Below are 72,089 nucleotides of genomic sequence, written 5' to 3' on the forward strand. Positions count from 1 at the left end.
CGTGGCATTTTGCCAATTGCCACGGGCCCCCGATCCAAGAGGGCCCCGGTCCAAGAGGCCGTGAGATCCGAATTTCTTTTTTACATTGATATTTAACGGTTTTATTATTAACGGGACGAGTTTTACTGATATTACCCATCAATTTGCCACGGGCCCCAGTCCCCAGATGGCATAGTTACGCCACTGTATGCGACATGCGTGTAACATGTTGGATTATTTTGTGCTAGTAGCGCCCTCTGCTCCGACCATTACATAATATTCGCTATTACAAAGATTTTTGGATAATAGTGACTAGTGTGCAGTGTGCACATTACGATACAATTTCTCTCACGTCTCAATGTAGAGCTCGGAGTAATTTGCCAGAGTACGAAGTGCGACTGAAAGTTTTATCGCTGCAGAACTTTCGGAGATAATGGACTGCGGCGTTCGGTGAAAAGGATACAGAAGTTTCGCGATACCGGTTCAGGATATATCGGGGTTAGACTGAAGCTCTTATCACGCTGGTGATTTACGGACAAAATTCAGAGCAGGGGTTTTCATGATGGACTGGGTCATCATCTCGCAATCATTCACTCTGAAGCGCCTGCAAACCCTCAAGAAAGAGCTAATGTGCGAAAAGCAAATTGTAGTTTTTGGATATACTACTACATCTGAGTGGATATAAAAGTTTAACGACTATGCAATGTCGACAATCAACATTTTCCGTCAGTGCAGAGGCTCTTGTTGCATCGCCGGCGAGGCATTAACTAATTAGTAATTTCTAATGATATAACAACCCCGTCAACGTCTTTACCAATTCTCTATGTCTGCTAGCTATCGAACCTCCGAAAACCGAAGCCATCACTTGGCAGACAGCAAATTTATGTTACGTAATCGCAAATCGATAATGACCAAAATAATATGATATCTGGTTGTTGGGCCGGTCGTCATGGCGACCGCGGATGTTGCAGCGGCCGCCGGCCACCGCGGCAGTCGGTGTCGCGCGCTCGCCGCACGCGGGCGAGGTAGTGCTAGAGAAGAGTGGGATATGTGCATAGTGATACTAGTTCGATATAATGGGAAGACGGAGAAGAGATGTCGGTGCGTATATTAAAAAAAAAGTGAAATCTGAAAAATTATGATTTTGATTTAGGTTTTTTTTTTGGTAAAGCTGAAACTAGGGAGGAAGAATATTTTGCACCTCTTCAAGACCTGCACAGTTATTTAACGAAGTTTTTCCAAATATTTCTGATTTAAGCTGTCCGTATTCAATACATTTTTATTTCGAAATCTCGAGGAATTTATTAGGTTTTTTTACTTCTTTTGCGCATTCGTCCAATGACTCGTTAAGAAGTGGTTACCGCCTTTTTATTATGTTTTATCATCAATCATTTTCCTGGGTCGTCGACTTTAGGCAATACAATTTAACTTTTTTTTTTACTTTTGAGAATTACTTGTCAGATAAGGGCTTACTATGAGGCCTAACAAAGTATTTAAATCTTCGTATTAGTTTACATTTTATTTTCTATCATAGAGATTCATAATAACATACAAAATGACTATAAGTGATTTATAAAAATAAATTACAGTTTATATATTTTAAAGCTTTAGTGATACCATTATATCGTAAAATATATTGTATTAAAGTGCTAAAAAATAATAATGTATCATCCACAAAATGGGGTCAAAAATAAAAATACAGCCGCTCTCGTAGAGATACTGGTTAGTTTGATTGAGAACTTTGATTTAATGAAGCCATAATTAAGTCTTTGAGGGCGGCCGATAATTTTTTAAACAGGTAGAAGCACTCTTTGCGCTAAGTATATTACTCTTATTATAAAACCACTAACACTAAAACCACATATTATATTCCTGTGAAGCATTGCGAAGAAAAATATTCTTGTGACGACACACTGCAACGACTTATTATACTGTGACGTCACAACGCAGCATTCGGCAACTTATTTTTCTGTGACGTCACAATGCAACTACTGATTTTCCTGTGAGTACTGTGACGTAGTAAGAAAGTGTGACATAACAATGCGATATCCGACTTTTTGTGACGTCACATCGCGTTATATTCCTTGTATTTGTGACGTCACATGTCACGACTCCAAAACTCATTTCTCTGTGACGACGACTCTTTCTGTAACGTACTGACGACACGATGAAAAGACGAAAATTCAAGTGCAGGGAACAGACCGACCTCGGTAGCCGGCGCGGCGCTCGCGGATAGACGCACGTATAATCAGTGAAAGTGTCTACGAATGTCAAGGTCACATGAGATTCGCAATGGGACAATGACTTATCTACGAGAATAAGAAACCATAATAGAATATCATACTAGCCGAAACAGTTTTATCAAAAAAAAAATGACCCAAAAATATTAAAATAGCTCTGTCGCGTATAGGCAATACAAGGAAAGTTGAAAATATCCGAATTGCGGTTGTTTCTCGCGTAGCGCCAGGCCGCCAGCGTAGAGCCCGAAGTTTTCATTGTTATTTGTAGGCTTTGTTTTGGTATTGTAGGCTTCACTATAAAATATGTTTGCAGTTTAAATTTTATTACTATTTTTACACTAAGGAAAAATGTAAATTTATTCATTTTTATAAATAAAACCGGTTTTGTGCGAGATTATTGTAATTTTGGATGTGCAAGGTGAGCTACAAATGTGTGGGACGATACGATGCAAATCTTATAAATATTATAATGTTTATTTACGCTAGCATCTTCTTGGCGTGGAATTCATTTTCGTCGTCTTTTTTAGACTATCCAAATTAGTTCATTAGATTATGCATGCATAGTTAACAGACAAACAGATAGATTTTGAAACTAATATCACGTTTAAATTTTAAACAATGCAAGTTTCTATTTGTGTTGATTGAATGAAAAAGGCGCATGGCATTACTGATTCATTTCGTATAAGTGGTCATTGGTCAATATAACACATGTATGCTAAATCAATAGACAAATAGACAATGACTATAATATTAGTTGTATCGGTAAGGGACATGTAGAGCGAAGGGTGGCTGGACAGTAAAACCATTCGGGCACGAACCGCTCATGAATATGGTAATCCACGTACTGCAGATATCTGTCATCAGTCGTGACTCGTGCTGTCTATTGATATGTGTCTGGTGTCTGATCTGTGTTGAATGTGAGGTTAAATAAATGGGGCTAAAATTTATTAAGTTTTGAAGGCATGGTTAAAGTAAAAGTTTTGTCCCTAATATTTATTTACCCGATGAGGCTTAAGCCTGCAATCGGTGAACTTTTGTTTTTATTTATAAATATACAGACCCCTTTCAAATTTTGCTGGATTAGGTGGACCCCCCCCCCATATATTTTGCTACAATACTAATCTTAAAAATAGCAAGTTTCATAAAACTTGCTATTTTTAAGGTAACAGCCGCTCAACTTCAACCCCCGCATACGATCGTGCCCCCCCTTTTTTTGTCTGGCCCTACGTAGACCCCCGTCGCGTCTCGCGTGGACCCCTGGGGTGCACCTGAACCACTTTTAGAACAACTGTTCTACATTATATATAAGCCAACTTATTCTAACGGTAAAATGAACGAAAGTCTAGACTACGTGAAAAGTTAAGGAATATCCGCTGCGTCGTGCAGTTCGGTGAAGTATTTATAAGTAGGGGATCGATAGTGGTGCTCCGTGTTGCACCGTGCACGCCGCCGTCGCCGCCAAGGCCGGCCGTTGCATAACGTCTCGTTACGTATTCCCGGATTCCGGGTTCCGGGTAATGGCGGACTCGGCCGCCGAAATATCTCTTCGTTAGCTAAGAGTGTCATTTGCTACATAATAGGTGTAATTTACCAAATATGTCGACTTCAGTGAACTTGTAGCCTAAGTTTTTAAAATTTTTACAATGTATAATTAATACTTTTTATTACAAACCTTTTACGATTTGTGATTTATCGGGTAGTATATACTGATATATACTTATTCTATAATTAACACACTTCAAAACTAAGAATCTCGATCAATTTGACTTTACAATTTAAAATAAAAATAAACCCTTATTGAGAGATCAAAATAATTTATTTATCCATTGGTTACGATGCCGATCATACAGATAACAGAACTAGTAACGCCCTCTATTCGAATGAAAATTTAATTCGTGTTTTGTTTGATTCAACAGGAAACGATGCGGTGTGCACGTCGAAGTGCGGCCACGGCGCGCACTGCGTCGCGGTGGCGGGCGGGGGCGGGGCGTGTGCGTGCGCGGGCCCGTGGGGCGGGGCCGCCTGCAACCACTACGTCGGCCACGAGCACCCCTGCTCCGCCGCCTGTGAATCGCCCGCTATATGCGTGTGGAAACCTACAGGTGGGCTATCCGGCTGTGTTATAAAGAAGTTTGTTAAGAGCTTCCGTTTTATGGTACTATCGAACATATTGATTCATTAGCAAAGAGCGTACCACCGTTATTTAGACGGTACGTGTTAAATTAGTGTTAATCGTGATAGGTTGTGCTTGACGTAGTACAACCAATATGCGTAGGTCTGTCAATACTCAATTGCTTATGAGTTATGATTCAATTTCTCTGAAGGTACCACCACATTAAACGTTTTAACATCATTTCCTGTAACTACACAATGTTTAATTATTCCTGCTTACCTAAGCACATACAATAATTATAAACAGCCACATTACTTACGAGGGCTGCTATTTATGTATCCGGAACTGGCCACTTACAAGAACAATATTTAAAAAGTAATTACAACATTTGAAAATAGAACTCTTTGGTTGAAGAATACATTTTGTTTCATGTGACTGTCAATTATTTTTCCATTGTGGCGTCATTTTGAAAATTGCGTGTCTTCATTTGCCATGGATTTAACGCGTGAACATTTTCGTGCAATGATTTACTACGATTTTCGGCGTGGGCTAAATCAACAACAGTGCTTTATTCAACTCACCGCAACTTTTGGAGATGAAGCACCATCAAAAACCACTGTTTATCACTGGTACAGTGAGTTTAATCGTGGGCGGTCTATGCTCACGGATGAAAATAAAGAAGGTCGCCCAAAAACAGCTGTTGTCCCACAAAATATAGATGCTGTGCGGGAACTAATAATGCGTGATCGTCATGTTACATATCGCGAGATAGAGGCGTCCTTAGGCATAAGTATGACGAGCATACATAAGATATTACACGAACATTTGGCTGTAAAAAAATATGTTCGCGTTGGACCAACAAAAGTTACTAGTGCAAAAAGTACTTTGAAGCAAATGGTCGCCTGTTTTTTTGGAATTAATGGACATGTGGCTATAGTGCCATTAGAGAATCGTAAAACGGTTAATTCTGAATGGTATACGACCATTTGTTTACCAGAAGTCTTTGAAGAAATAAGAAAGGACAACCGACAACGCAGAATCATATTACATCACGACAATGCTAGCTGTCACACCTCAGCTGAAACAACTCAGTTTTTGGAGGGTCAAAAGATCGAATTGACTGGTCATCCGCCGTCCAGCCCTGATTTGGCACCTAACGATTTCTTTTTATTTCCATACGCGAAGAACAAATTACGTGGTCAACGTTTTTCGAGCCGCGAAGAGGCTGTTGATGCGTTCAAAATGCACGTTTTGGAGATACCTCAATCAGAATGGAAAAAGTGCTATGAAAATTGGTTCCAGCGTATGCAAAAGTGTGTCGATCATCGCGGCGAATATTTTGAAAAGCAATAAAACCATATTAAATGATATATGTTTGTTTCTTTTTTTAATTCCGGATACATAAATAGCAGCCCTCGTATGTTACAAAATAATATGTGAGTGCTCCCAAAACTTCTGATAACTTTTTTATTATTCCACGTCTTAACATTCTATCATCGCCTTTCTATTAGATTTTCTAATAATATTTTTTTTTTTCAGATAACCCACTGGAACCCGGCACGCCGTACTGCGCGTGTCCGGTGGGCGGGGCGTGCGCGGTGGAGAGCGCGGGCGCGGCGGAGGTGGGGGCGGGCGCGTGGGGGGCGGGGCTAGTCGCGCTGCTGGCGCTGCTCGCCGCCCTGCTCGGCCTTATGTGCATCGTGCACCGACGTAGACGGTGTGTATACTTTGCGTTCTTAGGGCCAAGTGCTAATACTTGCGCGGGCGCACGCTCGCGTGTGTATAAATGAAAGATAGTATGGGCAACGCAGACGCGGGCGACGGAGCGCGGAAGTTGCCCATACTATTTTAATGATTATTAATGATTCCTTTTGGCTATTACTTTCCTTTTTATTTTCTTTTATTTTTTTGATGCGCAGGGGAAACCCATCATGGGTGCCCCGGGTTGGGGATGTGCATATGTTAGCTGAAGCACCCCGGGAGTATGTGGGACTATTACCCACTAAAACCACCTGCGGTTTGCCTTCAGCCGTATATGGGGGGATGTCCTGGATCTGTCTAACACAGGACTCCCTCCACTGGCTATTACGATCCTGTCTGTAAAATGTCAACATATCTTGTGCCGCATTGACGTAGCATTTGAGCTGCTCTCAGGTTCTAAAAAAAATGTTAACAGGAACGCGTTCGGTCACGCGCGGCTGTCGGACAACGTGGAGATAAACAACCCCATGTACCTCGCCGGCGAGGACGAGCCCGAGACCAGACAAGTGAGTATAAACAACTTCAATGTAATAAAACAAATCTACAGTCGAACATAGAACCTCCTCATTTTTTTAAGAGTCGGTTAAAGAGTAAACAAAAACCGTTTGATCAGCTAATTAATAATTTCATTAAAATATAAAGCATTTGTCACGTGTGTCACAATGATCTACATACTGTATATTTTTGCAGAGCAATGAATTAGTTTTTTGTATGTCTATGTTGGAATCTAGTTCAAACATATTTTTGCTGTCTTAACAATAAACATAAGTGAATTAGTAAATAAACAATGACTTAATAATTAATATTAGAAAAATAGATAATAAATTGGCAACAATTGTTTCAGAACGGCGGCAACCATTTCGCCAACCCCGTGTACGAGAGCATGTACGCGCCGCAGCAGACCAACCCTGTTGAGGTCAGTGCAAATATTTCGCTTGCCGTAGGTTGATCAAGAAACGAAAAAAGTCTTCTTAAAAATTATATCGTTTTATAATAAAAACTGAATTCGAAACAGCGGATCGAGATACTTACACACTTCTTACAAAATGTATATGTCGCAGCCAACTGGTTTAAATAGCCGTTCAATCAAACAGCTAGCCCTTTGACTGAACAACGCCATTCAGTCACACGGCTATAAGTCGTTTCGCCGACTCGTTGACCGCAACGTTCAACACTACAACTAGATGACGCTTGGCCAACTGGTTAAAAGGTAAATTAACTATGGTGACCATTAGCTTAGTGTTATTATTACACAAGCGTAAAGATAACAAGCAGATTAATTGTATTCTAACTAATTTTGAACACAATTGCAATAAATTACCTTGGTGATGCATTTCATAATCCCGTAATTTCTCCTCGAATATTAGTTTAATAAATTTTGATTCACTCGTATGTGCTCACACAATTTCCCTCTCTTTAATAATACTTGTAACGTATATTTACGAAAAATATCTTAATACAACCACAAAACACCAGTAAGTTGACGCCATATTGTAAACAAAACGCACCTAGCGCCGCGGTGATGAGCGCTGAACTAATTCAATCAAACGGCGGCTTTTGAATCACCTGTAGTGTTGAACGTTTTGAGCGACTTAAATATTCAATTAAAAAGCTAGACGTTTGATTGAACGGCTATTTAAACCAGTTGGCTGCGACATATATTCTGTGCCTCGTTATATTGATTAATAATAAGCAAATATGTAAAAGATATCTTTCGATACAGGAGCATGCGACGTTACTGGAAGAGAACGCGGGCGAGGCGCCGCCGGAGCGCGCGGCGCTGCTCTGAGGCGAGCAGTCTCCGGCGCACTAGCGCGTGGAGACCCGCCCCCGGCGCGCGTACGCGCACGCACCCCGTGCGTACGCGCGCGCCAGCTACGTGTAAACGTACGTGTGAACGTTGTGTGAACTGAAAGTGTTATTCTCATGGACATGGCGATCTTACTGGAATATCTATCATAAAATCACATTGCTGTGATTTAAGAGTTAGTTCAATTGAAATATATAACTCACTAGCACAGTCGATACTATCATAATATTATGTTTAGAGCGAGGGTATGGTAAAGGATGGTGGTGATCAGGCAGCTACAATGCTGTCCCGCCCGCGATCGCGCGGGGATAGTCAGATCTATTTTCATTTAGTTTATAAGCTAATATAAGTTTAATGTAATCTCAATATCTGTCTCGCCTTTCCTATACAATCCAAAATGATAAATTCATTTTTAGTTGTATAGTAGAGGTTGTGTAGAAATTAGTTTTATTTATATGTGACATCTTTCATCTCGCTCGTTCCTCAGTTGAGTGAGCGGGACGGCACCTATTATTCTATAAGCCCCGACATAATACCCCATAGCGTCTAGCGCGTTTGTGATAACTTGAGCCCCCAAGCACGGCCTAGGACTGATCAGTTTTAACCCTATCGATGGATCCTAGCATATCTGTGTACATATCTCATCTCAAAAACTATATTTAATGTTAATTTTAACAAATATTTAAAGTAAAAGGTAAATTTGGAAATTTCCAAGTTCTCTCTTGGAAGTTTTGTTGAGTTTGGAAGAGGAAGAAGTTTTACCTAATAGACTATTTTGGCTGTTCTCTAGCATGACAAATATATTTATATAAACTTGCGTGCAAAAAAATCGACCCACCTCTCTCCTTATGATTCAAACGGTAATAACTCAAGAAATATAATTAGTATTAAATAAATGTTGGTATCGTTTTAAAGGTAGTATATTAAGGATTTAATTAATGCTATAGTTATTGTAACTGTAAATTGTTTACTAATTCTACAGCCTTAAAACAAAAACCGGTCAGTTTGGCATAACATTTCAGTAGCCGATTAATGACATCTTTCTTGTAAAAAACACTAACAAATTGATTTCAATAGCTCGTAGTGCCACCCATTACCCTAATTTAGGTTTCCATCCGGGTTTTCCTTGACCTTATCAAAGTTATGATGAACTCCTGAGCGATACCATGCCAATCTCCTTGTACAGCCACCTGGAGGTCCTGAAGGGTATCTGCGGCAAGAGTCCGGGCCCTGACCCTCCTTTTGAGTTCTCCCTATAGGTGCTCAATAGGATTAAGGTTAGGACTCCTTGCTGGCCAGTCCAAACCCGAAATGTCGACGTCGGAGAGATATTGACGAACTTTCGCAGCAACGTGCGGTCGAGCATTGTTCTACATCAATATGAAACCTTCATCAACAAAACCAGCACATGGCACCGCATGTTGTCCTAGTACGCACTGAATGTATCGATAGGTACTCAAAGTGCCAAGGCGTGGCCCGGTTACGAACTCAAGATTGGTTTATGCATCAAAAGAAATTTCGCCCCATACAGTCCCCGAACACCTACCAAATGGAAGCCTTTCGTCAATGCACGCCTGCGCAAATCATTCTCCTTATCAACGGTATGCTTTTCTGCGACCATCGTTACCATAAAGACTGATTTAGCTTTCATCAGAAAGGAGCACGACCCGCCATTGCTCCAATGAAAAATCAACATGAGAACGTGCGAAACTAAGCAGCGCTTGACTGTGTGCTGGGGCTAATTTTGGACCGTTAGCGAGTTTTTGTGAAGTCAAACAGCTGCCTGCAAGTCTTCGTCGTACAGTCTACTCAATTACTGTAACTCATCCGACTTTGGCCGTCGTTGCACTTGAACTGAAATGAGATGTCGATTCCGCAAGGACGTTGACACCTTAAAACGGTCATCACGTTCAAATGTAGCCCAATGTCTTCCTGAACATGGTCGCATGGTAAAGTTTAGAGTCTCTAGAATACTTCGGTATACTCTTGTAACCGAAGTTCGACTTAAATTAAGACTTCTAGCCACAACTCGTTGTCTAAATTCAGCTCTTAGCAAAGCCCTTGCTTGAGGGGCTTTATTTGGAGTAATATCCATTTCGCCTCAAAGAAATTACGTTTAAAATGAAGTTAAATGAACAATAAATCAATAAAACTCGAGACAAAACAAAAACAATAAGATTTGACCGATTTTTCATACGGAACAAAACCGTTCAATTAATGATAAAGAAACTGAGTGATGGGGGTGCTTAGTGATTTGTGTCGTTTGTAGTCAAGCATGTTGGAAATGAAAATGTAGAGTAAGCGTACACATTCCCTATCATATTAACTCGCATTATTAATAAAAAGAAATAATAAATAACTATAACTTTTTAAGATATAGCGACTTGAATAGAAATGCGCGGGGTGGTCGATTTTTTTGCACGCAAGTGTATTTTCAATGCGTCTAAGAACCAAAATATAAGTACAATATTATACTCAATTTAAAGTTTTAATATAATTTTATCACGTTGACTCACAATAAAATCTCAAAATTCAATTGAATTACATATATTTTTTATTTTTATATTGTTTTAATATTGTAGATATTTAATTGTACAAGTAGATGATAGACATCCACACATGACATACATAATACATTGTATACAAGGTTCGAAACTTGAAATCAAAGTACGAATTTATTTATTGTACCTAATATTGATAATGTACAGTACAACTACCGCTTATGAATAAAATAGCCACTTGTCTAAAAAAGGCAGCCACATGAATTAGCACAAGTGGGGAATATATTTTTGAGGCCCGTTACGCCTTTAAAAAATCTTTTCGTTTCACATGAAGAGATTCCCGATCATTGCTAAGGTAGTTGTACTGTACTAGAATATACTGTGACTGGTTCACGAATCACGATATTTTGAATATGAACTTTACCTACTATTTTCTCAACACTTAGACATTTGGTATATGATTGTGATGAATTTATAGACATAAAGTGTGTAGCTACTAGCTGTACGATCGCTGACAATCGCGGAGTACTACTTATGACTCTTACTGCTATAGAAATTAGGTCGATACGTGGTAAACCGCGTTTGTCAGCGGTCGTACAATTCTAGATAAGTTGAAATGACTCCTCAATTTAGTTTCCACTTTAGATTGTAATTCTCGGAGGGCCGAGTGTAAGTTATTGTCACTTCTCACTGTGAAAACCTTTTTTGTAGGGCATAAAACAGTTGTTAAAATAATATTAATTTTCGTTAAGATCCTCACAGTGACAAAAACTTAAACTCAGCTCACAGTTGACAATAGACTCGATTACTGGACTGTAGTTTTTGTATGTGAAAAGCACAAGTATTAGGTTTTAATTTTATTAAAAAATCGCATAAAATCTTAAAATGTTATCTTATCATTGAAATCCTTAAGCCAAGAAATGTTTCTTTATTCGTATGATGATTGATGAGATTTAAATACTGGCAAGCACACTTTTAATATAATAAATGACTCATTATATACGAAAAATAAGTAAGAAAAATCTCATTCTTTTAACATATCTTTTGATTTAACTTGATATTTTGCAATATTAATTTTAATGTAGCGTATAATATGCAAGTGCAACAAATTGTAACAATAATCGTGCCATATCGAGTAATTACGTTTCGGTTGGCGTCCGTGTAACGCGTATATTGTAATTAGTATTATTTCCCCGGCCAGTGCAATTTGGCAGCTAATAAACTTATCAGTATGAACGGCGTTGTTTTATTTTTCTCGGCGTTGTTACGTACAAAAATGCACACACGGCGCCGACGCGGTGGCAGAGCGGCGGTTCCGCTGTCGCTGCGGCGTTTGTTTAACAGCCTAACAGGATAAACATTGTGAAATGACAGGATGCGGGCAACTTGCACGCGGACTAGATCCGCACGCGGGCGATGACACGCATGCCATGAAAAGTGCCCTAAGGGTCAATTCAGACCGCAACGCGACGAGCCAAACGCGGCGCGGGATAAAGTATGGATTTGACCGATTTCAATTGCGTGAGACGTCGTGCGAAACTGTCAAAACCATATCAATTTTGAAATGCATCTACGCGTTGCGTTGCGGTCTGAATCAACCTTAAGGCTGTTTACACACACGCCGCGGCGGCGGCGGTGCCGCTCCATTACTCATCCTTGTGTTTCTATTTGCCTTGTGTAAACACGTTCTCAGCGGCGCCGTGTGTAAACACGCTAAGCCCAATAGCGCACTAGCGGCTAGGCCGCAGCGGCCAGGTCGCAACGGCCATCGAAAGTATATGGCGTGGCCGCTTACGCGATCAGGCGTGTGGTCTGTGGGACTATGGCGGTTTCATACTAAGGGACCTATCTCGATGGCCGCCGCGGCCTAGCCGCTAGTGCGCGCCCGGCCTAAAGGTGAACACAGATCTATCTACACCACAAGCGCCGCAGACACCCTTAAGGTTTAGTCTCATGCTGAACGTCGGCGCCGACACCGAAATGAATAAAACATCAGCGCAGACCGCTACACCTTATTAAAAAAAAACCACAGCCGAATATATAACCTCCTCGTTTTTGGAAGTCGGTTAAAAACGCTAGAATTTCATACATCTCGGGCCATCAGCGCCGACTGTCAGTGTGAGACTAATCAGCCTTGCTGTGCGTTGGCATGGACCTTCAAATAACTGATGTGACACCGAGAACCGTACATTATTCTAATATAAAACTATCCCATGTCCCTTCCCGGGACTCCAAAGTGACATAATATAAAATATGATCATAAACGGTTTAGCGGTTAAGTATGTATACAGTGCGGTTTGTATTAAAATTCAGAAAAATGTATTTTATACATTTATTAAAATTTTAAGCAACCTCAGTTTGGTATAAGGAAATATCAAGTTTGAAATTTTACAATATATTTTATAATACATATTATTTATTAACTATAAAGATCAGGGACTAAATACAGTGATGCAATAATTACTCATAAAATTTACAAAAATATTTTATGAGCGAAATTTTAAAATCATTATACATTATTATTCTATTGTATAAAATTCATATTGAAGCTTCAGATCAGTCGAACCTACACCTATGTGACAACTCAAGATAGAACTTGTATACTTTGTTCCAATTCTATGTGATCCTACTGCCTACAGGCTACAGAACGAAATAGGCAGCTATTTATTGTGTCCACTCACAACACAGCGCTCAATTCCACACATAGCGACTTAAACATTGAACTTTATACATATTACAATACAAGATACACGTTAACTAGCGCAATTGATAATAAATAAAAACAGAAATGATATAAAGTTACACTAGACAGCGTGTTATGTATATAGACTATAGTAAATAATGTTCAATCGCTAAAACATAATTTGGCAGCGCCGCGTTGCATCTTAATTCTTACATCATAGGCGTTTGCTTAGGGTCAATTCAGACCCCAACGCGACGCGTAGATGCATTTCTAAAGTACTGAATTGACATGAGACGTCTCGCAAATCCATACAAATTTATTTTTATATTAAAAATTTAGAAATGCATCTACGCGTCGCGTTGCGGTCTGAATTGACCCTAAGCAGACGCCTATGCAATTAATTAGATCTGTAAAAAGCATAAAGTTAATATACCTAACGGAATAGGTTAGATGAACATTTTTTTTTGTTTCAGTTGTATCTATGGGGACCCCTAAATTTTTTTATATTTTTTCCATTTTTGTATCAAAATATTAAAGCGGTTCACAGACTACATCTACTTATCAAGTTTCAATAGTATAGCTCTTATAGTTTCGGAGAAAAGTAGCTGTGACATACGAACGGACAGACAAACAGACATGACGAATCTATAAGGGTTCCTTTTTTGCCATTTGTCTACGAAACCCTAAAAAGCAAATAGGCAATGTGCAAAAACAAACTACAACTAATTAAACTTACATCTAGAAAAATTACAAAACATTTATACTACATAATACATACGAATATAGTATTTATTATTAAGTACCGGCACAAAATTGGTTGGGATTGCATTTTAGATCAATATCCGCTTCGTTCCTCGCATCCGTAAATATATTTCTTCAAAATGCTTGCTGCATATGCATGAATTTTTCTTCGGAGTCCAGTTTGGACGGTTAATTATTTTAAGCCATGAATTTCTGGTATCCAGGTCAGCAGAAGTCTGAATAATAGGCCAAGTGTGAGTCGGACTCGCGCATGAAGGGTGACCGCTTTCAACCGGGCATTTTCTAAAACCCGGCACGACACGACACGACATGTCATGAACTCATGACACGATACGACACGACAGATTACGTCACGTCACGTCACGTCACGTCACATTAGGACACGACACGACACGACTTCACTAGACCCTATTAAAATAACTATTCCCCTATCTTGGAGGAGCAGCCATATTGGATGTATAATAAGTAATGACATTACATCTGTGGAAATTTCAGAAGTCTATTACGACGACCGGATCAGACAGATTGTCAAACAGATGAAAAAAGAGGTATACAACCTCAATTCTCAAATCACGCTTCTCTTTCTACCACGTAGTGTTACTGATAGTGACATCTTGCTTGCTCAGGCCTTTGTTTCTCTATTCCGTTAGGTATATTAACTTTAGGGCAAAAAGACAAAAAGACACCAATTTGATACATTTCTAGTCTGCAGATTACATTGAATAGGAACGTAATATTACACAGTTGACAGTCCGTTCAGTTAATTTTCCTCTACAAGGACCTTGCAACCACACTTAAGTCACCATTGAAAACTCAAAAAATTAAAAATACAGCTCTCAACAGACCTTGACTTTTAATTATTTAGGTTGGGTTGCACCAACTAACTTTAACTATAACCGTAACTTTAACTACAATGGAAAATGTCAAATCTTTAGTTAAAGTTAAAAATGGACGCCATCAAGACGCCATATTTAACCATAACCATAGAGCTCGACAAGGTTTTAAATGCGCGTGGCAAAAAAAGAACTAACGCTGTCATCATACAAAAAACGCTATTTTTGACAGTTCTCCTTTACCAGCAGCGCAACCACCCACGTTCATTTATAACCTTGTTGGACCAGCTATCATCTGTCAATTTCTCCGGTCAAAGTTAAATTTGCCTTAACTATAACCATAACTTTAACTAACCAGGCCTCTGGTGCAACCCAACCTTAAGCATAGCGACTGCAATATATCCTCTGTTGCGTTGTTCTCGCTCAAATAAGAATAACACTGATCAGCCTACAGTTATAGTTATACGAGCCATCGGCTCTGGTTTTATGTATAGGCAGTATAGGCTGCCCGTAAGCCAGGAGGCCATAGACAGCGTCCTAGGATGGCGGCAGAGTTCGTATATATTTTTTATGAGTATAGTAAAAATATAAATCCGGCCCTGCAAGCCATAACGACGGAAAGTTGTCCTCTGCCGTCGCGTGATCTAGTAGAAGTCGTCGTCGTCCCGGGCGCTCTTGGCGGAGTTCTTGACCTGGTCCTGCGCCAGGTACAGCTCGGCCACCTGCCGCGCCGACGTCGCCTGCTCCGCGCTCTTGTCCTCGCGCACGCGCACGAACCTGATATTACATTGTTGTCAATACGCACAACTCACAAGTCTCCAAATGGAAATTCTGAATTCATTGCCATCTCGGTTTTTATAACAACCTGTGGAAACAACGATTTAGCAACTATTGTTTGCTAATAGCTCGGGCGAGGCACGTCTTGACTGAACGAGGATTTACCTCACGAGGCAGCCTCGCAAGGCAGCTCGCACAATCAGTACGCGGCTAATGGTGCATTTTATTTAATTGTAGGCACTGTCTCAATTAAGGGATTAAAGAAAGTGTAAGAGTAGTGACAAATACTCGGCCCTCAGAACCTAGTAACTGGAGTTGTTACCTGGGGAACCGCAGGCTGATGCCCTTGTCGGGATCGACGAGGCCGATGGCGGCGTGATGCGCCGGCGACAGGGACAGGTCCGCGCACCGCACCTCCCACACCGCCGCCGCCGAGAACCACGCGTCCGGCGCGTGGCTGTTGTCGTATCTGCACACACAATGTTGATTAATGTGTTCAAAGTCTTGTATTATAATTATAAAGGATCGGTTTCGGCAGCAGCTTCAAGTGTTTCCAGGAGCATGTGACGGGATTTGGGTTACAAAGTTTTGGAAAACCGTGCTGCTTCAAAAAAAAAAATCGCGTTTTCCCAAGCATCTTTAAAATGTATATTTAAATATAAACTACTTACTTCATTAATGAAGTATGCAAGCACATCAGATGCAATTAAAGTTTAAAAATTTGTTAAACATAAATTAATTTTTTTGTTGTGTTTGTTCTTACAAAATTTTTAAACTTTATTTTTTCGTGAGGAGATCGAAAAAGAGTATGTGAAGACATAATTTTTGTCGATCTCATCACGAAAAAATCTCACTAAGCAGTAAGCACACTTTCTTTTAGTGCGATCCTCGTACTGCTTTCGCCTCATTCAGGTTTATATTGTATTCCACCTATACTAATATTATAAAGCGGAAGAGTTTGTTTGTTTGTTTGTTTGAATGCGCTAATTTCAAGAACTGCAGGTCCGTTTTGAAAATTTCTTTCAGTGTTAGATATGCTATATTTTATTACGCTAAGGGCCTGTTTCACTACTTTCTGATAAAGTGGCTAATAAGCTATTCACAACTTTTTTGACAGATTCTCCATACTTGATCTGTCAAGTTAATTGGTGGATAGCCTTATCAGGAAGTGGTCAAACAGGCCCTAAGACTAATAGGAGCGAAGAAATAGAGGAAAATGTCGAAAAAAACGGGAGAAATTATTTGAAAGGGCTTATCTCACCAACTAAGACAGATAAGAAGTAGACCACGTGAACGATCATTCCACAAAAAATAGCCATTTTTTGTGGACTAATTTGTCTGTGAAATATCTAATTTACGGGCGAAGCCGCGCGGAACGTCTAATGTATTTATATTTAATTTCGTTATTTTTGTTGTATTCTATGTCGTACACACCTGTAGTAGTTCTTAGGCTCATCAATAATATGCTGGTCGAGCGTCGCGCTGAGCGTCTTGAGATCGTCGTCGGTGAAGCCGGTGCCGATCTTGCAGAGGGACTGGTACTGCTCCGTGTCGGGGTCGTAGCAGGCGAGCAGGAAGCCGCCATACGCGCCAGAGCGCCGCCCGCGCCCGTGGTACGCGCCGATCACCACGCAGTCCAACGTGTCGCCCACGCCGTCCAGGTAGTCTTTCTTCAGCTGATGAAAAAAGGGTTGTCTGTAAGGTCGATTAACAGACAGTAGTTTGACGTGAGAACTACGAACTGAGCCGATCGCTCGGAGCCGATCATGCCTCTCTGTCGTTCGTGCCGCGCTCTCGCTTACGGGACAATGACGTCATCTTTTTCGTGCCTGCAGCCCGTACTATTGAGTGTAAACAGATATTACAGTTACACATTTTTTTTTATTTTATGAAATAAGGGGGCAAACGAGCAAACGGGTCACCTGATGGTAAGCAACTTCCGTCGCCCATGGGCACTCGCAGCATCAGAAGAGCTGCAGGTGCGTTGCCGGCCTTTTAAGAGGGAATAGGGTAATAGGGGAGGGTAGGGAAGGGAAGGGAATAGGGGAGGGTAGGGAAGGGAAGGGAATAGGATAGGGGATTGGGCCTCCGGTAAAGTCACTCACTCGGCGAAACACAGCGCAAGCGCTGTTTCACGCTGGTTTTCTGTGAGAACGTGGTATTTCACCGGTCGAGCCGGCCCATTCGTGCCGAAGCATGGCTCTCCCACGTATAAATTATTTAATATTGTTTTTTCCTTATAAAAAATATATAAAATATTATTTTTTCCTGGTTCAAACAAAAATTGCCAGACAAGGATGAAACGTTATTATTTAATTTATAATAGTATAACCCAGCTACGTTAAGTTCATTTTTTTTTTGCTGAGATACATTATGTTGCTTCTAAGAAAATAATTTATAATACTTTCATTCAGGAATAGGAATATTATACATATTTATAATTAATGTAGATTACCTAAATCAGTACTGTGAAAATATTAAAACCAATCATTGCACTAGGTTCTGAAGATAAAAGGAACAGCGTCCTCGTGTATGACAAAAAAAAATTACGCGTGGCTTGCACAATAACTAATCCGGCCACTAAAAAGGTGGTTCATATTATATACGAACCTTGAGCCAGTTCCTCGACCGTCGTGCGATGTCGTACCCCGCCTTGGCTCCGTCCAGCGCCTTCACCATGAGCCCCTCGCAGGAGCCGCGCACCGCCGCCGCCAGCAGCGCCGACACCTCCTCCGCGTCACTACAGTCCGCGCCACTAGCGAACTGCCACTCGCCTGTACGTAAGTGTTCAAATTAAATTTGGTCAAAGTATCAGCAGACTATAGTACCTGAAATCTACTTAATTATGCGCCATCAATGCAGCTTCGGTCCTTGGACGATTCGGTCACATGGACTAATGCCTCTGTCTCGAAATCAGCGGGCAGCGGGGCGGGAGCGCTGGCGGTCTAGCCTAGTCTAGTAAGCTACGCGCCGCTGCTTTCGAGGTCAGTACCATATAAATCTACACATTGGAACACGCCGCTCCCGCGCCACCTTCCATTCCGCCCCACTGCCCGCTGATTTCAAGACTGAAGCATAATAGACAATTTTGGGTCATTCAAACCACAATTATTTCTCATGAAATGTCAAACCTCCGTTTAAACATTTTGTTCGAAGTATATGAAAATTAGGCAGAAAGAGAAGGCAACGCGGACTGGACTCAACCAGACACGAAGTTGCTTTTATATTACTTAGTGGGCATTAAATAGCATTATCGGGTACCACGGGTTTACCTTCGACCTCGTTGAAGTTCTCTCTCAGCAGGCGGCGTCGCTCCCGCAGCGGCTCGCGGACCAGCGGGCGCCCATTCAGGTACAGCAGGTCGAACACAAACACACACACCTACATGAATTGAAATAAATGCAAATGGATTTAAGGTCACAGTACACATATCAACTCGGAAAGGGACCGGCACCGTATCGCCTCGAGCCGTACAATATTGTTTGTATGAAACTCCGTAGCGGAACCGTAACGTAATCGTCTCGCCTCGGAAGGGGACAGCGGTTGGCGAGCCGTAAGCGAGGCGGTTGCCTAGCCGAGCTGAGTTGACGTACAGGCGCTACTGATACGCTTTGCATACGTTAGGTTGACGCCTGGTTGACGGCGAGTCGAAAGGCGATACGGTGACGATCCCTTTCCGAGTTGATATGTGTGCTGCGACCTTTATGGAAACGGTCTTTTAACAAAAACAAAAACTTCTGAAACTAATTGTCATGTCATCAAAACGAGTCTATGACTTTGGAGTTGTGTCAAAACACAAATACAGACACATATTATTCTGTTTTCGTGGTTTATAATAAAAAAACACGCAATATATTCTGATGAGTAATTTACCTGCACTGTGATCGTCGAAGAGTCTGCATCCTTGCGCTTACGCGTCGACAGGATCTACAAACAAACCAGCTATAATTATATTTCTTATTTATTTCTATTGTATATCCAGTTTCTCTTATTTTGATCATTTAGAACAAAAAGCTGCAACTCTGCCAAATTATTGTATTCCTTTGCCAAGTTAAAAACATACATGTATTTAAATTTGTAGCATAGCTGCATCTGTATCATCATCTTCCGCCTATCTATTTCTCAATAAGCGCCAACCATCCCGTTCTAAGGTAGCCAATTGACATTCGCGGCCGGCCACCTGTTTCAAAATGTCAGTTTATTGAGCCGCAGGGCGTTTTACACCTAGGCATTTCTATGTCTGCAGCTCTTCTGATGCTGCGAGTGTCCATGGGCGACGGAAGTTGCTTTCCATCAGGTGACCCGTTTGCTCGTTTACCCCCTTATTTCATTTAAAAAAAACTTGCATAGAACGAAAGTTTTACAAACAAAAAGTTCTATGGAAGTCAAGTGTGGCGTCTCGTCGTATCGTGTCGCACTAATGCGGTTTCACCTTAAAACGTATGTGAGGTGTACCTGGAAGGGCAGTATCTGCTTGGCCTGGGTGTCGTAGGCCACGGCCTCGCAGTCCAGCACGCAGCTCCACACGCCCTCCTTGAGTAGGTTTGGCAGACGCGACAGCACGTCCGGGTACTTGCTGCAATATATACCATGGTGCTGGTTTATATTGATGCAGTATTAGTCATTACTACATGATATTTAGCTCTGTACCTATTTCAATTATGGTCTATGGATGCTGGACACTAGACTGGATTTAATAAGTTTACATTACAGTTTTGTCTCATGCTACCATAGAAATATGGATAAGGCTTAGAAGTTGAGTAGGCAAACCTCAAGCCGCCAATAAAATTGGCCGTCCGCTAATGTCTGACAGATACGTAGAAAACCGAACATCTTCCCGACAGTTAACAGGATATAATACTCACGTGGTGTTATTCTCCTGGTTGCGGGAGAAGATGGCGGCGGCGGCGAGGTCGGCCCCGCCCCCCGCGCCCTCCGCGCCGGGCACGTGCAGCTGCGCGCGCTCCCCGTCGTACTTCCACTCGCACGTAAACTCCTGACCCTCGAACCTGCACCATGTTCAAGTTATAAGACTGTTAGAGACTAGAGTACCAAGTCTAGTAAATTATGCAGCGTCTTGTCTGGTAAGATTTTTTAAATAGACTGATGTAAAATATCAAAATGCGTTTAATGTGATATGATATGAGAATATTGTTACTGTTATAGATAGGTAACGAGGATGTCAGAAATGCCAAGACATACACGGCAGGTACACGACAGTAAAAATAACGGCTTAAACTAAAAAGAACTTACCTGTCGAACAGTTCATTCACGCCTCTCGCGGGGTGCGCCAGCATGGGTTTGAGCGGCACGCCCGGCGTGAGGCGACAGTGTTCCGGCAGCGCTCGCACGCCGTGCGCCAGCAGCGCTGCCACGATTTGATCGTAGTTGGGGCACTCGCAGTACGTCGTCTTGATGATGAGGGCCAGCTCGTCTACTTGCGCCTAAAGAAAAGAAATTCATAAACCAAACCAAAAACGACAGAGTGATAGTTGACAATAACGAATACTAGAAAAATTAAGACGTCGGAAATATAACTTCGATTTTATTCGCTTTTAGATGCACACATCAACGCTCGTAGCGTGTACGCGGTGTACCTTACTTACGCAATTTGCATTGCTCGTGCAACAATATGCTTGTCGCACGTACTCAGAACGAACATGAAAACACAAGTGAGCCGAAATTCACACTCGTACACTTACATCTGTGTACAGTCGTTTTCTAGAGATTTTCTCCACTCAACTCAACCTCAATTCTGAAATTTTTCAACAAAAGAGGTTTGAGATTGAGTCGAATGGAGGGAATCTGGGGGAAACGTCTAATGATACGGGAGTTAGCCTCACACACACACACAGACCTTGAAATCATCGGGATGCATATCAGCGCCGGCGTCCATCTCCCCCGCGCCGTCGCCGGCGGGCGGGGTGCGCGCGCACGCCAGCGCCAGCGCCTGCAGCAGCGACTGCTCTGCCAGACCCACACGCAGCTTGCCCTCCAGAGACCTGGGAACACACAGTATAAATATCTTCATACTAGACCGCCCGAATTATCGAATAACTTCAGAGAGCATAAGTATGCAACATCAAGTCGAACGCGCTTTAAACTTCTCTCTTTTGGTTGGGCTCCGGGTATGGTGCTCGCCGCACTGACCGGCACAACGGAGCGGCGTTGCCAGACGGCCAGTATTTGAGTACGTGCGACTAGACGTATGCGAATTATATAGCTTTACCGCGGCAGCCCCCGAGTGCCACACGTGTTTTTTTTTTGTATAATTATTTTGTTATTTTCATTAATAGAAAGTAACTATCGTGAATGTTACCTTATAAGATACCGCGCCTCGGAGTGCCTGCACGCCACATATAAGGTTTGTATTTTTGATATCTTCTTGTTGACTGATGCTTGCCCTGCAAAATTATTACACACGATCCAATAGCACAATAATAATTAATTTTAACTGAATAATAGTCCCAAGAAACGTTATTAATAATTACCACTCCTAAAGTCCAAGCAAGAGCTTTCTCTGGTACTTGGAACTCTATTTAGAGCTTTCTCTATCTGCAGTCTCTGCTGCTTAGAGCTTTCTTTATTTTCTGTGTCTCACTCTGCTAATTTTCTAATCATGTGAAAAACACATTCAATACCTACCAGTACAAGCAGCAATCTCTTTCAGCGCTTTAAACACCTTCCTCGTAGTCAGCGGCGGTGCGGGGAACATGACTCGCTGCGTGGAGCGCGCCGCCTCCGCCGCGCGACCCAGGTCGCCGCAGCGCTGCGCCGCCGCCCGCACCTGGGCCAGCGTGCGACCCGTACTCTGACCCACTGCTTTCATGAGATATGTCTCCGCTATGCCTGGGGAGATAAAGAGAGGGAGATGGAATAGATAAGAAAGTGAAAGCATATATTTTTTAAAGTAGCACTAAAGGTATGTGCAAGGTATGAAAATATGGGCGTATTTTTGGGCCTTTTAATATTCATATAGTTAAGAAACCTAAACTTTATGACAGTTTTGACTACAACTAAATATGAATTATGAATAATCACATTAATTATATTGTAATTAGTAATTGCCTCATTAGCTAACAGACTATTGCAACTTGGAGATAAAAAGACCAGCATTATCAAAACATAACTTACCTAGTTCCAGATTATGGTAAGCGGGAGCCAGCTGATTGAGGCACAGGTATATACTCGGCAGCAAGTCCTCCGGAGTCAGAGCGATGACGGACCTCAAGTAATTGCTGAGTATCTCCACCATCTTCAGCCGGGCCGACGTGGCTTCAATATGCTCCAGGGTCTTGGCCAAAGCCAGGTACGGTATCTCCTGGCCCTTAGACCATGATGCATCATTTATTGGATGGTACTTTGCTTTCGCCGGATTGTAATCCTCCTCTGAAATAAATGTTTTGTCATTATCTTAAATCTGAAGCACATTTTACTGTCGGGCCTGTTTCACAATTATTATACTAATAAGTAAAATATCTAGTCTATAAACCTACAGAGGCAAAACATTAATATTTTAGTTTATTCAACACAAGTTCTTATTAGAACATATTTTATAAAATGGCCTTTAAGTAACTTTCTACAAACTAGAATACGTATGTAAGTAGTACGTACCTTTGACTTTCTCTTTTGGACCCTCTTGCTTACTATTTTCTTTATTGTCACTATTTTCTTTTTTAACATTGCTTTTAGTATTCTCCTTTTTGACATTAAGTTTACTACTCGGGGTCTTTTTCTTGGGTTCCTTATTCTGAGTCTTTGGTGTTTTTGGAGACAGCTTTTCTACTTTGATTTCTTTGATCAAAGATTTTTTACTCTCTGTAGTTTCAGTTTTTGGTGTCTTTGGAGATTTAGGAGGAGTATCTTCTTCTAACTTTATTTTCACATCTTTATTGTTTGGTGTGTGTTCTTCAGATTCACTTTCAGAACTTTCAATTCTTTGCCGTTTAGACTTTTTCTTCTGAAATATTAACAAAGATAAATTTTGAAACTAAAGCAGCAGACTTAGTATCATTTGTCATCAGACTAAGTATCAATTGTGTTTATCTTATGTTCGAAAACTGATTCTAACGAGGAAAATAAAGCACTCAAGAATGCATTAGAATAATTTCGATTCAAATCATAGTCTAAAAATATATTTACAATTAAACATTGCGAGTTGGACTCGCGCACGAAGGGTTCTGTACCAGTATAAAGAATAAAAGTAGGCAAAAATTGTGTTTCTTGTATGGGAGTAAAATTTTATTGATTATTAAAGTGCATATATAATTAAGGATTTGGTGAAAATTTTAAGTGCCTAGCTGTTATTGATTACGAGCGAAAAAACCTAAAAAAATCACAGAGCCTTAAATATTAATTTTAGTATTTGTTGCTATAGCGGCAACAGAAATACACAATCTGTGAAAATTTCAGAAGTCTAGCTATAGTGGCTCTTGAGTTACAGCCTGGAGGCAGACAGACGGACAGACATTGAAGTCTTAGTAAAAGGGTCCCGTTTTTACCCTTTGGGTACGGAACCCTAAAAAGCTAAGAAAATAGCTTAAAATATGCCATCCGCCGTGGAAGAGGTGCACATCAACTATGACTGTAGCAGTAAGTATGACAGATTTGAAGATAAATCGGATATGTTATGAATATATAAATGGCTATTACCACACCTAATTTTTATAGTATTTTAACTTTCTTTGTAAACTTTTTAAAATCTAATGAATCAATTTTACGCCACTTTTTAAACATCACCAATAATACCCATTTATTATTACTATCGTTAAGTGTTAGGGAAGGTAAAATAGGGAAGTGGCAATGCTGAGTTTTTACGTACTTTATGAAAAATCTCGTAATATCCGCCATTTTTCGACAGTTCACATTTGAACCTCAAAGGAAGTGTTTTTGTGACACAAATGTTAGTACATATTACTGTTTCACATAAAACTATCAATGCATCATTGCATCATTGCATCATGTGAGTAGTCAAAAGGGCCATGTTTGGGACTAGGATACAAACCACATTGTGTATTATTTACAGAGATAAGTTTGATTTTGTCAACACTACAACAAACAAACAAACAAATATACTTTATTGTGCACATATTGATAACATTACAAATACAAATAGGTACAATATAATTAATTGAACAGCACACAAAGGCGGTAGCATAGATATTAAAATTTGCTACTATTTTAGTATGTACAGTAGCATAGTCACTTTTTCTTGTAGTAGAAGTATCTACGCTACCAATGCAAGTTATAGTTCAGTGCCAAATCAGCAAAAATTGGGGGCCTCACCCTTATACTCAGTTTAGTACATTTGGAAATATATACATTTTTTTATGAAGTGGTGTTTGATTTACTATCTAATTAATTAGTCCAATATTGGCAGTTAAGGAATAAATAAATCACATCTGTAATTTCTTACCTTTTCTGATGAAACTGGTGTCACTATTCCATTTTGTTTTGGTAAATCTTTTTCACTGCTATTTGATCTTGATCTTTTTATTCCCTAAATATGATTATTTGTTAATAGCATTACTTCAAAAATAAATAAATAAATGTTTGTAAATAATGGATATAATATTCATTTATAATAATGAGCCATTACCTCCCTTCTATAGGAGGGAGGTTATATTTATTCAGTGTCTCTCTAGATCCTAAACTGTTAAGCGAACTTACGCTGTATGCATATAAAAATTTACCTTAACGTTACCATTGCCAAGCCCGTCGTTTGATTTGTTTTGTGATTCCTGAAACACAAACTTACTTTATAGTATTTTCATACCCATAAGTTCATTTTTTCAGCAGTTAAAATTACAAACACGTACATCACTATTTTTATCAACCTCCTCTTCAGAAGTTCCCTTTTTCGGTGTTATTTTAAAGAAAGATTTAATACTTTTTTGAGACATGCTTCTGGTTAACAAGTTATTAGTTTGATTTTTATTACAGTTTAGCGTTTGATATCTTAAAGTATTGCACACATTATGTTTTACAAAAGTAGTATTTCTAGACAGTATAATTATATTTCGCCATAAATTCATAAATAAATTATTTATCTAACTTTGATTCCAATTTTGCAGAAAGTTGTTGACAAATTTTGACACTTTTTATGAAACTGTCAAATTTGTGTTTTGGCGCGAAATATAAGTGACATTGATTTTTTTAACACCATACGTTGTATCGATTAGACCGTAGGTACGTTGTATAGGACTTAAGGTGCCCATACACGGGACAATTTGTCGTTTCGATCGATCGTCAAGAAAATCGTCCAATCGATCTTTTGAACGTAAAATCGTTTGCGGTATTGCTAGTTGCTACACACGTACAATTTGTCGTTCGATTTTAACATCGAGGAGATAAATCGTTACGATAATGGAGAATGTTACCTAATTTTGATTATTAGCAGTCCACATTCTCTGTCAAAAATAAAGAATATTAGTGAAAGAATTACTTGGATACGTTAATTAGTTTCCGATTTATAAGCAAAACAAGTTGTAACTATACGACGCGGGCGCCCGGTAACGGTATGACGTCATAGCACAATTCCGCCGCGCGGGCCCCATACAATAAACGTGATTTTCACCAAAGCCTTAATTATATGTGTACTTTAATAATTAATAATAATATTATAATAAAATAAAAAATTAAGGGTGGCTCCCATACAAAAATCACAATTTTTGGCCTATTTTGCTCTATAACGGTATGTGTATTCATGAGCGAGTCCGATTAGTAAAAAAATACAAATAAATAATCGGCCAAGTGCGAGTCGGACTAGCGCACGAAGAGTTCAAAAATCCACCGGAATACCACCACAGTGATTTTTGAAAAACTTTCCAAGAGTTCAAAAATCCAAGGAATACCACCACAGTGATTTTTGAATGGGACGCCCCCATAAATTTTTATTTTATTTTAATATTATTATTAAATATTAAAGTACACATATAATAGTGTCATACATATAGTAGTTATTAAATATTAAAGTACACGTATAATAGTGTAATAATATAGTAGTGTGAAGTTACACGGCAACCAGGCGACCGCGTCGTACGGTTACAACTACTTGTTTTGCTTATAAATCGGATGGCTTGCAACAATGGAAAGCAACTTCCGTCGCCCATGGACACTCGCAGCATCAGAAGAGCTGCAGGTGCGTTGCCGGCCTTTTGAGAGGGAACAGGGTAACAGGGGAGGGTAAGGATGGGATGGGAAGGGAATAGGGGAGGGTAGGAAAGGGAACAGGGTAGCGGATTGGGCCTCCGGTAAACTCACTCATTCGACGAAACAGCGCAAGCGCTGTTTCATGCCGGTTTTCTGTGAGAACGTGGTATTTCTCCGGTCAAGCCGGCCCAGTGTGCCGAAGCATGGGTCTCCCACGTCTATAATAGACGACGTCTAAAATAGAGAATATAGTTTATAGAGCAAAATAGGCCAAAAATCGTGATTTTTGTATGGGAGCCCCCCTTAATTTTTATTTTATCATAATATTATTATTAATTATTAAAGTACACATATAATTAAGACCTTGTTGAAAATTTCAAGTGCCTACATGTTGCCGTTGTTGAGATAGAACAAAAAATCACGTTTATTGTATGGGGCCCGCGCGGCAGAATTGTGCTATGACTTATGAGTTATGACGTCACAAGCGGTCGCGGGACTGTTAGCGGGACTCGACATTTTTCAAAACTTTGAATCCCTATAAAATCAAAACTACTAGGTATTTTTGACTGCAACAAAAACTAGTGTATTTGTATACACACAGGCTTTACTGTGACAAAATTTCAAGCAATTTGGCATACCTAGTAACATTCTTCACTGTCCCGTGTATGTGTACCTTTAGGACTAAAAGCGTTTTCACATTATCCGATCCGATATCGGTGTCGGACGCCGATCCGTACCGGGGTAAGTAAAACGTATGAAATATACAGTACCTGTCTTTCATATTGTTCAGCCTTATATCGGATATCGGTTCGTACATTTCAATTCGTACATATCGGATCGGATAATGTGAAAACGCCATTAGTAGAGTCACATCGCCACAGAGTATCGCATGCGGTATTTGCTTCCCGAGAGAGCGTCGGTTATTATCGCAGGTGTGTGTACGGTCGTTTGCATCCTGAATCCTGAATCCTGATACAACATTCTAGAACTCAATATACAACTTATTGGAATATCACAGGACGGAGAAATGCAACGTCCTACTTTCATTACGACATTATTATCGCAGCAGTATGTAATACATGACCATCCTAAACTAACTAGTAATTAAATATAAATGAATTTTTTTGATATGTATTTATTTATTTTTGTCGAATAACAATAAAGAACTAGTATTTTATTTGATTTATGATATTGGACACGAAAAGAATCAGTTATTTATTGAAAGTATGAAAGTTAAAAGTTATTAACTTTTAAGTTTCATTAATTTTTTTGATATGTATTTATTTATTTTTGTCGAATAACAATAAAGAACTAGTATTTTATTTGATTTATGATATTGGACACGAAAAGAATCAGTTATTTATTTATAAGCAAATTTTTTAACTCAAGATTCAAGGTCTCGGTAACTGGTAAGTCGGTTATTAGTTATTACTTCGAAATTCGGACTTCGGAGACTGGAGACCTTTACATTTAAAACTATTGCCTGTTAGAAAGAAACCTATAAAATTTAATGTCAGTTGAGCTGGTAATTTAACCCGAAATAAAATGTAGGATATTATATTTAGTTTGAATATCATTAATGATCCTACATTTTGGAGACACTGTTCTTCGATTGCAAATAATTATAATATTTAATAGTTATATTAAATACACTACAAAAAAGGATCGCTACTGATTTTTTGTGCAACTTATTTTGCTAAGATGGCGCCCTCTAGTTGATGGAGTGTCAACTAACCGCGTGTCGACTGTCGTCCATGATCCGAATGTGGTGTGACTTATTTTTGTTTTGTACTAATTTTCCATATAGTGATAATAAATGTGAAAACTGAAATGAGACACAATGTGTTATCCCATATAGTGGAACCCAGTTCCGGCTGAATGGATCCCTACGTCGGGTGGTATCAGCCCGAGCAAGAAGGACCCGCGAAGCGCTTGTGGCTTCGTATTTGGGAAACTCAAAGTGAAACAGACAAAATGAACCTTAAAAATTTAGAGAACGCTAACCCCAATTTAAGTAAAGCTCAAGACTTTATACCAATAAACGATGTGAACGGTGAAAATAGGAACAATAATTATTTCAATCCAACGCGGAGGAAAGCCAACGATAACCGCGCATCTACGTTTAACCTGAATCAAAACCACGATGCCCTCATAGGCGAATACGGCGGGTGTCCTTGGCGGATACCCAATTACAATTACAAGCCCGGTATTTTGGGGTAAGTGATAGCCAGATAAGAGAATCTACGGCAGGGCTGGTCGAGTGCTCCCGCAGGCCGAGGTGTGGTGAGGTTGTCTCGTGCTGTTGACACTGCCTGTCACACGAGCGCCGCGCTCAAAACACGATCATTATTATATTTTCGTATGTGATAATGATTTTGTTCCAATAAGATAACCTATATTATTATGTCATTAGTGTTTGCTGGGCTGTGATCATCATCATGAGTTCATCACATAACCCAACAAATTATTTTTGGTGTATAATATAATAAAATGTATGGACATTCATATAATAAGTCTGATTAGTCATTGTTAATCATAAGTAATAATTATTACTACTTTAATTATGATTCCCTATGTTTGAAGACCAACCACAATGTATTTTTTTGGAGATTTTGAAGACCAATTAACTTAAAAATTACAGGTGGTTTTCTAGTGTTTTGTCGCATATTACAATTTGGAATGTTTTCATTCTAAATTCATTAGAATAAATGCAAAAAGAACATATATTTTTTTTACCCCTAGTATCATTTATCAAATTATCATGGAATGACCTAAACACTTGAGGACTTTAATATTAAAACTATAATGTAATAAAAATAATAATTTAATTATCCATTTAGTAACTGTTAAATCAATACTAATGATATCTCATTTATCGGTAAAGTATTATTTATAACTCTGATGTTGGCACTATAATACAATAACAAAGCACTGCAATGGGTTATGTTTCTGTATAATCATAACAAAAATTAATAGCTGTAAGTAACACCCAACATCAGATAATGGACATAAAAATTTGAAATTTGAAGAAATAAATTATTTTCTTAGAATACTCTCATTTCGAATTTTAAAATTTAAACATAAAAGAAGCAGGTTGCTATAGTTTTTATATTTGATGTATCAAATCTATTAATTTTTTGGGTTCTTCCATGTTGCAAATGCGAGTTTCTTACGCCGGTTCTTCTCGCCGGGTTATTTCCCGAACCGTAGGCATCATGTAGGACATTGTGAAAATATTTATTTTAAACTTATTCAGAAATAAATAATTTATTTAATTGTAAAAATAATCTGTTATAATAGATTTGAAATAATAATATCATAACATGAACATTTTCTTTCCTCTGTTGTCTTATTGAGGATGTAACCATAACGGAAATTTTAGCATATTTGGCTGAAACATATCAATAATTTATTACTCATAGATCCAAATAATGGGCATTGTCCAAAAAAAATCACATGTACTTTTTATATATTTTTTCGTTAAAATAGGGTATTTTAAGAATATAAATTAAATAATTTTGAAATTCATTGGCTAGTTTTTTCTTATTTATAATGGCTGGTTTGTCAAATGCAAGTTCTCATGTGAAAGCTGATACGAAAAGCTTACCAAAAGTTTGAAACGTAATGTTGGTCGAATTTATTGCTAATTAGTAATTTAACGCCATTGAAGGTCAAACAAAGGTTAAACATATTTGTTCAAAAATATAAGTAACTAATATTTTTTTCGTTTATATACAGAAAAACGATCACTGACCTTATTCCTCGAAATGTTTTAGTAATGAGCAAAATTAAAAAAAAATGGACAATCCCCATTGCTATAAAACTTAATATCAAATATGTTTGTGCATAAAGCTAGGTTCATGAGCTGAAATCCCATACTCACCAGTGGGACCAAAAGTTTTTCCTCATTCCTGGATTATGAATGTATAATAAACATACAGTTTATAATATCATAATAAATTCATATACAAATGTCTAGTTTCTATGGTATTAAAGTTGTTCAATTTACTCTGTGTTGCCTGGCTCCCATAATTAAAGTCCTTTGGGTGCTTAGCACAGGGCCAGCCGGACTCGGGAAGCATCCATAGAATAATTTCTACTGACATTGTAATGCAATAAAATCATAAGAGCCAAGTGTCACTCTGCACTTGTATGACTTTATTAAAATATTTTGTTCATGATGTCATATTCTAATTTTAGGTATTATCCAATAACAACTGCAAAAACTGCTGAAAATCCACAAAATTTATTGGCTCTTTACATACTAATGAGTATTTTGAGTTTACAAATGTGTACTGCATCAAAATATATTCATATTTTAATTACGAAATAAACTGCATGGTGAACTTTGTATCACCTTCCTACTAATATAAACCTTCTCTGAACTTCTATGAATATTTCAACACTAAAATTAGCAAAATCTAAAATGGACTAACAAAATTTAAAATTGATTTTTATTTAATTATAAATTCAAATAAAATTAAAATAAAACATATCAAAAATAAAATAAGTAGAACTGGCCTTTTTCTTCCTTGTCTTAAGAAGCAAACATTTCCATTTTCCATCCATAAGTAAGTATTAAAAATAAAACAGTGTTTAGACTTTAAGAGTCGTTTGTGACAAAGCTAGGCTCTCGACAAGAAAAAAGAATTTCACAAGATTTTTTTAAATCCTGCAGATAATTATGTTTTTTTTTCTCTACCATATCCTTTAACATCATGAAACTGATAACTAAATGGTACCAAAGTATTTAAGGCTATTAAAATATAAATTAAATAACTTCTAGCACCTCTATTTTGGTAAGGGTCTTTATGCTAATTGACTAGGGTGTAATTAGGGTCACGTTGCTAAATAATTTCTTTGAAAATACGCATGAGGGTTTGTCTACATCGTTGACTAATGCTGAATGCTTAGTAGAGCGTAGGCGTCGCCCTTTGTCGGTAGCCGCGCGGCGCGGCGGCGGCGAGCTCCGTGCAGCGGCGTCCTTGCCAGTCAGTGCCCCCGGTTATCGCGTAACGTTATGCAAAACGTAAACACTCTTTCACTTCCGATTCCAGTGAAAGTATCATCAAAATTTGGTCAGCAAAGAGCGGGCGTTGCACTCGGAGACTGCTCCGCGCGGATAATGGCGAAATTGTTGGAATGTGTGACGTATCAACCAGTAAGCTAAGTAGTAGTTAAGTGTGACTCAACTGGCTTTAATAACAAAAGTAGCGACTAGAATAAAAGCGACGTTTCTAGAGTCTCGCACTACGCAAGAGCGTAAGCGATCAAACTTTGCGTGATATAATTCCTTTTGCAAGAGTTCTTAAGAACGGAATTAACTAAAGTAGTTAAGTCCGAATGCAATCGGATGACTCGGGAATAACAAAACAATTTGGTACAATATAATAATACTGCTGACCCCAGCGGCCGCCACATTGTATTGTAAAGACGTCACAAGCCTCGGAAAGAATACAACCAAGAAACTAGCATTCATTGTAAAATATTGCTAATTCGAAATGTCAAAACATGGTATGATAAATTTGAATACAAAACCAAACTATAGTTTGATTCGGAATTTAAGAGGATACACCAGGGGCGAGAGAAATTGAAAATAGGTATTTGAAAATGTATTGCTGTCTCACCAATCTCAAGTCTCCCACCGCCGAGCGCTATAGAGACAACACGACAAAAGTTCTAATAAAAGAACAGGAAATCTTCGATTCGTTGTCCGCTGATTCCTTCTCCAAAACTTAACCGATTTAAGTAATTTTTTAATTAAGAATTAAAGCAAGGCTTGAGCTGTGTTCCTATGTTTAATTTTTTTTTTACATTCTAGCCAGTTTTGTTTTCTGGGTGTTTGAACACAGAGGAAAATCTGGCCATTTTTTGGGTTTTTGGACGTTCTTATCTTTTTTAATAATTAAATTATGAAAAAAAAGAAAACATAGGGACATGCTAATAGTAGCCATAGATATTCAGGAAAAAAAATCATAACTCTACCGGCATTATCCAGGGAGGAAACAGGGGACAGCGTTTGTATGGAAAAACGGCGGTGTGGAATCCTCTTAAGTCACGAAGTCGTTAAAATGGTACAAAAATATGAAATAATGTTTATCATACGTCTATCTCTTAAATGTGATTTATTTTAAATCTTAAAATTAGAATCATCTGATCAAGGAATCTGGAAGCCTTGAATTTGTGGATTTATTTCTTAAGACAAACTCTAAAATCGGACGAGAGCACGAGTTTCCACACTCCATGACTTATGCTTCTGACAAGATTTTTTTTTAGAAAATAACATTAAAAATTTAATTTAGTCAAGATACAAACATGATACTGTAGGTATATTATTTGTAGTTTTAGGTCATACGAGGACAGACATTTATACCACATTGAGAGTACTCAGACTACACTCAGACTGAATTATTACGCGATCACAGCACCCCACGGTTCGCGCTTGTTACCGCGTAAAATAAATTTAAATGTCAAACGTACGACTTCGCCAGGAGTCAGGACACAGCTAACGACCGGTTTCGCGCTCATATTTTTACATATCTTTGAGTTTTGAATGGAGATCGTTCGATTCAGCGGGACTAAACTAGATTTTTAGGCTCGTATTCTGTGTCGATGCGATTATTTCCTCTCTAATCTGTATAAGATTTGAGTAGGAACGAGATATTAGGTGTACGTTGATCGATATTACTTGACTTGTGGTCAAACCATGTTGTACTTAAACCACAGTTGGGTTCGTATATCTAGAAAGTTGGTGGTGATATAATGAGGGTAATAGAAAAGGTAAAATGCAGAATGAAATACACTACATTACAATTTAAACGTTCATTCGGAATCTCCTTTGAAGGGCATCCAAAATCTGTTGAACTGTTAGAGCTTCGAGAATCGAGATTCATTTGATTCACTTTTTCGAATAGACGTCAGATTAAAGGCGACCTCTTTTAAAACATGGGAATACTCACAGAAACAACTAAAGTGGAGATAGCAAAAGAGCTTAAAATAAATCGACAGTATATTGTGGACTGAGGTGCTATATTTTAGTGCAACATAGTTTGGTGCATAGTAAAATACAGATGTGTGCGTACGCGCACTGTATCGAGGCCGCCCGGTCGAACGCCTGGTCTAGATCCAGCGCAAGTCTGCGCCGAATGACTCGGATTGTGACCTTTCAAGTCCTAAATTGGTGACCTAGTTTCCCTTTTTATAACTCTTATGTTCAATACACAAAAGTTCTGCGTATCTTTTCAGATTTTGTTGCCACACTAAAGAAAGTCTTCCTTATCAGTCGGTAGGGAGTTTTATGATCATTTCGTCTACGTAGAGAATCGTCTTGGTGTGAAAACGTCTAACTATTCAAACATCTACGTAGTGTAGCATTATTGATTCGCAAGTAGTCTAATGCTTATAACGTCGTATTCGTCTCATCGCAGCAGCTGGTACCAGAGGGCCTATAACTTTTAAAAGAGAATGAGGATGAACCCTTTGTTGGTACTTAATTAAAATATCAAAGGATTTCCGCAGCTTCCTTTTATTATATGAAGGGTTAGTAAATGAAATAAAAGAATTTGAGTAGACCTAGCGCTAGCGGCAACGTACAGGTATAATAAAAATGTCATATAAGTTATAACTCACAAGAACGTAGGTCACAGAAAAAGTTATTGATTCGCCCAAATAACCTATCTAATCTAAACAATTGTTCAATAGAAATCTTTTATTTTAAGATTTTTGTAATGAACAAAAGCCTTTCAGTGCTGAATGAAATTTTAATTGGTATTTGAGGGTAAAAATCTTGTATAGGTTTTATCTGTTGGGTGCTAAATGCCACACTTAAGATTTGGTGAAAGGTTGTGGGGCGGTATGGTGAGGTCGTCGGGTATATTTTGGTGTAATTGATCGATACCGAGCCCTTTCCTGTCCGGTCCACGTTCGACATTTATGTAAATCGTGATTAATGGTAATATGCTGTTGCCATGCCTGCTCGCTTTTGAGGTTGAGAAAGGTCTTTGTTCAAATGATGCTTATCTTTACATGCCTTCAAAAGATGCTAGAACATAAGTTTTGTTCTGTATTCAAATGTAAAATGTTTATTTATTTAGTGACGAAACCGTGCATCTTTCTAGATAAGTCCGCCTAGTAACCTTCGTAAGTAGGTGCGTGCTACGTAGGTACGCCGTGTAAATAACGTATCTACGCCATCAGCGCAGTTTAGCGCCGCTGTGTCAATGGCCGAAAATAGGATTAGACGCTGTAACCTACATCACAGGTCTGGAAAAATATTTTACTCAACATTGCCCCGGGCGCTGAGTAGAGATCGTATAATCACTGTCTGACGCTGGCGGATTCGAAGAGCCTATGGACTTTATAAGCCTATTGATCAAATTTATTGTAAATCGATGATAATGAAATGAGCCCCGAAACTTTTCCGATCACGAAGAAATAAAATAGGATATACTTAATATATTGTAACAATGATAGTAATTACTATACTGTACTCGGCGAAACATGGCGGTAGCGGTCATTGACTCCCTGTCAAAAACTTGTCATTTTCTATATAAACCGCGATTGACAATGAAGGTCAGATGTTGTCAATCGCGGCTTTGTATACAAAATGACAAGTTTTTGACAGGGAGTCAATGGTCAATGACCGCTACCGCCATGTTTCGCCGAGTACAGTATAGATGTTTTTTGAACCATTGCCTACTTACATTGTACTCAGTACTGCTACAGCTGGCAACTCCACCCTAACTTTTATGCCGGTTTTCATTAACCACAACCTAATGTAAATGGTCCTAGCCGAAAAAGAGGTACTCATAAACAATGAGTACCTCTTTTTCGGCTAGGACCATTACCTTGTCTCTTAATATTCCACCAATTCTAGCATTAGGAAGGGTTCGGTTGGTGAAAACTGGCTTTACCCTTACATCTCTAACGTCACACACTTTTGCAGGCTTCACGAGGAGATCGAGCACTTCTACCTGTACATGTCGCCGACGGAGACGGAGCACCTGGTGCGCTCGACGGTGGTGAACCGCATCCGCGCCGCCATCCTGTCGCTGTGGCCGCAGGCGCGCGTCGAGGTATTCGGCTCCTTCCGCACCGGCCTCTACCTACCCACCAGCGACATCGACCTCGTCGTCATCGGTGAGTACCACCAGCTATTGAATCTGCTATGTGCTTGTAGAATAGAACTACCAGCTATTGAAATCGGCTATCGTCCTTACGCTTACCAAACTCCACATTTGTGTTGAAATAGAGGTAGGTTTTGTAGAACAGCAAGAAAAGTATAATATGGTTCCAATTTTTGTCAACTTACATCTTCGCACATGTGGGATTTGGCAGGCGCAACGATGCTATAATATGTATAACATATATACATATTTATGCTTTCTGTAGAGTAGAACTCACTATTTGGCATTTTGGCCACTGTGCACTGCAGAGTAAAACACACCATTTTACCACCAGCTACCAACTATGAGCTTATAGAATAGTAGGAATCTGGTTAAGCTTTACTTGGTAGTCTTTCTGTGCCGTGTAGTTAGCTGTCTTTTAGATTAGACGATAGATAAATCAGTTCTGAGCTTATTGTAGAAAATTTGATAGATTTCTTTTTATTGCTCAGTGCTAACAAATTGGTACTATAACTAGTTCGACTAACTTAACATGTTTACATTAAAATGTGGGCAAGGGCGGCTATAAGGCATAAGCAATCTTCTAGAAGCGAAAGATTACTGATTAAGATTTGTTTTGTTCGTGTTAAGTAAGTCCGAAGTCGTCTGCTACACAATGTGCTTAATAACATATTACAGCCAAGAAACAATCAGTCGATTGTGGGCTTTGTTATAATGTGGCGACAGACATAATTGCTGCCAGCTCTTAAACTTGCCATTTAAGCTTTCACAATGTAGAGTTCTGTAGGAGTAGCGAAAATCATCTATCATCTATTATATCTATAATATAAAAATAAATCCATATTTGCGTGGTCACGACATCACGCGTTAACGGCTGGACCGATTTTGCTGAAATTTGGCATAGAGATACTTTAAGTCCCGAAGACGAACATAGAATACATTTTGTCCCGGAAAAATATACGGTTACTGGACAATATACTTTTATGATTTGCGCTTAAACTATTCAATTGATTTTGATGAATTTTGGTATTGACATACTTTGAGTCTCGGGAAAGGGCAAGGGATACTTTTTATCCCGGAAAATGTACGGTTCCAGCACAATAAACGATTTTCGGTTAAGGGGGCAACTAACCCTAAATTGTCGATTTTATAATTCATTTTTATACTTGAAAATAAGCCCCGAATTGTTTCATTTTCTAAAATTAGATACTACATTATATTTACGAGAATTCAATCTGATCAAAAACACGATATCTTAAAATTTTCTCGATAGAAAAAATCACAAAGATGCATCTAATTTTCACGAATTTTTCATTTATTGCCATAACCGTGCATTGAACTAAGTTAATATTTTAACACATTGTATAAAATTCTATCATTGAGAGATCGACCTAGCAGATTTTTAAAATGTTGTATATTTATCGAGTTATTGAGAAAAAACTAATTTGGCGATGAATCCGCGTCGTTCTTTTTCACCTGGCATATGAAAGACGGGCGTGAGTGTGAAGAGAGAAGGACGATGTTTGATTTTTGGGGTTAGTCGCCCTCTTAAACTATTCAATCTATTTTGATGAAATGGGCGAAATCCTACTAATATTATAAAGGCGAAAGTTTGTTTGGATGTATGGATGTGTGGATGTATGGATGTTTGTTACTCTTTCACGCAAAAACTACTTAACGGATTTTAATGAAACTTTACAATAATATAGCTTATACATCAGAATAACACATAGGCTACAATTTTAACCGACTTTCAAAATAGGGGAGGTGTTATGTCCGTTTTCTTATATTCAACGATTACTCCGCTGTTTGTTAACCGATTTTCAAAATTTTTTTTTTGGTATATACTATATAGGGTATCATCCCAATTTGGTATTATATTCACAAAAGTGGTGATCTGATGAAGGATCCATAAGTAATCGAGGGAACTCCTCAAAACTTATAGGGAAACATGTGGTGACTTCGGTTTCCTGAGAAGTATTCTAAGCATATGCTACCAACAAGTAAGATTTTGCACCGAGATGTACCTGGTATACCGTGGTTCGGAAGGTGCTGAGAGAACTCCTGATTCTTTATAGATACAAGTTTGGGAGTTTCGGCGCGTTGTTTTAAGAACGGAAAGCATATATGCTACTATGCAAATTAAATTCATCATCATCATCATCATCATCACTACCATATTATACCATGCATCGTCCCATGGTTATGACTTATGAGCCTATAATGACCCTGTTATTGTTACTTTTCATAGTCTTTTAGATCGAGACTCGAGTTTGTCAAGCGATAATTTAAAAAAAATCTATAGCTACCTAATATTATAAACCTGAAGAGTATGTTTGCTTAAACGCGTTAATCTCAGGAACTACAGGTCCGACTTAAAAACTTATTTCAGTGTTAGATATAGCTCATTTATCGAGTAAGACTATAGGCTATATTATATGATCACGCTAAGACTAATACGACCGAAGAAACTCAGGAAAATGTGGGAAAAAACGGGAGAAATATTAGAAATTACGAATTACTGGAGCAATTTTTATGGCAATATTTGGCACAGATATACATATAGTAGACCAAGTGAAGGGAGTAGGGACATAACCAATTTTTAATGGGAAAATGTATGGTTTCCGTAAAATTCCTAATTTACGCGGGCGAAGCCGCGCGGGACATCTAGTACTTTATATGGCAAAACAACGTTGCCGGGACAGCTAGTTTCATATAACACAAGGTCTAAAAAACTATCCTTAAGGCTTAAGCTGGTTGACATCAATATATCGGCTTCCACAGTTTTCTTTTCTAATTTAGTACTTGGCCTACTTGGCTTTATTGTTATTCGTTTCCTTTCCTAATCGAAGGCCTCATTACATAGATTACCCTTATGTTCGGTATTTACATGAGGTTCTATTTATTGGCCGGCCGCCAGCGACCGTGTTCGGTGTGATGTGTGATGATTTGATGAAGCACGATATAAACAGGGTGCAATATCAACAAGAATCTATTATAGCAGGGCTCTATATGAACAAGGAACAATAATAACCGCCAATCATACAGTACATAAATATCGAAAAACACAGACCCTTTGAAAATAGCTTACGCCACATCGATTTACTGCAAATTTCATTTTAATTACTGCTTGAATCGTTATTTCATAGGTACATTAGGTTTACACTCCAACAAAGTTGGCATTGTAGTTTTTATACATCAGAAATGCTTAATTACAGTCTTGTTCGGCTAAAAATATTGCATATATCTTGTTATTATAATTGTCCTGTGGTAATCTCCCGTGGAAGTCAGTCAGTAGTACTAAGTGTATCGTTGTCATTTTATCTTATCAGTTATCACCAAGGAATTATTCGTTTTATTTAATAAAGGTTTCGTGATCTGCGATTATTCGACATTGCTGATGATTGTTGTGTTTGTTTGGAACGCTCTCCGGGAGATTAGTCTTAAACGCCTTTGAGCGGAAAACTCTAGACTCGAGTGTTGATTAGCCTGAGTGCCTGAGTGCACCTAAACATTCTCAACCGATACGAAGAAGGCGATTGAAGAAATCAAGCATTAATTTTCTGGATTCTAAATCTCCATTAGTTGAATCTAATTAAGTAGGTGCTTATTGAACACTGATTATTGATTTTGATAGGATGTAATAATCTTTTACAAACTTTGTAATCTTATCTTTGCAATGTCTTAATTTGTCACAAAATTCGTCATTTCACATCAAAATGGATGACACACACATACACATCCACATGAAACTCAGCCTAACGGTTCCTAAGCTGTTTGTACGGGAAACTTCGTTATCGGTGTCGTTACCGCGCCCGGCGCAGATAGTGATTACGCGTGACTCGTGAGGCGTGTCCTTGACTTTTGGCCACGTTTCGACGATTTCGGCTCTGTGACAGCCGGTTCTGTTGACGTTGTATTTAAATTTTTATCATATTACTGCATCATACTGCGAGATCAACTGCTCAGCATAATATAATGTTGGGATTTTTCAAACCTTGCTTAGATTTTCTTACTTTGTTCTAGCAGCAACACCAAAGGAAAGCCTTTACGAGGTCTCAGTGGCTTGTAATAGTACTAGTTCATTGAGGAAAATCGCTATAGAAATCCACGAACAATGAATGGCGTAAACAAGTAGGCACTTACCGTGTTATCAGCACGTGTTTAATTCACTTTCATTCTCCGATGTTATACGGTTATGTAAATTATAAAGTAGACTTAAGAATAAAGATGGCTGGAAAATTGAATGAACATATTGGAGAGAATATATTTTAATGCATTGGTTCCCAACTTGCCCTTATAGTTATCAATAATAGCCTTGCTATTATTGATAACTAGATGTCCCGCGCGGCTTCGCCCGCGTAAATTAGAAATTATACAGAAACCGTACATTTTCCCATAAAAAATATTTCCCCCGTTTTTCCCACATTTTCCTGAGTTTTTTCGGTCGTATTAGTCTTAGCGTGATAATATAATAGCTTATAGTCTTACTCGATAAATTATCTATCTAACACTGAGATAAGTTTTTAAATCGGATCTGTAGTTCCTGAGATTGACGCGTTCAAGCAAACATACTCTTCAGGTTTATAATATTAGGTAGGTATAGATTTTTTTAAATTATCGCTTGACAAACTCGAGTCTCGATCTAAAAGACTATGAAATGGTATAATATGGTAGTGATGATGATGATGATGATGATGAATGTAATTTGCATAGTAGCATATGCTTTCTGTTCTTAAAACAACGCCGAAACTCCCAAACTTGTATCTATAAAGAATCAGGAGTTCTCTCAGCACCTTCCGAACCACGGTATACCGGGTATATCTCGGTGCAAAATCTTACTTGTTGCTAGCATATGCTTAGAGCACTTCTCACGAAACCGAAGTCACCACATGTTTCCCTATAAGTTTTGAGGAGTTCCCTCGATTACTTATGGATCCTTCATCAGATCACCACTTTTGTGAATATAATACCAAATTGGGATGATACCCTATGTACCAAAAAAAATATTTTAAAAATCGATTAACAAACGGCGGAGTAATCGTTGAATATAATAAAACGAACATAACACCTCCCCCATTTTGAAAGTCGGTTAAAATTGTAGCCTATGTGTTATTCTGATGTATAAGCTATATTATTGTAAAGTTTAATTAAAATCCGTTCAGTAGTTTTTGCGTGAATGAGTAACAAACATCCATACATCCACACATCCATACATCCAAACAATCTTTCGCCTTTATAATATTAGTAGGATGTCGGTAGTAGTAACTAGCCGCCACAAGTTTCGGTTAGTTTTCTGTGCAAGTTTGGTTATGGTTTGGTGTACATTTATTATATCATTTTCTTTGGCGTCACGCAGACTCCTCGCTCCTCTGGCCGCATGATAAACATCAACTCCTCGTCTGTAGTTAGACGGACCGGTTTATACTTCTGGTATAATTCCGGATTCCCTCAAGCGGTGAGTCAGATGTTTGCGCAGCGACCGCCGAGCGCGGACGTTGCGTCATCGGCGTGAGCGATCGGTTCCTGTGTTTTAGTATTCTTTGTGACATGTCGTACGCCTCCAGATATACCCATCTATGGGCTAGGAATATTGGGTTTGCTAGGATCGTTCGATGTTGCAGATAGTTAAACTTGCAATTGTTCACGAATAAAAGCTAGACTTTGTTTTATATCTATCAAGTAGGATGAAGTGTTATTGCTAGTAGCTGCCAATTAGTATTACCACCGGTCAGTTTCCGTCAATCTTTTTATCGGATGTAAATATTTCAATGCATATTCTAGTCTTGAATGCATATTACTCTTCAAGCCAGGCAGCCGATCTCTTGTGTATGTAGATGCCAGTCCATGGGGTATTCCCCGCGATCTGCCCTACGCATGTGACGCAACGTAATTGCGGCGAAGGCCGCTCCGCCTCACCTGCCGGCTGCCTCACATAAATAGAACAGCGCCGACACCGAGCGACCGCTCACGACACTCTGATTACTGCAAATATCGTAGCGCATCATTGACCGTCTGCATGGAATGCCAAGCTAAGCTTTTGTAGCTACGATTTTAACCGCATCGCTTGAAACTACTAGTAAGTAGTAGTAGTAGCTTCTGAAGAATCCTTGAGATATTATATTGTAGACCGTAAAGTAACAGCGGAAGTTCTTTCTGCCATACATGAATAATGAAACTACATACAAATATTGAACGAGTAAAAAACTAAAGAGTATAGCGTGTCGCGTAAGGTATAATGTATAATTAGGTCGGACAAAGGTAAGTGGGTTATTGTTTGTGCCAATTTAACGCGGCTGACGTTTGCACGCCGACTCATCCGTTAACACCGTCCTATACGTACACTAGCCACAGTCTACTGGCTATATTTGTCCCAAACCTAGGCCTAGGTCAATTTTGACGTCGGCATTCATGTCTAAAATTATTTTTGTTCTCACAGAAGCTTTCGTAGGCTTAGCCAACAGTATGTTTGTGGCAAATATTCTACCTTATGCGGCGTAAAATCAGCACAAATATTACGTTAAGTTTCAGAACCGCGTCGTTCTAAGTCTTCTTTCCAGTCTTTTTTGTTTGTATTCTTGAAACTAATTTACTTCGTAGCCTGTAAATTAAGTCTTTACCCAATCGTTTGCCAGACCTCCATGCACCATCATGCACGGCCCCTCAATTCTATCAGAGTTAGTTTTCGAACCGGTGGTTGTTCATTTAGTAGATTGTAGGTTGTAGGATACTAATAATTGATCTTCTCATCTCTTATTTGTCGCAAGCGCAATGCGTTGTCAAATCCCATACATTTTTAACATCCAATTTAACTGTCGAAACTAGCAAATGCAATATAACTCAGGATTCGGATAGAAGGTGTAGTCTGAAAACTCTGCTAGTCTAATTAGAATTTGATGGCGTGTGTTTAATAATGAAGCGTACTGCCTCCAGGTCAGTGGGAGAAGCTGCCGCTGTGGACGCTGGAGCGCGAGCTGGTGGTGCAGGACATCGCGGAGAAGGAGAGCATCAAGGTTCTTGAGAAGGCCACCGTGCCCATCGTCAAGATGACCGACAAGTACTCCGACGTCAAGGTCAGTCTCACTATCTGCACAAGGGTTAGAAGTCGTTGGGCATTGTGCAGGAAGTAAGTCCTTTTGATGTCCGTAAATTGCGCGTTTTTTGATTATTTCACTCCCTCCTTCCCTCCTCGACGATATAATATTGTAAGATTTGGTTCGACTGTCACATGGCTCACGAAATTTTGAAGGAACTAACAAGCTTTATTTAAGTTTTGATGCTTCCTGAGTTTTGCTACATCATACAACATCATCAAACAGAAAACGAGAGAAGCTAACGAATAATTTTATGTTTTAAATTGTCGTGTTATTTTATTTTCAATCTATCGTAAAAATAGGTTATTATTATACTGCTATTTTCGGTGATTTTTACCTAGCGTTCTGTGTTGCAGGTTGACATATCGTTCAACATGAGCAGCGGGGTGAAGAGCGCGGAGCTTATCAAACACTTCAAGGTCGGTTATCTCCCCAATTACAACTCACAGCTTTCAGTACAAATTAAGACGCAATTCCGAGCATAACAAATCTTATCAAAGTATTGAGCGAAAAATCGCAACGCAATAAATGACCTGGCGCTTAGACAACTTGGATTTAACTGTAATTTTGGTAAAAAATAAAAACGTATGTTATTTGACATAACGCAGCACTAAACATCGTGGCGCTTGCGATGACTTTTATGTCAAATCTAAAACTTTTTGATATCTAACGCCTCTAGTCCACCGACGCTGTGAACTGCGAAATGAATGCGAAACAGGAATAGAGCGAGATGCAATACAGTGTGTTTGTGTAAACACCGCGCCGTTATCCTAGAAATCATCAAATGAGACCGTCAAAATAAACAACTTTTTCTATTAGAACAATGCTGGGAACTCAAAAAAATCCGTCTTCATACCCATACAAATTGCCGATCCGGGCATCCGTATGGGTATGAATACGGCATTTTTTTTAGTTCCCAACATTGTTCTCATAAAAAAAGTTGTTCATTTTGACGGTCTCATTTGATGGTTTCAAGGATAACGGTGTTTACACAAACAGACTGTATAGCGCATTGTCGTGTGGTGGATAAGACGGTAAATCGGTTCGCCGCTGTTTCGCAGTTCGCAGCGTCGGTGGACTAGAGGCGTAAAGGCGATCGCACCTTTATCAGCACGCACGCGCCGAAAGCGCCACATTTTAGGATTCTTTGTATGAAACGATGTGAAACCTCGTACATTCGTTCGCACCGTACGTGCGTACGCGCCGCACTTCGTGTACTATGCGGTGCGTTCGACGCGTACGCGCATTTGTCAGTTCCGTATTGACAAGCTTGCTTAAAGGCTTTGTATTATTACATAATAGATCCTGACGTGCTAAAAATATGAAGGCCGCGCCCGAACATTCATCACGCTTCCTCATAATAATAAGTTACGAGAGAAGGAAATAGTAAAATATATTTTATTACCTAAGCCAATATAAGCTATTATGACTCTTTAAGACCATCGTGCATGTTTAACCTCTTCTTAAGATTTGAGATAATTTATGCCAAGACATAAATTACTCCCAAAAATGCTCTGTTACTCGTAGTAACTAATTTACTAACAGAGTATTTTTGGAAGTTGCAAGAATTGTAAGGTCCTAAAACTAAACTGGAGTAAATATTAAATGCTCTTTTCTGTACCTTGCATACCTACTTGTTCCTCTTAGGACGTAGGTATTATAAAAACTGTATTTATTTTACCCCTTAGACTTTAGAGGACTAAATACTAAATAGTGGATCAAAGTTTATAGGTTTTATAGTTTTCACACAAGCCCTGAATTTATAAATAGGCCGCATATGCCACAGCCAAGGGGCGACAGATTTTGTTCATGGCGGAAATAAAGTGGCCTCAGTCATAAAAAATTCGCTACTGCACAAACGCAATGAAAAGCTAACAGTCTTCTTCACAACTTCCAGGACAAGTACCCAGTCCTCTCCCGGCTGGTGATGGTGCTCAAGCAGTTCCTGCTGCAGCGGGACCTCAACGAGGTGTTCACGGGCGGCATCTCCTCCTACTCCCTCATCCTCATGTGCATCAGCTTCCTCCAGCTGCACCCGCGGCCGGAGCGCCTACGCCAGCCGCACAACCTGGGCGTGCTGCTCATAGAGTTCTTTGAGCTGTACGGCCGCAAGTTCAACTACGTCAAGACGGCCATTCGCGTCAAGAACGGCGGCTCCTACGTGTCTAAGGATGAGTTACAGAAGGTGAGGATCGTGTCTGATTAAAGTGTCGTAAAGGAGAATGGTGGCATTGAATAAGTTTCGAAAGTACCGCTTTTAATCTTTGGCACAGTTGAGTACGGCGAAAGACGTGGTCTACTCTACTGGAATTAGAAATTACGGAACTTAGGCCCGTGTAAATAGTCAGTACTCCAGACGCGACCCGGTCTCAAGACGCGGTTCGCCTCTGTGAATGGTCTAAATTTTGACAGCCAACCAATGACAGAGCCTGAACCGTGTCTTGAGACCCAGATGCATCTTGAGTACTGACTATTTATACCGGCCTAAATAAGGCACAGATAGAGTACTTACACAATGAAGAAGGACGTAGGCGCTTTTTATAGGAATTTACCCGCACTAATTTGCAAGACACATGTTATAATCAAAATCAATCAAAACCCTTACTTTTTAATTTCACCGACATTACAAAAGAAATCAGTACAATCCAGCAGGTGTAGCATGGTCACTATAGAAACGGTTTCTTTCTACGGAATAATAGACAAAGTGACAGTTAGACTAGAGTCTAGACAAAGTGACAGACAATGGAAATCCGCCATTTTGTCGATAAAAGATGTCAGTTTGTCGATTATTTCCCATGTCTACTGTCGTTATGCTAGCCCTGCAGACGTAGTTACAAAATGGTATACTAGCAGGAGGCTGGTAGTGGTAGTAAGATCATCATACTTATTTAAATTACGTCATGTTACATCGTATATTGTGATCTACAGGAGATGAACGACGGTCACCGGCCGTCGCTGCTGTGTATCGAGGACCCCCTGACGCCCGGCAACGACATCGGCCGCTCCAGCTACGGCGCCATACAAGTGAAACAGGTAATTATTACTTACTAACTGTATGGCCAAGTGAGACGCCACGCCAAACCGAATTTTGAACATTCCAGGAACCTTTTACAGTTTAATACATGTAAATTCGTAGCTTTACTGTATTTTTTCATAAAGCATATTTGAAGCTACAGCAGCTTTTTTTTTTTTTAACAAAAAAAAATAAGATGTAAAAAAACCATGTAAGCCTGCAATTAATGATATTTATTCACATTCAAATATTATTTTGAACACTTACATCAAACTTTCAAGTGATTAGAAAAGGGTATATATTTAAATCAATATCTGTATATTCCCTTTTCTCGATCAAAATATTTGAAAGTTTCACCAAAAATACTGACTTGCACACTAATTATGCACCCTAAATAATGCGAATTCAGCATACTATTTAAAGTTATTTGCATAACTGTTTTACTGAACGAATAACTATTATTAAAATAGTATATCTAACAATTCCTTAGTTCAACAAACATACTACCACTTTTTAAAGGAAAACCATCACCTAAATTACTTTTAGGAACATCATTTATTCTAAATAAAACCTAATTTAATCTGTTATGTTCATATAATTAAAAACACATAAAATCATCAAGTGCTAACGTAACATGGACTAAACTTTGGTACAGTGAGTGGTAACTCAGTTTATAAACAATAATAATAAACAATCGGCAAAGAGCGAGTCGGATTCGCGCACAAAGGGTTCCTTATCGATATATTGCAAAATAATTCGGCCTCCGGCTTAGGAATAATTGCACTCTAAGGGTTGACAAGCTACTAAAGAAAAAGAAAGAAAAAACAACTGGCTTCAATTATGAATCGACGGAGCCCCGCTAGGCGGGGCTCCTACTTCTGGGTGGTTCACAAAAAATAACCACGATGGCTAAGGCGGGAGCGTAGCGCAGCGTAGCGTAGCCATCTAACCTAACCCAATCAAGTCGTATTGGGCCAACATTGTAATTAATTATTTAAGAATCATTAATAAATTTATTAACCCATACAATAGGCATGATGACTTTTTTTTTCTTATCGGTAATTGAAAGACACTTAAAAAATAGAAACATCGTTGAAAGAATGACTCTGATAGCTTAAAAATTCACCAAGATATGACAATTCAAATATCTCATAAAAAAGACCTGCCCGAAACGCTCCATACAAAGTGCTACGAAAATATGACGTCAGTCTTTCGTAGTTTGTACATCGGGAGACAACTTTGTTCGACAGGTATATTAAATATTGCGTTTATGAAAGTGGTTTCATAACAAAAGTTGCTTTTAATTGCATAAGTTATCGAATTGTATACAAATATTAAGAAATTTAATTGAAAATACTATTGCTATCAAGCTGAAATTTTGGGAAAACTTATTTTTTACCGTGATTTCTTCATTTTATCAACAAAATTCGCTAATCTTTGACCTTGTCATCATCCCTATTACAATACAGTAGTGAATTTTGATAATTTTTTTAAATTTTTATCAAGAAACCTTGAATTATATAGTTTTGGAATGATAAAATCTTTCACCATATCTCATCATAATTACCAAAAATCTTTGTCGCTAACACAGAAATAAATTCACAGAAATAGAGTCTCTAAAATCTAAAGAGTAAAGAGCGAGCGCAAAGGAGTGAGTGCGGCGTTAGATGAGGAGGCCCTAACATGTTTTTCAGTAAAACAGAGAAACAAAAAGAAAATAAAGTTAGGTTAAAAATATTTTAGTTGCACTATTTGTCAATTGTTTGATATTTGTGACTTGTTTTGATAATAGAAATTGATTTTATTATGGTGCACCTTTCCATGTCGTTTTTAGAAATTCCGTTGTAAGATTGTCCAATTTAGAGTGCAAGTTAGTATTTTTGATAAACAATTTAAATTTTAGTTTTACAAATAATATATCCGATGTATGAACCATATTTTTGGTGTGAATTCGGTTATAAAGGTTGTCTCGTTTTGTATGATGTTTAAGTTTTTTTTGAAGGAAATGTTCAGTTAATCAATTGTTTTTTTTGATCAGCATTAGTTTTTCTGATATGCATTCAGTTTATTAGCGGAGTTAAGGTAGTGTGCTGAAAAATTATTCTGATGTGCATTTAATAATATCCCATAGAAAAGTAGTTCCTTTTTATTCTTCATATTTTGAAACATAGGACACATTACACATAGAGATGACATACTTAGTCTTATAACTGGTACTAACAAAACTTTAATATTCCCAGGCGTTCGACTACGGGTACATAATCCTGCAGCAGGCGGTGGCGCCGCACAACGCGTTACTCGCGCGGCACTCGGCGCTGGGCCGCGTGCTGCGCGTCACCGACCACGTGCTGCAGTACCGCCGCTGGGTGCGCGACACCTTCGAGCCCTTCTTCTTCCCGCACCGCCGCCGCCCGCCCGGCTCCCCGCCCTCGCCGCCCTCCCCGCCCTCGCCCCCCTCGCCGCCCGTCTCGCCGCCCGCCGACCCCGACGCCTCGCCCGACGTCTCCGACACGGACCCCGTGAGTATACATTAATTAATTTATTTAGTTTTAGGACCAAAATACATATTTTTTTATATATTTTTGTATCAATAAATACACACATTCGTGATAAAGAGAAAATTACAGCTTGATACAGTAACTAAACATTCGGCCTCAACATGCATTAATGAAATAAACTTATCGTTAGACCGCTTAGCTCAATGAATGTGCCACTTTGTGAAGTCAGTCATGAGGAAAGTGACATAAATATCATACATATTATTATGTCATTTTCGGATTTGATCGCGGAGTACTTTGCCCGACGTTTCGGCTGCTTTTCAGCGGCCGTGGTCATGGGTGGACCACCCGTGACATACATAATTGTGTGTAATACTCGCGTAACCTAAGAAAATAAAACTTTTACTTACTTAAATTAGTGTTGCCCAACCGTTTTCAGCCACGGACAGTTTTGGCGGACTCCCTGAATATAAATCCGTACTGTACTAGACGGTCGGTATTATGTAAAATTATGTACGCTCCAGAGATGACACAGCGGACCCCAAGAGTCCGCGGACCACAGATTGGGAGACACTGACTTAAATAACCCTCGTGTTCCAGGATTGGTCAGACGGGTCCGGCGCGGGCGCGGGGCCGGGTGCGATGTCTAACGGCGTGTCGGCGCGCACCAGCCCGCCGCCGCTGTCGGCGCTGCAGTGCTCCTCCCCCACGCCGCGCCGCGTCTCCGCGCACCAGAGCCTCATCATACACCACATCACCAGCAACTCCGACTTCAATAATATACCATCAGGTACGGACGGACTACAGCAAGGAGGCCGATGCGTTGTGTCGCTGCGACGGATTAACGCATGTCGCGTTGTGTTAACGCTGCGACGACGTGATGAATACGTAACTAATAATCACGTTTGTGCTGAAATTTTACTACAGCAATGATGTTGCTACAGGAATACCAATAGGACCACATCACAATCTACCACGCTTCGATTCTCACCTTCAATCGGTTGAGACATCGCATTCGACCATTCGTATCAAAGTCACATGACATATTTGTCGAAAGTATATCCACAAAATTGAGTCGTATGCCTCGCGACATGGTTTTTCTGACAACATTAATGACTGGAGTTTCAACTTTCTTTTATTTTCTTTTGTAGGTGTGATGCAGCAGCGGTACGGAGCTAACGGCGGCGGCGGCGGGGGCGGGGGTGGAGGCGGCGGTGGAGGCGGAGGCGGCGGCGCGGATGGCAAGGGGCGCGCGCGCTCGTTCACCGCCAAGCAGCGTCGGTACCCCGGCTCGCCGCCCACGCAGCGCTACCGTGGCGACGCGCGGAAGAAGCGACGCCAATTCTCGCAGCAGCCGCGATGATACCGAGTGAAGCCGCGCCCGCCGCGCCCCTAGCGCTAGCCGCCCCCGGCAGCGAAAGTGCCCCTGTATATAGTACGAGGCCCGGCGACGCGCCGCCCCTGTATATAGGACGCGCAATAAGTACGAGGTATTACAATATTTATCAGTGAGATAGTGTTATCTTTTGTAACTGTAAGTTTTAAAAGTTGATAAGGTCATAGGGAGTACATGATTGTTGTAAATAGGGATGATTAGGTGGGATTTAGGTTGGGCATTAACGTGGGCCGCATTTGGCGGTGTGGCAAGTGGGTCGACGCATCGGCTAGTAGTATTTCTTGACAAAATTACCTCACCAGTTGCTATCCGTTGGAAAGTAGTGAAACTCGGCCCATGTGAATGCTCGTCTCTGTGAAGCCGGGCCCAGTGCGTCGTGTAGTCCCTGTGATCGTAATTTTATATGCCGTTCCTCCTAGAGTTAACGTTTATCGATATATCATAGCGGTTTAGTCGTAGCGTAAGTCCTGTAACACCAAACCGGCGAGTGGTAGGCCTTATTATGGGATATGTTAAGGGTCGGCTAGCACCGTGACGAAATGGGATGAGGCGCGACGTGGTAATGCAGAATAGAGGTAGAAAATTGATATTTCCAGCGATCTCACGCCAAGTCACAGCAATTTTGTATTGCTTTTATTTTTCGCGCCTCGTCTTGTCTCGTCTCGATGAGTACTGATCGTATGTTTGACAAGAGATGTAGCTCATAATATATTGCAATGTATCGGCTGTTTTTTATACGAAAGTTTTATTTTTAAAGGTTGTGTCAAATAGATATAATAGGAGTTGTACAATCTTGCTTAGAGTAGACCTAACGTTGTACAAGCGCGTCTATGATCATATTATTGTAAAGTTGCATTTCAAAGCTAGAAGCAAGAAGTAATTACTGAAACATTTCTGATACACATAAAAAAAGTCTTGAGAATTCTGCAATTTTTTTTTTTAATTGACAAAAACTATGCAATGGTTTAATAAAATCAAATGTTTTAACATAAGTTTCGAAATGTGTCTTATACATCATATTTAAATGTTTTTAAAAAGACTACCTTACCTAAGTCCTGTATAGATGTAGGTAATGTGATGACTGATGAGCATGTGTGGATATAGATTAATGAAATAATATGATCTATGACATACACCTGCTTTATGACCGAGGACTTGTGCGAGCCCTTGAATATTGGTTCAGTAAAAGTATAAAAATTTCGAGTAACAAAAAAAGTGCATGCTAAAGTATACCCGATATAGAAGTATTATTTACCAAAAGCTCACTACTAGGGTCTATGAAATCCACAAGTAAACTAAACATGGTTTGAAGCAGTTCTTAAAATGAAATGTTCTACCCAATATGATCACGGCTTACGTTGTGCTAAATATGGCATTCCGATTTTCCCGTCCGACCGTCACCGACAAAAATTCAAATAAGATGTTATAGGTTATAAGCTGTTGTAATAGTTGTAATCGGGGTGTAGGTCGACCTCCAACTGGGTGGGACGACGATCTCCGTTTAGTTGCGGGCCCATGTTGGATGCGAGTAGCAGGAGATCGGTCATCTTGGCGTTCATTGAGAGAGGCATATGTCCAGCAGTGGACGACTATAGGCTGATATGATGATGATGATGAGGTTACAAGTTATAACTTATAAGGTTTCATTTTTTACCAACAATGGTCTAGCTACCCATGCCGGCGCTGCTTTGTAGTGGTGTAGAGCAAAATTATAGATCATAAAGTGACATTAAATCAAATAAAAATGTTAATAGATTGGTCGGTCGAAGATTGGAAAACCACCTTAAGATACAGGCGCTGATCTAAAACACAACATTTTGATTAAATCTTTGTGATAAATGTTAGTTTTGTCAGTTTTGTGCCCTTAGGGCAAACTGTGATGATATACATATGACTAATTGAATGCAATACAAATTGTGACTAACTTCAACACTGAAAGAAGTAACAAAAACGCGATCTTAACGTGTATGACTTAAGCAATATTGTGAACCTATCTTAACATTGGTATGCAATAGTTACTCGATGTGTGTGTATATTTGGCAGCGCTCGCGAAGCGATTTACTATGTGTTAGTTAAAAACGAAGTACACTAGTGATATACATGTATGATATTATTGATAAGATATTGACAATCTTGTGAGGGCTCCAGCCGCTTAATGTGGGGACGCATGCGACGCGAGGCTACGCCAAGTGTTCGACGAGACTGGGGGCCAACAAATTTTCTTCATCCCTTCTGCATTATAATTAAACTTTTTAATCGGGACTTAACGCGACTTATTTAAGTAGTAATGCTACTACGAGTACATACTTTTTCTCGACGTTTCGGCCGTGTTGCAACGGCCGTGGTCACGAGGGGGGACTGCAGGAGCGCGACGTCTTCGTTTGCACCGGGCGGTCGGTTCTACGACTACCCTCGAGTTAGAAAGTATGTACTCGTAGTAGCATTACTACTTAAATAAGTCGCGTTAAGTCCCGATTAAAAAGTTTAATTCACCGATCAAAGTGTCAATATTAACATGACACGAGTCGATTGTCGACTTCATATTGTTGAACACATACATTTTGATAGGGGATTCTATCAAGAAGCGACAAAGAAGACATGTTGGCTAAGCCCCCTGTCGCTGTTAAGTTACAGGGATATTCGCTACAGTCGTTTCGCTTCTTCAGGAAATTTGACGAAACTTATGCCTTTTGGGACGAGATAATAATATTATGTCGCGTCGCGTCTCCTCGCGTGGAGCGGTGGTGCCGCCCACAGTCTACCACTGCCACCGCGTGCGTGTACCGTGCTTGTGCGTGCTTGTGTAGTGAATGTCCAGTAACGCCTGCTACTGTTACGATAGAACTGCGCAGTTCCGCCACAGTCGCCAAACTAGACATAATATTACCCTTAGTTGTAAAAATATTTAATTTTACACAGCGTTTTATCTATTCGAGGTTCGCTATGTCATGTTTCCTTGTACGGTTATTGGTTGTGTAAATACTTTTATTAGTAAGGGGTATAATACTACCTGCTATTATGCATTTAAAGTCGGTCTACTACGTATTGTGTCGTGGGATTAAACTGCGCAGTTTTATCGTAACGCGTGTAGTTTATTAATCTTCTACTGAGATCACAAGGAACACATCAATAATAATTTTAAATGATATTCTAAAATCTAAGACTGCTTGGTTCTACTCTTTTGTACTTACGAGACGCAGCCTTATCTTCGTTAGGTATCCGTCAGTGTTAACATATTCTATCAATTCATGTGTAAATTCTGGACTCGGTTTTCTATTCCGGGGTACTTAGTCAAGTATAATCACAGTGTGAAAATCTTTCTGGAAATTCGTTTTTTATACATGCCAGTAATTTCCTTAAAAAGACAATTGCCGAGAGACAATAGCGATGTGGTTACACTACACGTCACGATGGAATTCTTTTTCCACAAAACTAGTTTAAATCTTGTAAAAAAAACTGGCCACTTGGAAATATTTAACTTCGTATGAAATCCCTGGTTTTGACCACAGTCGCCGACTGAATGTGCAATGAACTAAATCTCACAAAACATATTTTTACGTTCAAGTTTAGATTGTTGTTATGTAAATAGTTTTATTTATTTGTACAGACTTTTTATGTCCGTTTGGCTGCAGGCGGAGTGCGTTGATGTAAGGCTGGGTTTATATGCGGCGGCGCGGACGCCGCTGGCCGCTAGAACCTCGAGATCACAAGCGAATGTGTCCAACGATTTATTTAATTAGCGGCCGAATCGCGCGTTCGCGCCGCCGCATATAAATCCAGTGTAAAGGAATACTTGCGTCGAAGATATATTTTATAGTCGTACTGTTAAGACACTATGTACAGATTATTTTATATTACATTTAGTTTTTGTTAAAAAATTAGACAGTTTAAAATCTTGGAATAATAGGATTATTTGTAATATATAAATATAGGCCAAATGTATGCACTGTGCAGTCGACGAGCAAAAATATGTATCAAATGTACAAAACCCCTTCACCTCGTTAATAATAATATTTTTATGCAAGTGCTTGACAAAATAAGTTAGCATTGCTGAATGCCGACGCTTGTAAAAGTAACCTCAGATCGAAACAAAAATATAAATAGAGTTCTACGAACAACAAAGTGAGGATAGTTTATCATCTATGTGTGTCACAACCGAGACACTATAATCTCACTACAAAAAATATTTACTCACCACTACACACTGTGTAAATCTTTGTTAGTAAAAAGTTTTTATTCGATCAGAGGCTGTAGCATGCCGCTGTGAGTCCGTGTGAAGTGTGAACATACTACTGCCATAATTATATATTTTGTTCTACTTCGTAATAGCTGTATGGCCTGTCTGTTTACACTCGATACAGCGGGCGGAATTGTTTGTCAAGCACTCAAGCCTGGCTCTAAATCATTGGTGAAATATCAGTTTTAACTTTACGGAATGTAATACAAATAGTTTTGCATTTATTGTGATAGTGTTAGAACCGAATCAGCCTTAGATGAAACGATGAGTGCCATTTCTTTGCACTAAATTTTGGTCTCTTGTAGTGTAAGCGTCGGAGAGGAGACGAGACGCGGCATTTTTACTATAGCGAATTAAATTTTGAACTTTATTTACTGCGCACGTTTAATTGCAATCGCTAACGGCCGTTCCCAATATTTGATCTATCTCTGGTTTCGCCCTACTAGAGATAGGAATAGCTCACATTAGACATTAGAGACATATATTTTATGTCAATTCAATGTTAGCTGCGATCGGTTGTATGTCAAACCAGAGATAGATTGAATATTGGGAACGGGCGTTAGTAGGCCGGTGCAGCTCGCCACAACACCTAGGTGTTCTTTACAGCTCGATAACTTTACAATAATGTTGATTCGCCATTTTAAGAATGTAGAGCTGCGTCTCGTCGCCTCTCGTCTCGGTATGTAACGAGTAAGGACGCTAGCACGAACTGCCACGCGCAATTATGATGTATGTTAGTTTGACACAGTATGACTCCTTGTGATAGACGAGAGTATTCCTACGATGTGCCGTTTTATACAAGAAAAACGTCTTTGCTAAAAATATTGATAAAAATTTAAAAAAGTAAAAAAATTAAAAACTTATTAACAAATCGAGTTCGACTAAATTGTACGAGATTAGATTTTAAGTTTGTACACTCGGTGACACGAGAACCGGCGCGGGGCTCAGGACGAGTATGGGACTTGTAGTGTTACAGTATGAAATGTAAGGTTTCTGTTCATATAATTTTGACAAATCCAGTTCATCGATGATTTTAAATTATTCAAGGATATAATGGGATACAATAACACATTACGAATACATTGGTATATTCTTCATTTGAAGATATAATTAGCATGTTCTGTGAAAACATTACCTGATACCTAGTTACAATTTGACTAAGGATGTTGATGAATTTTACAATAAAATGTTTGTAAGTTAGTTTGTTAATACTTTTTAAATGTACTATTTTTTAGATTAACTTTTAAAATAGTGTTGGGTTTTTCTCATGGTCAAAGCTTTTAGTGTCGTGGAATTTAAGGCGCGTTAAGGTAATGCAAGTTTAATATCCTACTCGGGATAGTATTTCATTTTCCAAGAACAGAGTAATTGTAGAACCAGTGACATTGTAGCGGTCGTAGGTGAACTTGTAGCAGCTAGACTCTAGAGCCTAGACGTACTGTAGCTAATATATTTTGTACACGATAGGTTTATTATCAGTGCACAGAGCGTTATAATAATTCCTATGCATTTAACGGGCGCCGCTTTTGATGTCACCGAGTGTCATCTATATTTATGTATGACGTACCGAATCTTGGCTCCCAGTGGTAGTGATGTACATACAGACAAACTAGATGTACATAATGTGACGCTTGTACATAACGTGTAAATACACTCGAGATATATATTTAATATAAAGTTTGATTTAAAGAAAAGTTTAAAAGTAAAAATTTATAAAAACACAAAAAAATAGAAATAAATAAAGACATACAGTGAGTATGAAGTGGAAAACCATTCTTGTCTTTCATTTACCCCCCACCGTAACGTAGCGTATAATCATAGCTGGGCACCGTTAATCAAATAGTTAACTTCGTTAATCGTTAATCCGATAAAAAAATGTTAGCTTCGTTAAACGTTAAAGCGTTACATTTCGGACGAGTTAACGTTATAATCGTTAATCCGTTAATATGTAATATGGCCTTGTTGTAATTTATATCATTGCGTTAGTGTACATACAAAACCTGTTGGTTTAAGGTTTTGGAAGATAAAATGTTAGGGACAAATCAAAATACACTTGCGTGCAAAAAAATCGACCCACCTCTCTCCTTATGATTCAAACGGTAATAACTCAATAAATATAATTAGTATTAAATAAATGTTGGTATCGTTTTAAAGGTAGTACAATAAGGATTTAATTAATGCTATAGTTATTGTAACTGTAAATCGTTTACTAATTCTACAGCCTTAAAACAAAAACCGGTCAGTTTGGCATAACATTTCAGTAGGCGATTAATGACATCTTTCTTGTAAAAAACACTAACAAATTGATTTCAATAGCTCGTAGTGCCACCCATTACCCTAATTTAGGTTTCTATACGGGTTTTCCTTGACCTTATCAAAGTTATGATGAACTCCTGAGCGATACTATGCCGATCTTCTTGTACAGCCACCCGGAGGTCCTAAAGGGTATCTGCGGCAAGAGTCCGGGTCCTGACCCTCCTTTTGAGATCTCCCCATGGGTGCTCAATAGGATTAAGGTTAGGACTCCTTGCTGGCCAGTACAAACCCGAAATTTCGACGTCGGAGAGAATATATTGACGAACTTTCGCGGCAACGTGCGGTCGAGCATTGTTCTACATCAATATGAAACCTTCATCAACAAAACCAGCACATGGCACCGCATGTTGTCCCAGTACGCCCTGAGTGTAGCGATAGGTACTCAAAGTGCCAAGGCGCGGCCCGGTTACGAACTCAAGATTGGTTTATGCATCAAAAGAAATCTCGCCCCATACAGTCCCCGAACACCTACCAAATGGAAGCCTTTCGTCAATGCACACCTGCGCAAATCATTCTCCTTATCTACGGTATACTTTTCTGCGACCATCGTTACCATAAAGACTGATTTAGCTTTCATCAGAAAAGAGCACGACCCGCCGTTGCTCCAATGAAAAATCAACATGAGAACGTGCGAAACTAAGCTGCGCTTGACTGTGTGTTGGGGCTAATTTTGGACCGTTAGCGAGTTTTTGTGAAGTCAAACAGCTGCCTGCAAGTCTTCGTCGTACAGTCTACTCGATTACTGTAACTCATCGGACTTCTCTTGGCCGTCGTTGCACTTGAACTGAAATGAGATGTCGATTCCGCAAGGACGTTGACACCTTAAAACGGTCATCACGTTCAAATGTAGCCCAATGTCTTCCTGAACATGGTCGCATGGTAAAGTTTAGAGTCTCTAGAATACTTCGGTATACTCTTGTAAACGAAGTTCGACTTAAATTAAGACTTCTAGCTACAACTCGTTGTCTAAATTCAGCTCTTAGCAAAGCCCCTGCTTGAGAGGCTTTATTCGGAGTAATATCCATTTTGCCACAAAGAAATTACGTTTAAAATGAAGTTAAATGAACAATAAAGCAATAAAAATCGAAACAAAACAAAAACAATAAGATTTGACCGATTTTTCATACAGAACAAAACCGTTCAATTAACGATTAAAAAACTGAGTGATGGGGGTGCTTAGTGATTTGTGTCGTTTGTAGTCAAGCATGTTGGTTTTAGAAAATGTAGAGTAAACGTACACATTCCCTATCATATTAACTCGCATTATTAATAAAAAGAAATAATAAATAACTATAACTTTTTAAGATATAGCGACTTGAACAGAAATGCGCGGGGTGGGTCGATTTTTTTGCACGCAAGTGTACTTCTATAATTATTGTATTCTACCTAGCTAAATTATACTGCACTCTTCTTTATCAACATGCAAATGATGTATAATAATCTCTCTTTAAGAAACGGCGCTGAGTAACGAAATGATAAAACGAAACAAATCTCTTCTCACTCGCACGCGCCTGCAAATGCTGCCGTGCCGCGGCGCTGCGCTGCCCGCCCGCCCGGCACTTGTCGTTCATAGGTACTAACTGTCTAAACCTGTTTTCGCGCCGTGCCGTGGTGCCGTGCAGTAAATAGTAGGCACTGGATTAACGATTAACGGACTTCTGCATATTAACGGAAGTTAACGAGTCCGTTAATATTTTTAAAAGTTAATTTAAAAGTTAATCCGTTAATCAAAATGTTAACTTCGTTAATTAACGATTGACGAGTTAATGCCCAGCTATGCGTATAACCGTATAGCGTAAGTTATAAGACTTTAATGTGTAAAGTAGGAGAGAGCAAGCTAGATTGTCTCCTGAAAGAGATAGCTAAATTGAGTGGAGAAAATAATAATATTATTCGGATACAATATTAAGGGCCTGTTTCACCACTTTCTGATAAAGTGCCGAATAGCCTATTCACAGCTTTTTGACAGATTCTCCATACTTTATCTGTCTAGTTAAGTGGTGGATAGCATATTCGGCACTTATCAGGAAGTGGTGAAACAGGCCCTAAGTAACTGGTCCGCCGATAATAATAATAAATGTCATCAACGCACATACGACTTTCCTAGTCTCAAAGACTTGGACTTCTGCACAGATTGTGTAAATATATCTGTTGCCGCCACGCTATAACAACAAATACTAAGCAACTCCTAAAGTAACCGCGACTAAAACTCCATAGTAGCTGGTTGTTCTTATCTCTGATAGGGAGATCGCAGACGGCACACTTTTTTTGTGATCGAGTCTGCGGCGCACATACAGTCGGCATGGCGCGGTCATGCAGACTGTATGTGCGCCGCAGACTCGATCACAAAAAAAGTGTGCCGTCTGCGATCTCCCTAAAGGTCACAAACAGGTAGACGTCAGCTTTCCTAAACTGAGGGAGGTCTGGCTGTCGCAGTCTCCTAGTCCAATAAATGTATTTTAATCTACTTTAAATGCAGTTGTCCTGTAAAGGTCGGCACGCGGTCCTTTGAGCGGACGTCGTAGCAGGAAGTATTGGCGTGCTTTTATTACTCCCTCCCCCCACCCCCACCCCACTCGTAGCGCTATAAAGGCATAGGAATGCTCCGATGCCTCACTATTAAGAATTCCCAAGTAAGGTCGTGCACAAGCTCTGTAATTTGATTAATTTTCTGAAATATCGAATACAGTAAGATCGTCTAAACCAGCTATACTCAACCTTCGGCCCGCCGGGACTTTGTCAGTGGCCCGCGTGAATTAAATTATTTAGAAATTCACGCCCACCGGCAAAATAGTGCAAAGTCGTCGTGAAAGTCGTGAAATTTTTTCCATTTCTTAATCGCCGAATGGGGATTTTTTCATTGCTACACTTTTACAAAGTCTTTTCCAAAAGGTTTTTTATCTGTATTTGATTGTGGATAGGTATTATATTTTTTTATTGCCGATTTAAATCCAAACGGGCGTACGTACTAGATATGTGCGCCGACCGGCGTGGCGCACGCCGCCGGCCGTTTTAGTCACGCCGACGCCGCCGATTTTTTTTCCGGCGTCATCGGCGTCTATAGTTTAATAAGCATAAACAATTACTTCCTAAGTATTTTTTATTTACAAAATTAGTAATTTTTTAGATCGCTATTTGGCAACACTGGTTGACGCTATGTTTTTCGACGCCATTTGCATTTCTTTGTCACTTGTCAGTCTACGCTGCGCAAAACAACTGAGAATTAGATATTTTCGTTCTTTTCTCCCTCTAACGGCCGTTCCCAATATTCGATCTATCTCTGGTTTTGCCCTACTACCTCACAATTGACATAAAATATATTATGTCTCTAATGTCTAATGTGAGCTATTCCTATCTCTAGTAGGGCAAAACCAGAGATAGATCAAATATTGGGAACGGCCGTAAGGGGACAAAAGAGGGAGTAAGATTTTGTATCAAACTTTTTTCTTTTTAACACGAAAACTGCTGATCCGATTTGAATACGGTCTTATTCTCTGCCTCTGCCTCCCCAAACCCCCATTTTCTACGGAATTGTTATTTCTACAGTTTTATTAAAATATTATGTATAGATGCGAAAGTGTGTTTCTTTGTTTCTCTTTCTTTGCAGCCAAACGAAGCAACCAATCGACTTGATTTTTGGTAAAGACGTAGTTGAAAGGATGGAGAGTAACATAGGCTACTTTTGGTCTTGGAAAAACATCATGTTTCCAAAGGAGATTTGCAAGAATATTCGTATTTTACGCGATTTTCGAAAGCCACGCGAGCGAAGCCGCGTGCAAAAGCTAGTCTCAAATAAACGTGCCATTATATATAGAAATAAATAAGAAATTTAATGGAGATTGAGGCGTATTTTACTTATTTTCACCATCCACGACGATTACTCCGATGACGCCGCCGCCGCCGGCAAATTAGATGCCAGACGCCACCGCCGGTCAAATGAGCATCGGCGCACATGTCTAGTACGTACCTACCTAAGCTTTCAGAGTGTTGACCGGCCATGTGGTTGAATGACGGACGACGGTTAAGGTACCATCAATCCACAGGGTGAGCATCTCCATACCCGTTTAGAACACTTCGTTTGTTCCGTTTATATAACAAAATATTATAGTTACTGAAGCTAAAAAATTGTGTATGCTCAGCCTTTTTCGTACACTGAGAAGCACTTATAAGAAATGTAATGTTATTACGCCTTTAAACTATGTAGTATAATAGCTCGCCCGGCACTTAGGGCCCTTCCACCCGACGTTTTTTTTTGCGCGCTGTCGACGCGCGTTTCTGATGCGCGCGTCATCTGCGCGTTTTCATCGCGTTTTGGCAGATATTAAACGTTTTTTTGACGCAAATGAAACGCGCGTTTGTTTTTTTTTTTTTATGAAATAAGGGGGCAAACGAGCAAACGGGTTACCTGATGGAAAGCAACTTCCGTCGCCCATGGACACTCGCAGCATCAGAAGAGCTGCAGGTGCGTTGCCGGCCTTTTAAGAGGGAATAGGGTAATAACTAATAGGGGAGGGTAGGGATGGGAAGGGAATAGGGGAGGGTAGGGAAGGGAATAGGGTAGGGGATTGGGCCTCCGGTAAACTCACTCACTCGGCGAAACACAGCGCTAGCGCTGTTTCACGCCGGTTTTCTGTGAGAACGTGGTATTTCTCCGGTCGAGCCGGCCCATTCGTGCCGAAGCATAACTCTCCCACGTATAAATGAACGCTAATATAGCGCGCTTTTAACGCGCGTTTGTATCGATACAGACGAAGTTGAACGCTATTGTAACACGCTTTGAACACGCGTTTGTATCGAAATAAACACACAGCGAGGAACGACGGTTAAAAGAGGGGCACGCGCCGTGTCCCCCACCGCGACACGAACGCGATACAGACGCGATACTTACGCTTACAGCACGTCCTAGTTCCGTTCGAAAAACGTGCGTTTGTAATGTATCGATACAAAAATAAGGATCGTGTGTAAAGGTGGTCGGCTTCCTTGCGTTTGCTGAGCGTTCAACTTGCGTTTGTATCGATACAAACGAGCGTAAAAAAACGTCGTGTGGAAGGGCCCTTAGTGCGCTAATATACTGACACTGCAAGAGAACTCAGTAGTCAGTACGAATGAAAAGATAACTTCATTTTCCACTTAATTTAACTTAATTGCTCACGTTAAAATTGAAATATGGACGTGATACTCCAGAAAATATTTTATCATTGCTATTATGTATATAGTCCTATTGTTATATACTTATATTAATATGTGCTATTGTATAGTCCGGTCGCAACTCGCAGGACAGAAGGAGTTGACTTATTTCTAATTGTCTCTTTTGCACACGAAAATAACACGTTCACGTGAGCCGGATACCAATATTTTCGTACGCGTGTAAAGGAGGCGAACAGCTATAAGTTGACGGATTTCCACCTGCTCGGTGACCAGACTACATAATATATGCTCTTACACATAACTGGGAATTCACATTGCATCGCAAATATCTGTGAACGTCTTAATTTTTATAACAATTTTGAATGCCTTTTACTTTATAAAATATATTTGCCTTGCGATGCGATTTCGCAGTTAAGTACTAGAAACAGCCCCCGATTTATAAATAGTCCGTAATATTGTAGACCATGGCCTAGGGACGGCAGCGTCCATGGAGGCCCTACAGATTACGTTAATAGGGCGGCGGGAATAAAATGGCCTACTCTCATAAAAAATTATAAATTCGGCACTGGTAAGAGCCCTATATAATAGTAGGTAGATAATATTATAAAATATAGTTGTGCGTGAAGCCGAAGTCGTCACCCGAGCTCACGACTCACGAGATTGACTCTTCCAATGTCGAGTTATTACCCAGGTGGCTGGGTCGTAAACATTTTCGACCAAATACATTGTTGACTATTCTCAGCTCAAGCGAATATAAACCTTATCGTATTAACCGCATAGTCGGGTTTCGTGCTGGAAACTGTAGCTCAACATAGTGGTCCATAATGGAATGAAGTGAGTAGTGACACCGTGAGTCCGTGATACGTCCCGCGGGACACGTCCCGCACCTGTGGTCCCTTACATCGATCTTCACGTAATTCCGCCAGAAATGACATCCTCGAAATGGATTTTCATTCCAGGAATTGTCTACGTGGTCGCTGGTAAGTTAATAATAAAATCCACATCGAGGTGGCTTGTTTTGTCTTCAGCTGGTGAAGGCCAAGTCATGCAAAGCAGAATTTATGACTCAAATCAGCATGGTTATTAGTTGTCTGTTTTTTTCACATTCGTAATAGGCCGCTAGCGCTATACCTACTTACCGAGTAGAGTCGAGTGGCGAGACAGTTCTTCGCCACTCCACTCGGTAGACGTGTAATCAGGCCCTAATTTACGTAGTAAGTATTTAGTTATCTAAAATCTGTGACCTAATCCAGTGAAACGTATCGCGTAATTCAGGGCTGTAGCTAGAGTCATATTTGAGGTAGGGCAGTATTGGTTACAGGTAGGTAGGGTGGAAGAAAAAAAATATAATTGATTGATTTTCTTAGGTTTTTTTGTATTTTTTGAGGTAAGGCGTTATTATTTTAAGGTAGGGCATTGGCCCCCAATGTCCCTCTCTAGCAACGGCCGTATCGCGTATCGCCGACAGGACCGGCGAGTGTTGTGGCGAAGGAGTTAGGAGTCGGCCGTCTTTTTCATGCCCAATTTCCACCTGTTGCGAGGTTTGTGATCAGCCATGATCTAAACTTATGTCCAAGTTTTTAATTTTCCATCGCCTGAATCAACACTCGACCTCCGAACTCTAAACCATTGAACTATATTTGCCAATGACTGAGTTTGTAACCATAAATAATACTGACAAGTGTCCAGTAGTTACTTTGACAAGAATACACTAGACGCTAATCAGCCTCCCCCGAAACTCGTCGCCGCGCTGCCGGCCGCCCAGCGTGCAGCGCCGGGCATGGGGAGTCGACAGAGCGGTGCCCGCTGAGCGGCTGAGCACGTTTACTTATTTCATTTGAAAGTCAATTAGTTATTGAAGAATAGGACAACATATTTTGTAAGAGCCACAGTTGCCTTGTGAACTTAAACGGAACTTCGCGTAACTAGCCATAGCCCATGACCTATTAAAAAAGTACTTACTTACTATAAAACAAATAGTTAAGAATGTTTTGATTGAGTATAAATGTAGCACGAATTAGGGCATTCCACCTGAGTCACTTCAGTATTCAGGAAAGTACTTGCCTGCCTTAATCCCATAAACTTGACGAGCGACAATTCAATTCTATTTTCAAGGTCCCTCGAGGCGTTTGATTGTTTTGGCAGTGAACATTTTCAAGTGGGCAAGGATTTCGTGGTATCAGTAACACAATATATTTGCTTAATCAGGATATGGAGGGTAGTCGCGCATGCGTGAGGCTGGTAAACACCGTACGAAGCGTCAGTCGCGCGCCGGCTCTCGAGCGAGTCGCACGTACCGCTGCGCCCGGATCGCAGTACGCGAGTGTTATGTGAAAATACATTTCGTATTTGTCTTCAAATTCGTTGATATTGGTGTATTTTTTAACGGTAAGTGCCCACTATATTGCATGTTCATGACATTTTAGGATAATATTGCTGATTTTGGAATAACTTTTTTGGACGTTTAGCGTACGTGTCACGTGGCTTGTAACCTATTTCGGTTTATTGATATGGGACAGTCTAGCGTATAACCGTAGCTTACCGGCCGGCCCCCGCTTCGTCTGGGTGGTGTCGGATTACTAGAATAATCCACAGACAAAATCCTTGTGTTAAAATTACAGAAAGTACCTAGGTACTGTTGTGATTTGTTTCGATGTGAAAATCCCTCATCTATAATTTCGTCCCATGGGGATGATTTTCTATGGTGGGTGACGTCACCTTTCGTTATTTAAACATCTAAACTGGGCGGCATCAGACGGGGGCCAGGACCTGTCAATCTTCTATTGTGTGCAGTTAATCTTCGGCGGCTTTGTCTTCGGTAAAAGCTTCGGAATTTCTTTGTTTATATAACGCTTAATTGCTGCAGACTTTTAAATGGTTTGCGATTGTGCCTTTCTCTTTTAATTACTTTTTACTTTTCAAAAAATTGGAATTGCTGACAAGTACAAAACTTACTTAAGTATCTTTTGGTTTAAGTAGGTGCGAAGTTAAGGGTATTCTTGTGCCTTTTGTTACTTCGTTCTACGTCCTACTTGTTAAAGTTTGGAACTATTAAAACATCTATATATAGTGTTAGGTACATTGGCGCCCAATGTGGGGCCCAAGTCCACGATCCTGAGATTAAGAGTCTCATGTTCTACCAACTGAGCTAGCCGGGCATACGTACAAAGTTTGATGCCTGCACGATGAAAACATTTTACTAAACATGTTTTACTCTTCTTTTGTATGTGTAATAAAGAGCAATTTGGCGTCTAAATCAGGTTTTCGTGCACGGGTACAAAAATTAATGCTGCATAATATAGCCTATACAAGTGCAGGTTTTGCTGTCCAAAAGTACGCACTACGGCCTACGCAGTTATCAACTTCTGTTGTGTACCTTTGGGAGTACACTAATACTAACATATAATAAAACAGAAATGACTGAAACTTCGTATCAAACATCGAACGATTAAGATTGGTTTCAGTAAAAGTTTCGAGTAATTTGGGCAGCACAAATGGTGTTGGTATGTGTCGGTATTTGTCGTTGTGTGTTGGTGTCAAATCCCTGGAGGTTAAGCGCTGGTCTACCGCGAAAACCCGCAACCGCACATTCCACGCCAGCGGGTGTAACACAATTTATAACTTAGACACTTTCATTGAAATTAATAATTATTATTAAGCCTCTATAGTACAAATAATTACACAGCGAATATCTTTACGAGGCCTCAGTCCCAGATTTATTAATAGGCCGTATAAGCCGCAGCCTTAGACGGCAGCCTGTCCTAGGGGGCGGCAGCGTCCATATGGGACCGGTACATTTTGTACATGGAGCTGAGGAAATAAAATGGCCTACACTCATAAAAAATATAAATTCGGCACTGGGTCTTGTTTTTGGTTAGTATCATGGATATACATTGTATAATAATTAATAATCCTCGTTGCCGGAAAAGCCGCACGGTCGACACATAAAGACAGCGGACCTTAAATAGTTTAACGTCGTCGATATCTTTATTACTTTTTTCTAACTTTGGGTAGGAGTAAAGATTTGTGTGTTTGCTAGCATTGCTCCGGAATTAGAGGTAAATTTCACTGGATATAGTATAGATCACTAGAAATATAGAGTAAGTACTACTTATTTTAACAGTGCTATTGCTGCTGCAATGTAGTAGACCGTATGTCTATAATGTCCTTCTTATATCTAGTCTATGTAACTCTATATTAGTTACAACTGTTAAAAGAGCCTAAACTGACTGATCAGGAGCGGTTCTTAGTAGGTTATTTGCAAAACTATATTATACTAGCTGTCCCGGTGAACTTCGTGTCACTTTAAAACCTTCCCTGGACTTTTCGAGTTTTAGCGTTACTAGCATAATAATTGAAAATCCATTTTTCCAAAATCCATAGATCTAAAAACTTAAGTTTTAAAGTGAAGTACTTACTCTAAAGCACCTATATTTTCAAGCCCAAAGGATTTGGAACTATACACACTCTTTTTATTTCTCTCCGCTCAAAACTTTAAGCTTTTAAATATAAAAATGTGCTACGTTAATGCTTATGTAAGGTTTTATGCGTTACTCTGTAAAGGTAGCCCGTGTACTGTACATGATATTAAGGCTTAAAAGGAACTTAAAAGCTCTGGTGCGACCTCTCACTTCACCCGCGAATAAATTTATACACGAATTGCACCAAAAAGTGTAAATTGAGCGGAAAGAAAAAATGTTGTCAGATTGTACAGTACACAGACCTTGTTTTGCGGCAATGGTTCATTTGTTTTCAAAATCTGTCCAGTAACGGGTTTCAGGAACAATGAACATTCTTCATACTATCTAATTGCTAACATGTTCTTAAATATTGTAGCAGTAGCCCACTGCACGCTAAACTCTACTATCGGCGCATTCAGTGATATTGGATAACTTGAGAGAGCTATAAGATGCAGTTTCGCCGATTGCGTTTTTGTCTCTGTGTTGTTCCAGTGTTGTCACGTATAGTTTTCTTATAATAGCCGCGAAAAAGAGTGCTTACACAATGTATAAGAGTTAATCTAACCAAGTTATTCAAAATGATAATTCTCTAAATGCCACGCGTTTGTTTTGTTTTATAATTTGATATTACTTGAGCGCGAAGAGGACCCTCGCCGCCCACGCCAACCCATGCGCGACCGAAATGAACCTCAAACAATAACCCCGACCTCAGTACTCAGCTCTTATTATATATTAATTTTCACATGTTCGTCTTGGTAAAGGATTCACAATGTGGTCCAATTTTCACTGCGAGTCGCTTGATGCTAGGCTTATGTACGTCAAACTTACATTCAACTCTTTATAAAGATAGCCCGAATCCTTATATTCAATAAATATTCTAGCTATATTAGTCGTTCGGTGGTGGGTTTTGCGACTATTAATTCCATAGTAGACGCTATAGCCACAGCGTAATAATAAGTTCCATAGACTGTGCTATAGCTATAGAAGCTACAACGTCGTTTCCATGTAAATATCGCGATGTGTCACCAGAAATATACACATTCGCGTGATAACCGCCATGATTAATTGTGGCATTTAAGGATATAATTACCGCAGCTGATAAGGGCTGAGGTGTGACAAACGTAATAATTGGTACAGGAGTCGAAATGAATGCGCATTTGATAATAACTGGTAGTCGCTTTAGTGTGAGTTGTGAGTTGTGACGTAATAATGCGGGTAAATAGGTAAAGTAAGTAGTAACAATTACTACGAGTAACACGCATAACTTAACCGGGCGTTTCGTTTTAAGGAAAATTCTATCGAAGTAGGTGCCAACTACTACTTACCCATTGTTTTTTTCCTAGAAATGTAGATAATTCCTTGGATTTTTCCAGATTTTTCCAGATCCAGATCCTCGTTTTGAGGGCACATCTTTAACCATCTCCTCTAGCATTGAAATACTTGGCGTTAACATATCGAGCAAAGTCCAGTTCCGATAACATCTAGAGGGTAAGGCCAAGTTAGCCTCGAAGAAGCTTGGTGTTCTTAACAGAGCGAGACAGTACTTCAGTCCGGACCAACGCCTACAACTTTACAAGGCTATTCGGCTTCATATGAAATATTGTTATCATCTCTGGGCAGGGGCGCCTAAATACCAACTGCTCCCTCTGGGTCGTATCCAACGAAGGGCCGCTCGAGTTGTTGACTGCCATAGTGTTTCAAACAGCTTGGACCCCCTGGAATTACGCCGAGATTAGCTTCACTCTGCATCCTCTATCGATTGTATCACGGGGAGTGCTCTGAGGAATTGTTCGGAATCATACCACCTGCAACTTTTCGCTATCGTCCCACGCGAAAAATATACTATCCTCATCACCTTGATGAGTGGCAGTCTTCCACAGTGCGTTTCTCGCGTAACTTTCTGCAGCGCACTGTAAAACTCTGGAACGAACTGTCACCAGCAGTTTTTCCGGACCTATACGACCTGCAAACGTTCAAGAAGATAGCGTATTCCCTCTTAAAAGGCCGGCAACGCACCTGCAGCTCTTCTGATGTTGCGAGTGTCCATGGGCGACGGTAGTTGCTTTCCATCAGGTGACCCGTTTGCTCATTTGCCCCCTTATTTTATAAAAAAAAGGTTGTTTTTTTGTAACCAGTAAAAAAAGTAGCAAGCCTTAAAACACTGCCCCACAAGTAGCCATGAAGTAAAACGATTAGAATCCTCCCAGACTGATCAAAGCGGAGTTAAATCCTCAAGTACATTAGTGAGTTTAATTTTTAAATAACACTCGGCGATTGCAGCTCATTTGGTATTCTGCTCGATTCTCTCACAACAAAGAGAATGGATTGAAGCGTATTTTATTTTACAGCTTATGCTAAGGTAATCTTAGTTTCCAGACAGAATTAATTATGAAGTTGGATGTGCTGCGTCGATGATTAAGAATGCGCGATGAACTGGATTAGATGGAGGTGGTGGAAGATTGGGATCGGAGCGGGGATCTCTTTTTGCAGTAACAGACTTGTGCAGTGTGATGACGATGACAATGTCACAACTCCCAAGCGAAAAAATCGAATAAATGTGTTGGGGGGAAAGTGCCATCGAATAGACAAATAGGCAGCCTGTACTACACACACAATAGGTACACATACGTGGGAGAGCCATGCTTCGGCACGAATGGGCCGGCTCGACCGGAGAAATACCACGTTCTCACAGAAAACCGGCGTGAAACAGCGCTTGCGCTGTGTTTCGTCGAGTGAGTGAGTTTACCGGAGGCCCAATCCCCTACCCTATTCCCTTTCCTACCCTCCCCTATTCCCTTCCCTTTCCATCCCTACCCTCCCCTATTACCCTATTCCCTCTTAAAAGGCCGGCAACGCACATGCAGCTCTTCTGATGCTGCGAGTGTCCATGGGCGACGGAAGTTGCTTTCCATCAGGTGACCCGTTTGCTCGTTTGCCCCCTTATTTTAATAAATAAAAAAAAAATGATCTGAAATCTTATTCTTATTGGATTTCCTTATATCTGATGTCCTTGCGAATCTCTTGAAGAATCGTGGATGGCATACCAACCTTAGCAAAACTACGTCTTTTAGCACTTTGACACACGAGTAAAAAAATATTTGCCCTAAATCACACTATGGGAATTTGGAGCACCAGTATACCTTGATGATTATCTTTTTAAAGGCGGCAGTTCCTCTGGCCCATAAGTTAACCAGTAGGGGCCGTCGGCCGGGGTGGGGGGTGAACGGCTGGAGGGCGGGGGGTAGGGGTCAGGTGACGAATCGACCCCCATCGGTCAATTTGCAGGCTAATGGCGGTGTTGAGTTCCTGTTGATCACGCCTCATTCAATTACCGCCCTCGTTCAGTTGATCAAACTGATAACGTGAAAAGGCTGATACTGACAAGCTAGAAAAATCGTACAGCTCGGCTGGGTAATTGTCGTATTCGAAAGTTGTTCAAGTTTGATAGTAGTTTTTAGTTGTATTGTATTTTACGCCTGATGAATTGTTATATATCACTTCGCAACAATATACATAATGTACTTATTACAATATGTGGAGTGTTTGTTAGGCATTTGTTTTTATACCCGTGGTACACTTAAAAAACATAATATGGGGCAGTCTTGTAAAAATTATGCGAGACTCGACTTTTCGTTCCTGAATATGGAATAAACCGACAAAAACTGATGAATTGCGTGCAGTAAAAAACAGGAACGGTGGATGTTTTCAAGTGTTCCCGCCTCCTCCCTCCACGTTCGCCATTCAAGTGTCCGGGGGAAACTGTGTAACAAACATAAATTCATTCCATGTTCGGTCTACGCTGTAAAAGCAAAAAAAAATTTCACGATTGCTCTTCTCTCTGTGAAACGTTCACAGAGAGAAGAGCAATTGTGAAACATGCCGTACGAAACTGGGATGCTCTCACATACAAAACTGAAATAAAGCGTTATTAAAATAGTTTGTAGGGACTTTAGGTTTTAGACTAGCAATACTCAACCTTTTTTATACGGATCACAAGCATGTTTTGGTGTTAGCGCCGCGTGCCGCAATCAAAATTTTTAAGGGGTTAAAAAAAGTAGCGTTCTTCAAAATTAGCGATTAAGAATGGGAAAAATTTTTACGACGACTTTATATTATTTTGCCGGCCGTGCCCTGAATTTCAAAACGGTTTGACTTCACACGAAATACGGATCACTGATAAAGACCCGGCGGGCCGTAGGTTGAGTATGTAAAGCTGTAAGCAGTTAACATTAAAATGAGGTGCGACGCAGTGCTTATGAGCATTGCAAAATTGAAATGTCGCGTAGGATGATGCCGCTGGACATTTCAAGTTTGTACAGTACCATATTGCTTCGGGCTTTTGCTTTTTGGTCTCAGCTGGCATATATCTTATGTATTGAAAATACTCTTGTAAAAGCGATAGCAAAAAAACTCCTTTTGTAATCGAAAGCCCTACAAAGTCAATCTTTGGTTTTAATTGGTGCTGATTTCCTTACACCATAGACAGAAGTTAGCTGTTTTGTAAAAGTTGTCCGAGCCTGCCCTCACTTTGTCTCTGGGGAGTGGGGAGTGGGGACGCCAGCGCCGACGCGGACACGGGAATCACAGGTAATATAATAATTGTATGATGTATCCCAGAACAACCTTTTGCACTTACTGTGGATAACCTTATATTGTGAAATACGGGCCGCTAGAGGTGCAATGTGTCTCTTGTAATGCTATTGAGCGAAAATAATATGAATATCATGACACAATTATATTTAATCGATAACGTTAAGCTTAATTTCAGCTAAGTTACGAATTCGCTCACTGGGCGTGGAGCCCGACCTCGAATGACGCTTTAAGCTGTCTAAATTGCACGCACACACCTCGTCTAACTTGCATGCACACACCTCGTCTAACTTGCACGCACACACCCGTCTAACTTGCACGCACACACCTCGTCTAACTTGCACGCACACACCCGTCTAACTTGCACGCACACACCTCGTCTAACTTGCACGCACACACGTCTAACTTGCCCGCACACACCTCGTCTCACGCACGACTGGACAATCAGGCTCAGGGGGCCCAATTTCCACACTTTTATCTTTTAGATTGTGGCCATCACGAGATGTGAGAATTGGGCTCTACTACCACATGATTAATGAAGCTAGTCCATCTGTATGTTTTGCGGTAATACCTAGATCCCCGGGGGGCGGTGACTAACAAAGGCAGGCCACACAATAGCGGAGTTAGTGTAAGTCCACGCTAAGCCCAATTATTGTCCCCCACACATTTTGTAACTGGGACACTCCCAACAACTAATATGTTAAGTTCGTGAGTTTTCACAGTGCAGTGCACGTGTAGAGTTCAGAAAATTAATACGGTCATATAATACAGAAAATAATAATATACGGTTATGACTTAGGTAAATCTATACTTATTTTAACTAAGTTTTCAATATAAATTAAACATTTCTATTTTCAATAATATTATATTTATTTATTTATTCAAAAAGGACACCAGCAGTACATGTATTGAACATTACAGTTAAAAAACAACACAAGTAGGTACAATCCCGATACATGCACTTTTATAGGTGACACAACATTAGCTAAGGTACAAGTTAATCATAATATTATTCAAGCATAATTAGTACTTACTTAACTAAAATAATTAAATAATCAATTTAACATAGAACTAAGATACTATTAATAATAAATAATCAATAACATTACATTGCTACTACTAGAAGATAAATTGCTAGCAATAGATAACAACATTACATTAATTATATTATTAGAATAAGGAAGAGCTTTAAATATTAACAATATTGTAGTGTTTACAGCAACAAAAACCTTAATAGATAATTGTACATTAGTCATAATTCATAACGTTTGATATAAGAACAAAAAGCGCCATGTCTATATATATTTTTTTGTATTTTATTAATTAATGTTATAAAATGTCATTACTTTTCTTCTGAACTGGCTACAGGACATACCGAAAATATCTATATCGTCGTCGACATTGGAACAAACATAGCTATATAGTTTGCACATTCGAGAGACTGGAGCTTGTGAGCCTAAATTAGTTCTAGAAGAGGGGCCGCACAGTATTTAGTAATTGGCTTCCGAGGCAAGTTGTATGGGACTACTAGCGAGAAAAGATTGAGTAGATCGCTGCAAGAGGTAAGGCCGTTTACTATTTTGTGTAGTAGGAGCAGGTCAT

At 39.7% G+C, this 72,089-nt stretch overlaps 3 protein-coding genes across 3 annotated transcripts; 2 read left to right on the top strand and 1 right to left on the bottom strand.

The window, feature by feature from the left end:
- Positions 1-984: 984 nt before the first annotated feature.
- Positions 985-8,708, top strand: LOC121728012. Its single transcript, XM_042116106.1, has 6 exons — positions 985-1,080; positions 4,136-4,321; positions 5,872-6,049; positions 6,509-6,599; positions 6,938-7,009; positions 7,817-8,708. Exons 1-6 carry the CDS (start codon positions 1,056-1,058, stop codon positions 7,880-7,882), a joined length of 618 nt encoding a protein of 205 aa, XP_041972040.1. The 5' UTR covers positions 985-1,055; the 3' UTR covers positions 7,883-8,708.
- Positions 8,709-15,045: 6,337 nt separating this feature from the next.
- Positions 15,046-25,518, bottom strand: LOC121728006 (DNA ligase 1). The gene is made up of 17 exons (XM_042116099.1): positions 25,278-25,518; positions 25,152-25,199; positions 24,875-24,958; positions 23,074-23,419; positions 22,594-22,848; positions 22,105-22,308; positions 21,779-21,863; positions 21,317-21,461; positions 20,713-20,903; positions 20,325-20,468; positions 19,915-20,035; positions 19,333-19,386; positions 18,732-18,840; positions 18,070-18,233; positions 16,894-17,135; positions 15,782-15,928; positions 15,046-15,459 (listed from the first exon to the last, which is right to left on the bottom strand). The coding sequence occupies exons 1-17, from the start codon at positions 25,491-25,493 to the stop codon at positions 15,327-15,329; spliced, it is 2,688 nt and encodes an 895-aa protein (XP_041972033.1). The 5' UTR covers positions 25,494-25,518; the 3' UTR covers positions 15,046-15,326.
- A 2,774-nt stretch (positions 25,519-28,292) lies between these two features.
- LOC121728415 (non-canonical poly(A) RNA polymerase protein Trf4-1-like) lies at positions 28,293-51,220 on the top strand. Its single transcript, XM_042116607.1, has 9 exons — positions 28,293-28,826; positions 35,555-35,748; positions 42,669-42,808; positions 43,186-43,248; positions 44,727-45,014; positions 45,758-45,862; positions 48,083-48,361; positions 48,941-49,130; positions 49,492-51,220. Exons 1-9 carry the CDS (start codon positions 28,489-28,491, stop codon positions 49,701-49,703), a joined length of 1,809 nt encoding a protein of 602 aa, XP_041972541.1. The 5' UTR covers positions 28,293-28,488; the 3' UTR covers positions 49,704-51,220.
- The last annotated feature ends 20,869 nt before the right edge of the window (positions 51,221-72,089 follow it).

The sequence above is a fragment of the Aricia agestis genome, chromosome 1 (genome assembly GCF_905147365.1).
Source record: "Aricia agestis chromosome 1, ilAriAges1.1, whole genome shotgun sequence".
Lineage (NCBI taxonomy): Eukaryota > Metazoa > Arthropoda > Insecta > Lepidoptera > Lycaenidae > Aricia > Aricia agestis.

What these genes read in the sequence shown, in the direction of transcription:
- LOC121728006 (XM_042116099.1), bottom strand. Translation starts at nt 25,493, where the DNA reads ATGAATTTATGGCGAAATATAATTATACTGTCTAGAAATACTACTTTT. An exon ending in AGGTTGATAAAAATAGTGAT is followed by an intron (nt 25,200 to 25,277) that starts GTACGTGTTTGT and finishes TTTGTGTTTCAG; the next exon opens with GAATCACAAAACAAATCAAA. An exon ending in AGAGATTGCTGCTTGTACTG is followed by an intron (nt 21,864 to 22,104) that starts GTAGGTATTGAA and finishes ATAATTTTGCAG; the next exon opens with GGCAAGCATCAGTCAACAAG.
- LOC121728012 (XM_042116106.1), top strand. Translation starts at nt 1,056, where the DNA reads ATGGGAAGACGGAGAAGAGATGTCG. An exon ending in AAGACGGAGAAGAGATGTCG is followed by an intron (nt 1,081 to 4,135) that starts GTGCGTATATTA and finishes TTGATTCAACAG; the next exon opens with GAAACGATGCGGTGTGCACG. An exon ending in ACGAGCCCGAGACCAGACAA is followed by an intron (nt 6,600 to 6,937) that starts GTGAGTATAAAC and finishes CAATTGTTTCAG; the next exon opens with AACGGCGGCAACCATTTCGC.
- LOC121728415 (XM_042116607.1), top strand. Translation starts at nt 28,489, where the DNA reads ATGGATCCCTACGTCGGGTGGTATCAGCCCGAGCAAGAAGGACCCGCG. An exon ending in CATCGACCTCGTCGTCATCG is followed by an intron (nt 35,749 to 42,668) that starts GTGAGTACCACC and finishes TACTGCCTCCAG; the next exon opens with GTCAGTGGGAGAAGCTGCCG. An exon ending in AGCTTATCAAACACTTCAAG is followed by an intron (nt 43,249 to 44,726) that starts GTCGGTTATCTC and finishes CACAACTTCCAG; the next exon opens with GACAAGTACCCAGTCCTCTC.